Genomic DNA, 72,089 nt, shown 5'->3' on the forward strand with positions numbered 1-72,089 from the left:
ACATGAGCCTAGCAACAATGTTAGTGGAAACAGAGGCCACATTAATGGGGTGGGAATGGAATGAAGCAAACCAAGCTAGAATTATCAACAAGCAAACCTAGTTAGCAATTGGGGATTGCCCTTCAAAGGTCTTCTTCTAGTCAGTAAAGCGCAAGCATATGCACGAGAAAATTGACTGAGTGAATGATTCCAATGGGAATCGAATTCTGGCACATTGCAGAGATCTTCAACCATGAATGAAGTGCAATAATAGGAGAGCCAGTGGTGCAGGATGTAGAGTAGAAGGACAACATGCTGAAGGTCACTAAAGGCATTGAATACAAGATCTCTAAGTATCAAAGAAGTTGGCTAGCTAGGCCATCCACAGTGGATGCATTAGGGGATTCCTTAAAAGTTCTTAAGGACAATAAGGAGTAGAGTTGTGAAAGGTAGAGATATATTCAAAAACATAGTCAACATAATAGCAATGTTAGATCATGTGCAAGCTAGGAAGTGAAAAGTCTTGGCTTGTGGTTTGGATCTGGACAAGGCATATGACCATGCCCATTGGGATTACCTTTTGTGATTGCTTGAGAAGTTGGGATTTAGGGCATGATTCACCTCTATAGTCAATTGCCCTTTTAGCAATGTGGCTGTTCTCTATGTTTAAATGGGGGGGTTGTAGGGGGCTTCAACCTTAAGAGGTTAGTGCATCAATGTTGCACGTAGCTCCTCTTTTGTTCACGATAGGGACCATCTTGCTAATCCACATGCTCAAGTAGAGTATCGAGTCTAGCATTGTTCAAGGGATGTTTCTACCTTTGGACATCAGCTTAGTGCTCAGCTATTTACCGATGACACACTAGCTTTTTCCCAAGAAATCAAGGATAGTGTTAATCAATAGTTGGAAATTATTAGGCTCTTCCGTGGTGGCTCAGGACACACACACCCTTGGGGATCTTTGTAGTTTCCTTGCATGGGGGCTATGTATAGGATCTTATTGGTCTTGCTCTAGCCTCATCTTTGCTATATTGGCATCAAAAGAAAAAAAGGTTTGAGACTAGAAGTGTGATAGACTCTTTATATAGGAAACTCTATAAGGATTTAATAGCTGACCACCTTTGAATATTTGTTTTTCTTTATTTATGATGACTATGTAGTTTATTTTTATTTATTTTTTAGATAAGGCCCCTTCAACTGAAGGTGTTTAATAATGATGATACAAGTGAGCATAATAGTTCCTTCTGGTCATTAATCATTTGAAGTTAGTTTGCTTTAAACATGATGATAGAAAAGGGTATAATGGGACCTTTTCTTAGGATGGAACTTGAATTTTTATGGCATTTTTTATGAAGGGAGACCTTGCATATATTGTTAAGAGATGTGATACTTTAAGTTGGACCTAATATTGTTTGCTCATCCTTTTATATGAAAGGGAAAGAAAGAGGCTTTTCGTTACAACTTTATTTGAATTTGCAATTTAGATTGTATGAAAATAGTGAAGTGCTCTACAGACTACTAAAAAGGAGGTGTAATGTTAAGAGATTGAATATGTTGACAATTTCTTCCTTGTATAATTATGGTTTAATCATGTAGTCAGCTATTATCAGTCCTTGGTTGGACAAGGGGAAAGCTCTACTGAATCAAGAAGCATTCATAGTTTAATTATTTCTTGGATTTCCCTTTGGATATGAGACTACCTAAAATTATTTGCTTGAATAGAAGGGTATAAGGATGAAAGAGTTTCCTCCTATTGCATATGGGAATTATTTTATAGGTTTTGCATGGACCGGTCAGATAAGCTTAATGGTTATTTTTGTAGGCCTAACATGTTTATCCACATGATTGATGGAAAACTAATTAAAGGACAAGCCATATACTCCCTTAGGAGTTGCCCCAACATTTTATAATCATTTCATTAAATATCAAAATGCCAACCTTTGATTATTCTCGATTACTAGAATGCCAAGATTTGATTATGCTAATCTAGATAGAGTGACATGGATAACAACTTTGTGTCGGCATTGAAGCCTAGCTACCACAGCTTAAATGAATTGTTCTTTCATTTGGTTGTGATGGTGCCAAGTGAGTTAGCATACCTCTCCATCGGGCTTGCTCGATCAGATAATACAATTGAATACAAGTGTAAGAGATAATGAAAACCGAATTTATTAGTACAATTGAAAAGCCGACTGGCTTGGGTTGGAATATGGATCCATAACACTCTTACACTTCTACTAATGTACAGGACTTCAAACCCATGATATTTGTACGTTCGTATACTTATTGGATGGTATCATTGTGTCCATTACTCTTTAATTTTCCTTCAATGGTATCTCATTGGCTAATAACTATGGCAGAACTCTTTGGTGAGTCGTGAGGATTTGACCACTCACAAATTTTAGCTAGATACAAAGAAATCAACAATCAACTAGAAGTCTCGAGAGTCTGTAACGAAAAATTTCTTGATTGAGAAAATCTGTATCAAAGAGAGGATATTCTCATTCCTATGAGGTCCATAGTATTACTTAAAAATGAAGTTTTACAAGGTTTTTCTCGTAGTTTTTACACTTTGAGATGGTGAAATTTTGTTTGGGGGCTTATCCTACATAAAACATGAGTTGAACAAGAGATTATAAAACAATTAATTACATATGGACCTTAGATTTTTGTCATCTTGTGGAGCTTCAATTTTTTTGATTTTGTGAACTCAGGTGTTCGAATTCATGTGAAATTTCTGCACTTGTATTGCCATCTTTTGAACCCACATCCTAGGGTTAGGTTTTTTTTTAAGTATTACATATTTTGGTGCACCCATTAACAATTTTGGGTGCTCACAAGATCTACGATATTGATCACCTCTAGTGGCAAGGACACAAAAGTATGAGGACATTTTATTGGTGGACCTAGAGGGGCCCACTTCGCTTTGTAAAGCACATAGAGCAATATACAAAAGGGTAAGAGGATTGAATTGAGCATGCTACCAATACAGGTAGACTTTGCTAACTTGATTGAGGAGAGATTAGCTTTTATGTTTTGTGACCATGTTGTTGATGGATACAAAAAGGGGTTTCTAGTCACATTGTTGTTGGTAACTCTTTTAATGGAGTTTTATGTTTGTAATGGAGCCAATTTTGTCTAATGGTTGGGCATTTGATACTTCACACTTTAAAGAGCCATCAAATAATTGTGTGAGAGAACAACATGGTGCAACATGAGAGAAATACATGTCACGCTACCTTACACGCATGTCCTGTATCTCTCACGTCTCCTCTGGAAGTGGTCATGGAAGCACCAAAACAAGTAAGCTTCAATGATAGGTTACGTGCTAGCAAGTTGAATTCTGGAGCTGAGGATTCTCAATGACTACAAGGACTCCTTGTAGACAACGATTTCTCTTGGTACGATATTTGGAGGGTGTTGGCATGGAAGTTACCATGAGCATAAGTGTGAATGGGGAAAAGAGCATGTCGAAGGAGTGTGGGATGGGGAGAAGAGTGAGAGGTCCAAAAGAGATGGGAAAGTCCATGGGTGTTTTGGTGGGGCTGGAGATGGGAAAGTCCATGGGTGTTTTGGTGGGGAGCTTCACGGGGGGTGTGGGCAACTTGGAGCAAAGGGAGGGAGTAGGGTCAGAACACGTGGCAAAGCCAAGGGGGAGCAAAACTAGAACCGCTAACTTAAAAGGATCTATTGGACATATTCATTCACGTGCACCAAATTGCAATAGAAAGCAACAACACAAATACAATGCACTTTGGCTTTTCAACAGTCAACCTAAAAGGCTGGCTGGCATATGGCAAATGGGCAGGATCTTTCCTTTGGGCTTCTTCCCAACCATCCACATTGTCAAGTTGCTCCTCTCGCTCACATATAAATTTAAGCATACTTGTGTATTCCCTTCCAAAATAGTTCTCTTCTTTCTTGCCATCAGACTAGAAACATACTCACTTGTATCCTTCTTCCTCTCTCCGTATCTTTCCTCCTTTTCATCCCTGCCCACTAATTGGAACCTTTGTACTCCTTCACACCCTCTACAAGTGCCATGGCAGCAGTAGCTGCCTCCTCCCTCCTCACATCCCCCTCCTATCATTCCTCTACATCTCCAAACTACCCCTCCCTTGCAGCTAATTATCTAGCTTGCCAACCCCCTTCCCTCCCCTCTCCCACAGCCTTCTGCCTCAAGCCTTTGGCTCCTAGAATATATTCCCTCAAGTCTTCCCTTGGCCGCCCATGCTTATCACACGATTTTGGACCTCTCAGCTCAAAGCCTTCTTCACTGACAGTTCAAGCCAAGGCATTTGAGGCTAGACGCCTGCATGATTCGCCCCAGGATGGCTTAGTCCCTGCCTCTCTGCCAGACGATGAAGCTTCCTCCCAAGCGACTGCTCAGAGGCTCAAACTCGGCCTGTACTTTGCAACCTGGTGGAGTCTTAATGTAGTGTTCAACATATACAACAAGAAAGTTCTAAATGTCTTTCCCTACCCGTGGTTGACATCAGCTCTCTCCTTAGCCGCTGGCTCTTTGATTATGCTTGTGTCCTGGGTGACTCGCGTTGTAGAGTTCCCCGAGACCGATATGGACTTCTGGAAAGCGCTTGCACCAGTATATCACTCTTCCTTCCATTCTCCTTTCTGTACTTCGGTTTCTCACAGCAGGTCATTTCCTCTTGCACGGAGGGTTGTCTGACAAAAGTCGCTTATGCAGGTTGCAATAGCACACACAATTGGCCATGTTGCAGCTACAGTCAGTATGTCTAAGGTGGCAGTTTCCTTTACTCATATTATTAAGAGTGCTGAACCCGCTTTCAGTGTCTTGGTCTCTCGCGTCTTGCTGGGAGAGCACTTCACTTCCTCCGTTTACTTGTCTCTTATACCCATCATCGGCGGTTGCGGTCTGGCTGCCTTGACAGAACTCAATTTCAATCTCGTGGGTAAGCGACTTTGCAACAAAACTTCCCTGAATTTGAGTTTTTATTATTTCACGCCCTTGATCTCTTGTGCTCACCTGTACTTTTGCAGGTTTCATGGGCGCTATGATTTCCAACCTGGCATTTGTTTTCCGGAATATCTTCTCCAAAAAGGGGATGAAAGGAAGGTCGGTAGGAGGCATGAACTACTACGCCTGCCTGTCCATACTGTCTCTTGCCTTATTGACTCCATTCGCGTTCGCTGTGGAGGGACCGAAGGTGTGGGCTGCTGGATGGGAAAGGGCAGCGCAAGGAATAGGACCGCATTTCGCGTGGTAAGTTTCGAGCCGCTCCTCATTGGATCTAATCTTTGTCGTCCTTTATGTAAGATCGCTACTGACTACTGGTGGTTTTATGGTTTTTTCCCAGGTGGGTAGTCGCACAGAGTGTCTTTTATCACCTTTACAACCAAGTTTCCTACATGTCGCTGAATGAGATTTCACCCTTGTCCTTTAGCGTCGGCAACACCATGAAAAGGGTGACCGTCATTGTAGCGTCGATACTCATTTTCCATACGGCGGTGAGGCCTATCAATGCAGTAGGGGCAGCGATTGCGATTTTGGGGACGTTTATGTACTCACAGGTAAAGATATGAAAATTCTATTGCGACGTAGATCAAGTTTGCTACGGGAAGAGCTCGTTCAGATTCGAAATAGTGTAGGAAGCATAAGCCTGTGTGAAAGTAAAGAGAGTCGTAAATTTGATGATGCAGGCCAATCAGTGAATTTTTCGATTCTGAGAATGGAATTGCATTGATCGAAGGAGTGACCAAGAATTCTGATTAGACGGAGAGCACACGCGCTCTTGAGTGAGTGGGACTTGAAAGACGAGCATTTTACTCCCTATGTTTATATAGATACCTCCCCAAAATGGTTGGGAGAAATTCCCATTAGGCATTAACATTTTTTTTTCCTACATTACCTCTTAATGCATACCACCATTTTTTTTAGTAATGCCTTGTTTCCCCCCCCCCACCCACCTCCACATTCACAATTGGCTTCACGTATGCAATCACACAATGGGTAAACCTTTCGAACTTTGTGTTTTCACAATTGGCTTCACTTATGCAATCACAATCGGTAAAGCTTATTAGATGGACCGAAAGCTTGGTCTAGCATTTGGAACACTAATGTGTGCTCCACCAAGGCAAAATCCCCTTGGTAAAGTCTTCTTTCACTAAGAGTCCCAAAGATGGATCTAAAAAGAAAAGTGAAAGAACAACAAGATTGAATATATTGTCATAACAAAGTAGTGACAAAACAAATGACCGCACCCTTTTAAAGAGCAATAGCTTGAATATGTTGTCATAACAAGTAGCCACAAAACAAATGACTGCACCCTTCTAAACTTTCTACCATTTCACCAACAAAGAACAAGCTAACTCTTAAAACTCATCAGCCAATATTGCCTCCATCTTAGCCATACATTATATGAGAAATAACTTCATTTTGAAAGGGCCACACTAGTAGCATCACTTGGACTAAGGATTTGCCAAATCAAAAAGAACACATTATTCAAAAAATTGCACTTTCTCACTTCGTTTGGACTTTTTTCCTGAAATGGTTACCTCCACTCAAAATCACTTGGTCAACTCCAAAATTGGGTAAATTTATATGCTTGAATTCTTCCATAAGAACTGCCTTTCCCTAAGCCTTAATAAGGATAGATTATATGATATGGCCTTTTATTACCTTAGGTAAGTTAGATAAAGGTTTAATCATGTGGAAAGAGACTTGAAGCCCACCCATCTCCCTTGAGCTTGCATTGTACATCATTTTGCACATCTAGCCAAGGGCCTAAAAGATATCATCGCAATTAGTGAAGCCAACCTATAGAAAAGGCTTTAGATTCAGGCTATAAACTAGGAATTCCTAGACCCCTTTACAATGTATGAGTCATAATCATAGCCTAGAGTATTTTGCCTCCTCTCCTTTTAACCAAAATTCCCAAAACTATTTCTTAGTTTGGTTCCAATGTTTTCTTTTCCCCCCAAAAAAAGTAGTGTAATAAAGAAGAAAAATATAGTGTAAGCTATGAGAATGTGCTTGAAAATAATAATAATTCAAGTATTTAATAGTAGCAATTGGCACCGTGAAGGAGAAATATCAGCCCTTATGGATGCCATAAGCTCAGCCATTATGGAATCCATAAGCCAATTTGATTGTTGCTTAAGAGTGATACCCATGCATATAGCAAATCCCAAATGTATCCTATCAGGAGGATGCAAATTGAAATTTGTACTTAGCAAGTTCAAACCCAAAAAACTAAAATCTTCTTAATGTTGTCAACCAAAATCTTTGACTTAACAAAACTTGTCTACCAACATGAACAATTTATTAATTATACTCTCCTTGGGCTCTTTGGCTTAAGGAAAATTTAAGCATTGTTAGCAAACACTAGCATCATACCCAATCCCCCCCCCCCTACCTCCAGGTGGGAGATGCAACCACATCAATGAACCTTCTATGTGTAGTACTAATCACTTTCAATAGTGGCACCCTGAATACATTTTTGTGTGATTATGATTGGAAATTTTACGAGGTTCATAATGTAATTTGACAAAACACATGTGATGACATTCTTTATACATTTTCTACTTGTGTCTATGATTGAACATTTGCAAAGTTCATAATCATACCAAATGTAAACATCTATTTTTCTAACCCAAGTTTACCCTTGGGTCTATCTACATGCGTTTCTACTCACCCTTGGTTCTATCTAGTATCTACTCACCCATGCATCTATCTGCCTTAGCCCCACTAGTTAACACCTTGTTTCTTGGGAGAAGGTGAGGTATAAGGAACTTGCCAATGGGAACAACCATCAATTTGCAATACTTAACGTGCATGAGATGTGCTCATATCATTACAATGGAGTAGAGAATTGCTATCTTTCTCTTTGTTGTTGCACACTATATCCTATTACGAATAACTTGTAGCACTAAAATAATGTGATCAAAAGAAGTACTAGTAATTAAGATACAAAACTAAAAAAATATAGCAAATCCATTGTCCATTGCATCAAGGGAACTCACCATTCACTCATCCTATCTTACATCTCTCTCGTCTTGACATGGTTTCTTCAAGGCATACATAGAGACTATAAATTCATGTAATCCTGTGCACTTTTTGCATTTTTTGTGTATGCAAACATCATTTTTATGTAATGATAAATGCAATCATGAAAACTAACAATCTACCACCAGTGGTTGAAACATTATCATCGATAAATAGAAGTTTACTGCTTGTAGAGCCCATAGTTAGTACTACCAACAATTTAGGTAAAAGTACCAGTTAGAAACTTGGTGAGAGATTGGACTACTAGTATTACAATTATTATGAGTGGTACAAGATCTAGCATTGTCGATGATGTTAACTTTTCACCTAATAATGGTGCCTTTACTAGGGGTGGTGGTCTCTAGTGGCACCTTTTACAAATGTTGTGGGCCATCTACATGCCTTGGATAAAAAAAGCCATGAACCACTCCTCCATTAGACTGTGGAGCCTACTCCCTGAGGTGTTTATACTCTATGGGCGAGCTGTAGGTAGGAGATGCACAATGTCCGAGTGCTTCTCGAACGTCAATCCAACTTGCACTCAATGGACCTATTGGTTCTGGCATGGGGACTTTGCCTTTCACAGTGAACAACAGCAACTCCATCTGCTTTGAGATATCGAGGAGAGGAGTCTAGGTGCTTGGGCCAGCAGTTTATCAAAGGAGAAGAAAATGTCATTGTGCAACTGGTCTTCGAGCAGCTACTACTGTCGTTGCTACTTTTGTTGTTGCTAGTCCAGACCTTTGGTGTTCATGATGGGGGAGAGGTGACCACTTGGTGACCAGTTGTCCCACCCTAAGTGGTAAAGAGAGAGATAGTCAAGCCCTTCTTAGCAGCTGTTGCTGCTACCTATTCTATTCTTTAGCTCTTTCCATCATCAGTTCAGCCCATTCGGTAGTAGCTCTAGATATCTCTTATTACCATTGGTAATTTTCCTATTCTTCAACTATGGCCATGGGAGGGACTATGGCTGCAAGTGGCATGGATTTTAATTTGTGGCTCCATATTGGTCGGTAGGACATTTGGTGTCCAAGATGTGCCTGATCAATTGGCATGAAGATCATCTGGTTGCCAATCTTTTGCATGGTCTTGTGGAACTACTAGTGGATCTCCTTGTAGAGCAGTAGTCAACCCAATTGGTGTGATATTGCACAAGATCCAATAGTCAGAGTAGGAGGTCGGGCACGACTATGTTGTGGTGTTCTGCCAGCTTGATGAATGCCAGGATGTTGATGTCATGGAAGGGAATTCCACCCTTGTGCCTTTGGCCATCCCAGTCTATGAGTGGTGTGATCTTGAACTCCAAGTTGCATGCCTTCACCAATAGCTCGATCATCACAAGAAATCGAACACTACCTTGATGGCATCGATGCTTAGTTGGAAGTGGTGTATCTTGCCCTCGTCGACTATAAAGAACGTGAATTTGGTAGCATTTTTGAAGTGGTCCACAAACTAAGCTACGAATTTGAGGTCGAGGTAACCAAGAGATGGTCCACCAGGGGCATGGACCCGACTGCTTTAAGATGAATTTGGACTTTCGGGTTGTAGTAGACCTGTAGCACTGATAGCTATGATAGGTTTGGCTTGTATAGGCATGAGGAGTGGATCGTCACTCCACCAAGGGCGACCAGCCTTTGTTGTGCAAGAGGGGACGTGTTCCCAATAGTTACAAAGTGTTCTGTACATAGGGGCATAGCTGGAATGGTCTTCAGTCTTTTAGTTGGCCTTGTTGTATACTGCTGCCTTGATTCTTGAGGCTGTGGTTGGGGATGTAGCTCAACACTGAGCTCTTCCCCTATGTGATTGGGCCTAGCAGGGGAAGAGAGATAGAGGGAGTAATGGAGGGAGTGGGAGTTGTAGAAGAAGGAGGGGCTGCTACAACAGTAGATGAGTGTTGGAAGGGGTGGTGAGGCTAGTAGATGAGGTAGTGAGGCTAGTTGTGCCTTCATGGGAGGTCCTGGACTCCATCTAGTCGAACGAGTCATAGATGCTGAACAGGTCACTAAGGGAGTCATTGGAGCTCTCAGAACTAGAATTGATAAAGTTTTAAGAAGCTAGAGACACTAGGAATTAGTTCCAGAAAGTTGTGTAAATTTATGGGGAAATTTTGACAGAGGCCTATCAAAACTACTAACGCAACGAATTTTGGCCAAGGGGGTCTCTCCTTATAGATTTTTAATTCAGTGCACGCTAAATTATCTTGGATGTTGGGTTATTAGCCCACTGGGGCATTGAATGAATAATGCGACAGGGCACTAAATTGGCCACCTTGCATGATGTTGGGTTATTAATGTAGTAGACGCTAAATTAGCTAACTCAGCATGTGCTGGGCTAGCCTTCTTTCAGCATGTTTTTCAACTTGGCATTTTTTGGACTTTTTTTGGACTTTGACAATTCTTGATGATTTTTCACATTGTGGGGGACTCTAACTTATCCTAATTTGACCGTTGGAAGTGCCATTAGTGGTGTGGGTAGGAAGAAGGGTTCATCCAAAAAATGAGAATGTGTGTGGGGGACTCGTAGCTAATCCCATCATGCCTAGAAATGTCAGTGGAATGTCATGCATGTCTTCACTTTTGAACCTTGGACTAAATAGGTTCCGAAAGTAACCTTCCCTCTAATGTGGTTTACCCTCTCCGGTCAAGTGACGAAAGGAAAATTGTGGGTGAGGAAAGTGTGAGCATTACAGGATAACCTTTGGAGATTCACCTAGTGCATGTGGACCTTGAGTTGACCATTGACTGGTGCTCATAATTTGTGAGTATGAATTACTTGCCAATAAGTACTCTTCAAGAAGGAAAGCTTGGTATCAATCCTTGAAGGAGTGGATAAGATATGAGCAAGAAAAATTCAAAGTAGACCAAACAGCAACATTCAAGAGTAGGGAACCAATGCCATAAAGTATCGACTCGGTGATTGAAGCCACCACCAACCCAAGAGCCTCAAGCATGCCCCCCTCTCCTTCTACATCTCTCTTGCTCCCTCTTCTCTCCCCTCTCCCTCCCCTTCGTCCCTCTTCTGTCCCTCTCCCTCTCCTCTCCCCTCTCCTTCGTCCCTCTTCTCTCCCTCCCCTTCGTCCCTCTTCTCTCCCATTCTCCTCTCCCTCCCCTTCGTCCCTCTTCTCTCCCACTCCCTCTCCCCTCTCCCTCTCCCTCTCCTTCTCCCTCCCCTTCCTTCCTCTCCTCTCTCTCCCCCTCCCCTTTTTCCCTCTACCTCCCCCTGTGATCAATCAATGCCCCTTTGTATTTATAACCTCACCTATTAGCTTTTGGAGACTTCTTGATTAATCCCTCACTTTTAGAGACTTCTAAATAATTGTTCCACCACCACCTTACCTTAATTTTTGTCCTGCTCCTCCCCCAACATTGACTAATTAATTAATAGGGGGCTCTTTTCTTGCTAGGGGCCCCTATTGGATCTACATACAACCCGCCCCCAAATAGATGGAGCTGCCCTAGCAAGCTTGATTAATTTCCCCATCACGATGCCAATTGGGACCTTATTGAGAAATTTTCCTACAATGTGGGTAAAGTTTAAGGTTTAAACAGAATTAGCACAGTGTTCCCCACCACCTGAAGAGAAAGAAAAGGCTCTATCGGTGAAATTTGGTGCTGGGGATGACATCAAAACTATAACCATCCTCCTAGAGCATAAAGACTTTGGCCAATACCCTACAATAGTGGATGGGGGGGTAGGTTTCAACATTCTTGCAAAGGATCTCTATGAAGAATGGGGCCTCCCACCAATGAGGAATGCCACATTCAACTTACACCTTGCCAACTACACCAAAATGAAGCCAAAGGGAATCATTGACAATTTGCCAACAAAAATTCTGGGAGTCAAGTTCACTATACAATCCAACATACTGGATCTTCCCCAAGGATCAACCACATACCAGATATTATTGGGAAGACCATGGCTTCGGGATGCTTCAAGTCTCCATGATTGGCATATAGATAGGATCACAATCCAAAATCGGGATACTGCTTTGAAAATCAACCTGGGAACTGGGGAAATCAAGCCCATTATACCCAACAACTTTGATGACACTTCTTACATCGTAGCCACTAACCACGCATCACTGGAAGAAAAAGTGGTGAATTCCACATTAGAAGGTCAAATCTTTGATAACGACTTGGCCAGCCTTTACACATTAATGGGGGTAGAGTATTTGAAGTTAGACCCTCCAGTAGAAACAAATAGCAGATGGTCAAGAAAGAAGAAAGTGGGTGTGCAATGCCAAAAGGCTAAGGTGGAGCACTTCAAGGAGTTTGAAAGGATGCAAGCCACATTCGTGGCCCACACAAGTGTAAGAAACTAAAACTACAATGGGACCCAAAGGCCTTGAGGTGTATGCATGGCAGAGGAACCACTCTTTGAAAACAAAATGCCCGTTGAGAATCTGGCACCAGTCTCCCAAAGTAAGAAGTTCTGTAAGTTCAAACCCAATGTGCAGATGAAGCTGTGCTAGATAGTACACACAAAAAATAAAAGCAAGTGGGTATCGATTCAATAGATCAAGACTCCTCCACAGCAATTAGTAACACAAATGCTGAGGCAAGCACCTCACAATGCTATGAAAGCCGTAGGGAAATACCTGACTATTTTAAAAAATTTACCAGGGGAAATGCTACAATAGCCATGCCTAGACCAATCAGGGAATCAAAGACAAGGAAACAATAGAACTAGAGGAAGGCCCAATTTATGAGGGGCCAGCCAAGACGAGAAAATTGGATCTTGCTTTGGAAGGAGAGGAGGAAAAGCCTATGTACATTTGCAAGCAAATCACTAAAGAGGAAGAAAATGAACTAAAACCACTACTGATGGAATATAGAGATTGCATGGCCTGATCCTATAAGGGCATGAAAGGGATTTCCCCTAAAAGTTGCAGTACACAACTTACCATAGGGAAGGATAAAATCCTAAAGTATGTGGACCCTATAGGATAAATCCAAAGTATGGCACCCGTGTCTATGAAGAACTAGAAAAATTATTAGATGTCAGCTTCATTTATGAGATCAAGCACACTGACTGGGTGTCACCAATTGTGATTGTCCCAAAACAAAACCAGAAGCTGAGAATATGTGTGAATATCAAGAACATCAATGTAGCAACAATTAGAGATCACTAACCCCTACCATTGATAGAAATAGTTTTGGAACAGTGGTGGGTAGAGGGGTCAAAAGTATTCAACTTCTTGGTTTTGGCTCTTTTTTGCGAGCCTTGATGAGTAGACCTTGGATGTTGCTTTGAAACATATAATTTTTTCACAAGGACATTAAAATAATGGTAGTTTCCTCAGCCATGCTCTGTGCACACAACTGTGATTCTTTGCTTTTCATTGATGAGCTCACAATAGAGTCTAGTAGGTTATTCAATTCTATGGCATCCCATTTGGCTTATGCAATGCCCCATCCACTTTTCAAAGGGTCATGTATGCCGCCTTCAAGAAATTTCTCAACAATGTTCCTACAAGTCTTCCTTAGTGGCCTATGCATACACTCAGACAAAAAGGATCACTTGAAATGCCTTGAAGATGTACTGAAGAAATGCAGGGAGAATCGAATCTCCTTGAACCCTCTCAAATGCCAATTCTTGGTCACACATGGAGTATTTTTGGGACACAGTCTCTTGACATGGGATTGCTACCGACATGGACAAAAATCAAGATCATCATGGAGGCCCCCCCCCCAAAATGCTAAGGGTGTCCAAGTATTTATGGGCCATGATAGATACTATAGAAGGTTCATACTTAAGTATGCCATGATTGCAAGACCCCTTCATAAGCTATTGGTGAATTTCCTCTGGATAGAAGAATGCAAACAAGCATTTCAAACCCTCAAGTGGAGATTAATCACAGCTCCTGTACTGATGGCTCCAAATTGGAACATTGAACTTCATGTGCATACGGATGGTTCCAAATATGTAGTAGGAAGTGTGTTATGTCAACCTGGAAAGTACAACAAAGACCACCCAATATACTTTGCAAGCAGGAAGTTGAATGACACAAAGGTCAATTATACTACACTAAAAAAGAAGCCTTAGCAATGGTCTGTAGTGTGAAGAAATTCCAACATTACTAATTGGCCGTTGACTTTGTATTTTATAGGGATTATCAATCCCTATTATATCTTGTGAATCAACCATGTTCCACTAGTCTGATCACCATATGGCTTCTACTACTCTAAGAATTCAACTTCAGGATAGTAGTAAGGAAAGGAACTCAACGGTACATTGCAGATCATATGTCATGAAGAGTGATGATAGGAGAAGGGCCAGAAGGAATAGAAAATGACTTGCCAGATGTTGCTTTGTTTCAAATTGATGTTGTACCTAAATGGTGTGTAGACAACATCATTGGGTATTTAATGACAAGAAGACCACCCCCAAAACTAAGACCAATGGAGGCAAGGAAATTAATTTTAAAAGCTACCCCCTATCAACTATTTGCAGGTCAGCTATACAAGTGGGCAATGATCAGAGTCTCAGAAGAGGTGTTATGCCGCATGAAATCATGCCAATCATAAGAGAAGTTCATGAAGGCATAGCAGGAGGACACTTTGTAGGGAAAGCAACAACAAGAAAAGTCCTTTTAGCAAGACATTGGTGGCCAACAAGATGTGATGCATGCCAAAAAACAATCAAACCCAAGCACAAGGATTTCAACCCCTTGACAATAGTTACTGCTCAACAACCGTTTGAAAAATGGGGGATTGATTTCATGGGACCCATACATCCAGCCGCAAAGGGAATACAAGCACTCTACATCATTGTGGCCATGGGCTACTTCACAAAGTAGGCCAAAGCCAAAGCAGTAAGAAATACAGATGCCAGATGCACAGCAAATTTCTTGTATGAAAATATGATTATATGACTTGGATGCCCCATTGAAATTGTGTCAGATAGAGGCACACATTTCATCAATGAGGCAATCCAATAACTTTTGTCTGGCTTCATGGTTATCCATAGAAAAAGCACACCCTACTATCCCCAAGGCAATGGACAAGCCGAGTCCACCAACAAAGTATTATGCATTATCCCAGCAAAATAGTGGAGCCCAAAAGATCCGATTGAGCTGAAAATCTTAATGCATTCTTATGGGCATATTAAACCACACTAAAGGTCATTACAAGATTTATACCTTTTCAATTGGTGTAGCCTTGAAACAGTGGTCCCATTGGAATTTGTAATACTAAGACTATGCATAGCAGTGCAAGAAGGCATGGGAGACTATGAGTCCCTCGAGGAAACACTCTATCAACTGGAAAAGCATACAAAGACAAGGTTAATTGCCTAACATGCCAGGATGGCATAAAACAAAAAGGAAGGCATACTTTGATAGAAATCTTAAGGATAAGGAGATAAAGAAAGTGATCTAGTTCTGCTATACAATGCCAAAGTCCACAAGGGCAACCTCAAATATCTAGGTCAAGGGTCATATAGATTCAAGAAGATGAATCCGATTGGATCTGTCTTGCAAGAAACATTGGATGGAGTCCAATTCACCACAACAGTCAATGGGAGCCAGCTGAAGCACTACTATATCAAAAAGCAAGCCATCCCTAATAATAATGAAGATTTAGGAGCCCGGAGTCTTCCATAGCTAGCATTAGATCATATCACAATCACTCTCTGGCATTAGTACGTCGTCGCACATATAGGTAGCTTCAATCAATTTCAACCTAGGGCTCAAAGGTGATGGCTGAGTCCTAGTTGCCCTATGAACTTTCTAGCAAATTAAGCATATAGGAGGAACTCCCACCTCACTAGTCATACATAGCACACCCACACGTTTCAAGCACCATGAGTTAATTGCACAAATAAAAGCCCCAAGATATACTTGCTTTGGTCCACACACACGGCACCCTCATCACAAAAATAGTAAAATGCATTAGCCACTCACAAAAGTTCTAAACATGCACTATTAGCACATGGCACTCTTACCACATAGCACTATTGGCACTATCAAACTGGGACCTAAGTCATGTGTGAAATGCCAAGCAGTTCACTAAGATAGGGAAAAGTTCTACAATGCCATCAACAAAGCGACACCAAGCCAAATACCCAAACCTCAACCTCAATAGCCCTCCCCAAGTCACAAACTTGAAGACAAACAAGATCTAGGATCACTAACCCAGAGGTTAACACCAAAACGACCATGGCTGGTGGTCTTGGATAGTGACAATGATGAGCAAATTAATGCAACATGCCAAGGATTTATACCACAGAACTTGGGGAGCCCAGAGTCAGGAGAACTAGAGGCAGCACCATTGACTATGCACGATGTAGATGGAGAACAAGTTGATGCCCAAGCCGACAGGGAGCTAACAACCGAGAGAACAATACAGCTTGTATGGCCACAAGTCTCAATGTTCAACATGTCAACCGATGCATGTGACTACTTGCAGTCCAAGGTTCTAGGGAATTTTTTTGAGAAGCTACAATCCTTCTTACCAACACTTGCTATGACTGAGTACATCATTCAATTTGTAACATCATATCAATGTAGAGAGTGTTCTGCCCACCTAGATTGGCGGCCTCTCAAGTCAGGTTGTTTACAAAAATGTTTCAGAGTATCATCATCAACATCAACATAAAACTCTGATCCACATAAATAATGTCTTCATGTTTTCAAAGCATGGACAACAGCATACAACTCTAATTCATGAGTTGGACAATTTCGTTGAGAGGGAAAAAGCTTCTTGCTTTCAAAGGCTAATGTCCTTCCTCTTGGAGGAGAACTGCTCCTACTGCAATGCCACTTGCATCGGTTTCAATGAAAAACAGTTTCTGGGAATCAACTATTTTTAACACTGGTCCTGACACCACAGCTTGTTATATGGTATTAAAACTTTCCTGTTGAATCTATCTCCATATAAACGGTACTTTATCCAAGGTCAGATCAGTCAATGGCGATACTATCTTGAAATATCCTTTGATATATCTTCGATAAAATTAGACAAATCCCAAAAATGATTGCAAAGCGGTCAAACACTGAGGGATAGGCCAAGTCAGTATCGTAGCCACATTCTTTGGATCCATTTCCACCCCCTCAGGAGTAATAATGAATCCTAAATATTCAAGTCTTACCATACACAGTACAGTTTTCTTTTTATTTACATAGAGACTGGCTTTCCTCAAAAAAATGAACCTACTCTCAAGTGTTCATGATGCTCAGCAATACTTTTGTTGAAAACAAGAATGTTGTCAATAAAATGTACTACAAACTTCTCGATATACGGGCGTAGTAAATCGTTCATAAGCATGACAAATGTAGCTAGAGCATTGGTAAGTCCAAACGGCATTACCAAAAACTCATAATGTCCAAACCTGCTTCTAAAAGCGGTTTTATGCACATCCTCGGCTCTAATATGGATCTGATGGTAGCCACATTTAAAATCAATCTTACTGAAATTATTGCCCCATGCAATGCATCTCGCAAATCATCGATCTGAGCCATCGGATACTTGTGTTTAACAATGATTATTCAATGCTCTGTAATCTATACAGAGGCGAAAAGTATCATCTTTCTTTTTCTTCAATATCAGTGGCGAAGCAAAAGGTGAGAAACTGGGTTGAATCTGCCCCTGCTTGAGGTATTCTTCCAGTTGTCTTCGCACCTCCGCTTCTTCGGTAAAACTTAATCTATAGGGAGGTCTATTTATAGGTTCTGCCCCCAAGATTAGTTCAATCTTATGCTGAACATTCTGCTCTAGAGATAACCCATAAGTCAACTCATCCCTAAAACAATCAGAGAATTCCTCTGCTATTTGATCAGTCAACTTGGCCATCTCCCCATCTTGGGTAACATAAGTGCTAGCCGAAGAACCATCAATCGGCTCTACCGATGATGTACAAAGAAATAAAAACTCTTCTTGAGCTTTTCTAACTTCCATTATAGAAACCAACGGTCCTTGAGGTATATCTTTTTCACCTTGTAAAACATATAGCACATCACTCATCTTCAACTGATAAATGTGCTTTTTTCAATCTATGGCTGGATTCTTCCTAGAATGCCAAGCCTTACCCAGGGCTATGTCTGCGTGAGCAAGCTTTGTCATTTCAAAATCAAGCTTCTCTGCATACTCTAAAATTCGAAGCTCCCACTGGGTAACCCTTTGGTCCCATACTTCAGTTGAACTTCTATCTACCATTCTGACTGTATATGCATAGTCAGATGGTCTAGTCTTTAATTTCAACCTCTTTAAAAGCTTGGAGTTAATTACATTGTGCGTTGACGTTGAGTCAAACAACACAATAACGTCATGATTGGATACTTGCCCTTTCGTCTGTAGGAGTTTAACTTGACGATTCGGTATCGAAGAGGGAAGGATAATAAAGTTGCTGATGCGTTGTCATGCATTATGCAATTAAGTATGGCATAGTACCGTATAATGAAATCCTTTACTCATCTACCCCAATAGCTTAGCAATGCAAGAAGGATAATAAAGTTGCTGATGCGTTGTCATGCATTATGTAATTAAGTATGGCATAGTACCATATAATGAAATCCTTTACTCATCTACCCCAGTAGCTTAGCAATGTAAGAAGCTTTCTCATTACCAAAGGCACAAGAATAATATCCAATGAAACATTTGGAGATTCTTAGAAATCCAAAATTGGTTTCCACCTAACACAAAGTCACAAAGTGGGGGTATACGCCATGATATGATTTCTGGACCCAATATGCAAAGAGGCAGCCAAGTTTGTGGCTGACATTTTCAATCATACAGTAGTTAAAAAAATTGCATATCGAGAAAAAATCTTACACTCTTTTGGTAGGGAAAAACTATAGGATTGTGGGCTCATCACATATCCTTGCTGCTAACAAATTATGTATCCACCACCCATAATGGCAAAAGCTACATTGCCCATCTACTAACCATTATAATTGGGTTTGCAATATAGCAATAGGAAGCCTCTACACCCCTCTCAACACAAGAATCAAAAGACTTTGAAACATTGATATTATCTTCGGAATGGGAACTAGAGTCCCCATCCACTCTCAATGCAAAAGACATGGCTAGACAACAATCCAAGCAGATTCCAAAGAATCAAAGACTTTGAAATGTAATGGGAACTAGAGTCCCCATCCACTCTCAATGTGGAAGACATGGATGGACAACAATTCGAGAAAATTCCAGAGGATGTTAATGTGGAACTCTACCAAAGAATTTTGCAACTCAGTTTAGAATTGCTACCGCAATGGATTGACTCAAGGGAAGAAATCCAAGTGGGATCCTTGCCTCACAACGACTTTACAAGTGGGCCAGACAGTGTTCCTCTTCAAGAATCCCAAGTCAACAATGTTGACGACTCTACAGCGACTCTAGGGCCACCACCACAAATCATCTCTAAGTGACATTCTACAATAGGATGCCATTCATGAAAAAGATCAGGATACCACATGGGTGCATGGGAGCCAGCTATATGATCAATACAAACAAGGAAATAGCACATTCCAAATCATACAGCATCACGGTTAGCAATTGCAACAATGGTCAGAATTATTTGCTAGCATGGCATTAGATGAGTAGCAATGAGAAATGGAAAGACAGATGATCCCATGGCTCCAAACCAAGTTATAGAGTGCAGAGACTAAAATTCATAAGCTCAAGGAAATCATGGCAAAGCAAATACAACAACAACTCCTTGTACAAAATACTCTAACTGAAAGTAGAAAGGATGCATTACAAGCTACAATCTTTCTCCAAGAGAAACACCTATAGCTTTCTGATGCATTGAGCAGAAATGAAGAGGTTGAGCTATCCCTCTCCCAAATGCAAGTCTCTTGTGATGATCTGAAAAAAGAAATGGTGCACTTAAACGAAATCCTACTGCTTAAAGATGATCAAATCCATGCCACAATAGACATAAGCAATGAGTTGCAAAAAAGCCTTAAATAAGGTAAACATGAAATTGAAACACTAGAGAAGGAATGCATAGCATCAAGGGAGACAATTGTGAAGGCCAAAGTAGAACTGGATGCTCAAGAACAAGCGATACTCAAGCTTCGCGTGCTTAATGATCAATTGCCAAGACAACCAAAAGGAGCTCAACAATTCAATAGTCTAAAGCTTGCCTACACAAAGAAAAGTGCATCGACTTGTAAAATCAAAAGGCAATAATTTCCAAATTGGAACTTCAACTCCTGCGTCAAGTCGATGATGATGCATAGGAGTCAGCACAAGATCTATTGCTACAGAGCATCATAGCATTATACCAAGGTCTTGTTGCAGTCCTCAAGTAAGCAGATCACCTCGAAGGAAGAGTATGCATTCAGTGGAAGCACTTGCAACTCAAGATGCTACATGCAGTATCTGATTGGACCTGGCTGCACAAAGACTCTCTAGGATCTATGCCAGAAGATGGACGAGAACGAGAGAAGTATGTTTTGTCTCTCAATGCATGCAAATGTCATACAATTAAATCCTGATGCGATACTTTTATATGAGTGCTTGATGGAAAGTCCTCTTCGAGTAGTAGCTGGACTCCTACACTTACTGCAACAATCACCATCATCTTCCCTAGGATATAATTCCAACACAAATCTTGCATTGAAGTTGACAATGCCTCCCAAAGCTACAAAGATCTCCTCGAGGAATATGTGGTCTACCTTCAATCTAATCTCCCCTATCTTGCCACTCTCTTTTATGATTTTCTCACATCCCTCCTTAACTCCAGTAACATCCTCTATACCTTTCCTTAAATCCATGCTAACCCATATTCCTTGCAATGCCTCTTCGTCCATGCCTCTCAACACCGCCTCCTAATCCAAGAATCTATAGCTCCTACCATCCAAGAGCCAGTAACACTGAATTTTTTTCCACCACTTGAAAACCCTTCCCTTGAGGACTATCAAATCACTAAATCCATTTCCTTGCTCTTCCGCCACTTTCCACCAACATCCTTGCTTCCCCCTTCTCTAATTCACTACTTGTTTCCACCTCACTTTTGTCCCCTGTAACCTCTTCCTCCCCCCCAAGGCCATATATTCCTCAGATCTCAATCGAATTTCCAATGGAAGGTGCCATCATGATTCCATCAATTAGCTTCACGAATTTGATAATGAAATCGAAGACCCACATGGGAGTTGCATAAGGATATATACAAGATTTCCATGCCTAGTAATCCCATAGGTGATATTTGGAAGCAATACCCAAATATACAGTCAAGAGGAGGATGGGATTTTCCCGAGATTTCCATGCACATTTGCCAAGCATAAATCGCTCTAGACATAAGTGACAAATTGGAACCACCACTTGCATGGTGTAGACCAAAACAACTCAAAGAAAAGTTATATTTTGCATTTAAAACAAATATCTAGACAATGAAATGGAATAGATAGTCTTTTGATGTTGGAATAAGCCTCAAGTCTTCTTTATTAGAGCCTACAAAAGAATGCATTTGGTATGAGGTTTACTCCAATTGGGGGCAAGTGCTGTTATAAGTATCTACTTGTATGAAGCATCAATCAACCTATGAATTAAAAAAAATGCAAAACACATAGTGGAAACAATTTTTTCCTAAGGTAAGTCTACTTGAATTTGCATACATGTGACTAAATTCACACTAGTTGGGTGGTTCAAGTAGGTGAAACTATAATGCCCATTAGGCCACTAACTGCTAAGAGAATAATACGTAAGTGGTTTAATCCACTTAGGTAGGTGAAACTATAACGCCCATTGGGCCACTAACTACCAAGAGAATAATACGTAAGATTTAACTACTAGGTGAAATTGTAATTACCATTGGGTCTCTCGCTGTTGGGTGAAATCATAATTGCCATTGCCATTGGGCCTCTAACTACTATGTGAAACTATAATTGCCATTGGGCTTCTAACTATTAAACAATAATCATACAATTGAAGTAGAAGGGTTGCTTATTACAAAATGTTAGGATTTTGGTTTTTGTTTTCTATGGCTTGTAAGGATAACCCATTTGTGGAAGTGCTAAGATTATGAAATATTGCAAGTTGCAACAACTTAGCTTTTGAATTTTCAAAATCTTGTGCACTTGAGATCGTATTTTAAATTCATTTAAAAAAAAGGCATTAATGCTACATGCAAATACATTGTCTTCTTAAACTCTCTTGAACAATCATAAGATGCCTTGCAAATAATAATAATTATTTTCTCTTTGTGTAAGAATATTAAATCCATAAAAATGAAGGTTGGTAAGCTCTCTATGTGATGATATGAGTGATCCCATGAATCTCTTTGTTATTATGAAAAATGTCATTTTTTATTAAGTTGGTAACAACCTATTAAAAGCAAGTTGGTAACAACTCATGATTAAAAATTGAGTTGGTAACAACTCATGATTAGAAAATGAGTTGGTAAGAAATCATGATTAGAAAAAGCAACCCACAACAAAAGCTGCAAAAAATGGGCAATTGGGGTAGCTTGAATGAGGGTGCCCTTGGACAAGGGTTCCCACTCCACACATGGTGGACCATTCACATTGATCTTACGGAGGTGTTGCAATAGCATGTAAGGCCTTTTTAAAAGGGAGCCAAAGGCAAAAGAAACAAAAAATTTTCATAGAAATACTTTCTTTTGTTCACTACATACGGTCCACCGATATGTATTGAGGGGTTACACTTCATGTACTCCTACTTCAAGAATGTTTGCTATTGGATCCTTGTGCCTTGATATTGCCAAGGTGGTTTCTATGATCCATGAGTAATAATGCACATTGAAAAGTGGTTAGCACAAATAACTTCAAATTAGATAAGCTTACATATAATAAGGACATGTGGGCCTACTTTTTTCATTTAATTATGAAAGCCTTTATAGTCATTTAATTATGGAAGCATTTTCAAGCAACGGCTTATTTGAGCATAACTGTAGTCTCCAATAATATATTATGATGTGCATCATAGAGAATTAAGGAATGACGACTTGCTCTACTAGTGAGTGTAGGAAATGAACTTGCTAGTGTGACACTATCCATCATGATACTTTCACATTCTTTGCACGTGACTTCTTTTGCACCTGTAGGAGTAGGTGCAAGCTTTGGAAATTATAACTTTGCATTAAAAGATGTACCACCATGTTCCTAATCTAATAAAGAAAGGGCAAGCCTATTCCAAGTACTATTAGTACTTGTAGGAAAGTGGTAAATAAACAAATATTACAATTCAAGTTTGTTATTATGTGCTACCTTGTTGGGCTAGACTATTTAATTGGCTCTATTACTTACTATATATACTCCATGGTAAAACTAAACTTCTCAAATTCATGACTGAATACATGTGGTCAATGCCAAAATGGGATCAAATGTAAGATATGGATTCACATCAACCCAAAAGTCCAACTTATATATCAATATAATGGACTACTAGGTCATTAAAAAAAAACATGTTCTTTTTAAATACTAAAATGAAAATGTCACAACTTGGAGACCTAGTATCCTACAAAGCTTCTATTTACCCCCTCTACAATTTGCTAAAATGTTTATTTCCAAAACATCTAAAGATACAAACACTATGTCAAGATCTATACAAGTCTTTTCTCTTTAGCCTATTAATACATTTGAATCATATGCTAAAGTCTACCAAATGGTTGATTTTAAATAATCTATCAAATAGGATAACATAAAAGAAGAGGCTTCAAAGCTTGATATGGAAACCTCTTCTTACTCAAAATATGAAAACGGAAGCATGACATCATTTGACACTAACCATCATGGCACCTTACCTCTTTTGCATGTGTTGGAGGAGTAGATGTGAGCTTTGGAAACAAGATCACATAAAAAAATGTGCCACTACTTGCTAGTGTATACTATTAAAGAATGGGCAATATAAGTGGGAAAACATTACATTTTAAGCATGTTATTATAAGAATTTTTAACCTTGTTAGGCAGCAATACCATTTAATTGGATCTTTACTAATGATCAAAGTGCTCTTTGTTAACAATTAAAGTGATTCAGGTCAAGTTTTTGATTGGCTTTGAATGGTATGAAAGTTGAGCGAATTGATTAGACCTTTCATGGGCTTGACCATAGAAAATGAAGGTGCGATGGACATGACTGAGGAAGCGTATGGCACATCCATTGTGGTGAAGCAGTGTAGTGTGAAATGAAACAGGGAATGATAGCATGAATGCCATCCACACTCCCCGAACTCAAAGGGGTTAGAAGCACCTGAACTGTGACTTGTCGTGTTTCATAGAAAAGCATCATGCTCTCCATGCTATACACCACCTGAAACTGTTACTTGTCCTGTTTTACATAAATGCATCATTTGCGCTCGATGCAAGAAGAAGGACCACAAGGAATATGCTGAGATAGGGGAACTTGAAAAGCCAGGGTGAGGACGGGAGCGGATGAGAAGTAAATATTATAAAAGTGAAAAATGGAGGAAAGAAGGGAATGGGGATACTATAATTAAAAGTAAAGAAAATTCTGACTTTATTTTTTTTATGAGATGAAAAGTTGTATTTTATATAAGGGGAGTAAAGACTTGAGATTGGAGCGACTTTTCGAATACTTAAGTGATCAGATCTGTGTCTGTTGCTCTCGCCGATCTTTCTCATTTGATTTGATTTCTAACTAACACCCAGCTGCATTTCCTTCACTACCCATCTCCTCGTTTTTTCACTCGCATTTGATTCTCTTTTTTCCCACCTTTAGAATGCCTCCTTGCTCGGCCTTCCTCACAGAACTTTGCGGATAAGTTATGTGCCATGGAGTTCTTCCAGAGCTTCGCAACCGGGTCTCCACAGCTCGGGGATTACTACTTGGCGATCTACCTCGCCGTTGCATTTCTAGTGGCGCGATTCTTCCTCGACATCTCTCTCTTCGAGGTGGGTGGCATTTTTATTTTAGGGATTTTGAATTTTGGTTGAATTTACCGAAGTTGAATGGCTTGGGTCCCGGAGTTGAAAGCCTAGACGACTTGATTAGATACTGATGGGAATATACGAGTTGCTTAGCTTACAGAGTAGTTTTCTTCTAAATATATCCCTCCCCCCCTTTCGCCCAGCCTACCCCTTCTCTCTTTGCCTTTCTATTTCCCTTTTCACCTTCTCCCGTGCCTTTTTTAAAATTTTGGTAAGAGTGAATGCAGATTATTCTCCTCAAGATTTACTTGTGCAGAATTTTACAGATTTAAAATCTGATTGGTCGTGGTCTTGGTCATTGGCTTCGTTGTGAGATCTAAGACTTCTTGCATAGATGTCCCTTAGAATGATTCATTTTCAGCATTTTTGACAGTCTCATGAGCTGCATTTGGTATGTGAACCAGGTAAACTGTCTACCTCATTACTAGGAAAAACTTGAAATGCTGATTGATGTTTATTTGCAGAAGTTGGCGACTTGGTTAATCAACTCAGGGGAGGGAAGCAGTTTTCAGAAGAATTTGAAGGATGGAAATCAGGCCAAGATTTTGAAATCTAAAGAGTCTTTGTGGAAGTTGATGTGTTACATAGCATCGGAAGTATTTGTATACAAGATTACTTACAATGAGCCCTGGTTCTATGATACGGATGCCTTTTTTAATGGGTGGCCAAATCAGACTTTGAAGTAAGGAAACTCTGTTTTTGACCTTTGTTGCAAATTTATCATTTAAAAACTGTTGGGTGGAGCTTGTGTGTGGCATCTGCGGCTATGCAAGTTATGTTACGTTTGGCACATGGATTTATGATGTTGCAATGATGTCGAAGTGTGAAAGACTCCACTTGTTTTTACTTGACGTACATGCAAGGAGAGATTGAGGTTACACATGAATGCAACGTAGTAAAGAATAATGCTTCCACAACTATAAAGAGGAATATCCCTTTATTAGAATCCCTTGTGTTAGAAAATGAAATTCCTCTAGTTCTGTGCTCCATTGAGCTTATGTAGACTCTCTGTCCAAAGGATTCCTTCCACCTTGCTGTCCGGAAAGCCAGCCTAGGTGGGCTGCCACTCTAGCTTAGTCTGCAGCTTCTTCTGGGTCACCTCCACATCTTGAGTATAGGCCCAAGGATGCCTCTTCTGCTGCTCCTATCTGCTGTGGATTGGCTGCTCCAAGTGATGTCAAAGGAAGCCCAAACGGCCCCCTTTTATAGGGGCTGGTTGCCCCTACCAGCCCACTCAGCCGGCTGCAAAACCTATTGGGGGGTTGGCTGCAAGACAGCCATCAGTTCAGCAGTCCCTGAGGGTGATCCAGAAAGGTATCCATGCAGCACCATAGCCCGGCTTGGAGCAGAGGTTTGGGGTTCCTGTTTCAGCAGCTTTCTTTTACAGTTTTCAGCTCTTTCGTAGTTCTATCTTCAGCTCTATTTAGCTCCATCTCTCTCAGCTTCCATATAGATCTCTCAAGCTTCATATCTCATATTTTTTCCTTCCCTTCACCTCTCCCACTCACGCAGCTCCACTGCATGCCCAGGGGCAGGACAAGCCTCTTCAATAGCCTTGCATAGTGGTCCACATCTACAGTTTGGGCAGCGTTGGTCTTGGTTGAGATTGGATTTCTTCTTAGGCATTCATGGGTCAGCTCTCAGTGTCGAAGGGTCATCCTTAGAGTTGCATCCCGTGCTCTGAAGGAGTGTTATTTGTAAATTTTGCAGTTCTCGAAAGCAAATTCTTCCCTATTTGGGGAAGGGGGCCCTCAGTGGGTACAGGACCCAATCTTGTGTCGTTGACTCTCTCTCTCTAACCCTAATCTCTCTCTTCCTCTTTATGGTGCATACACTTATGCCTCACACAAAGGTTTAAAGGTCTCATTGCAATTACACGATCATTAACCGTTGCATGTTACGCGGTACACCATTAGCTTGCCATAGCTCATTGAACTTGGTTTCCCTTGTGCATTTCTGTCCTCTCCATGTAATGGACAGCATTTGGATCCTTTGCCAGATACCCTCTATGGTGGATCTTCTCTGCTAGGTACTTCCACACGCTTTTTGTTGCCGGCAGCCCACATGACCTCCCATGTGCTGCCCATGTGGCAGCCCCATGCCTATTACTATTCTATGGTCCAACCCCCCAATGCACACCTCATATGGGAGCTCATAGTTGGGCAGGTGACCAATCCTATTCCAACATCCCCTCTCACCGCCCCACTTTGGCAATATCCAATTCCATCGATGAAGATGCTCTAGTAACTCTCGTGTCGTGGCCCTTTGGAACACTCTGGGGTCGTCATAGTGTTCTCGTGGCTTTTCAACCAGTGGTTCCTGCTTTGCCAGGTCCGATTTTGCTTTCGCACACTAGTCTAGTACACAGGTCCATCCTAGGTAGCACCTAATGGCACCACCACATTCACTCACAAACCCGCCTCTGAACTTGAGCTCTCCAGGTACCAGCATCCTTCAACTCCTCTGTTCAGAAAGTACAGGTAAAAGATAAAGAGGATACAATTCCAAAGGTTGAATATCTTGAAGTCCTACAAGCATGAAGCTCTTAGGGTCTGTCTCAACCTGTCCTCCGTTTGGCTAGGTTTGCAACCAAAATACATACCTGAGACATATATCCGAGGCATAAATCTAGATTACCTAGACCATGAAGCTCCAACTATGGTTTTGTACTGTTGTCCCCCTCTAAGTCACAGCCTTTGTCTGACCTTGGGTCCTCAAGTTCTGTCTGAGAATCCCCCTTTGCTTTAGTAACACTAGCCAAGCACCCATATGACTCCAAGCACTCCTCAGAGTCCATCACCTTCACAAAGGATCCTGACTCCTCTTTTGACCAATCCTCAATGTTCGACATTCTGACAGTAACGCTAGGATTCAGATACCTAATCTCTCCAGCACTCGGAGTTGCCACCAAGAAAAGTTCTGCTGTCACCAGCCGAGCTGACTCCTCTGACTCTGAGCTGGCACCCTTCTTCTTCTGATCAACCTTCTTCTTTTTGCAATCCTTCACAAAATGTCCAGGCTCATCACAATAGAAGCACTTCTTCTCTTTCTTTCTCTTCTTCTTGTTGTCTTCATCGGAAGAGTATGCTGTGTCATCTGATTTGAGCTTGCCTTTGCTAGGCTTACCCTTGCCCTTGCCTTTGCTCCTATCCTAAGCTATTAGGGCCTACCCGTACCATTGTACTTCTTTTCTCGAACTTCTTGCTAGATCCAGTTCCTCGAAAGTCATTGGCGTTGCTCTCTGCCTTTTAGTAATCGTAGTCACAAAGCTACCATAGCTTCGGGGCAGCATTCCCAACAACAACCTTGCCATCTTGGTCGAGCTCGTCCTTTGACCAATTGCCGCCAGTTGATCCCCCACCACTTTCATCTTGGTGATGTGTTCATGTACTTCATCCATCCTCATGCCGTACAGCTTCGTCTCGAGGTCCAAGATTCTTGCCTCGTTGTTTAGTCATACATATCCCATTAGGCAGCACCATTTCCGCTGTTGTACCCACAATGATAGCCAAGGCTTCTGCATCTCTGATTTGTCATGCCCTCACCGTCGGCGTCAGCACTGCCGTCGAGGTTGATGTGGTTGGAGTAGCTACAGTGGCTTGAGGCAACAGCTATGTCCTGTCGTGATCCCCCATAGCTCCCTCAACACTAAGTGGCTCCGGACCTTCATTTTCCACGATGGGTAATTGGTCCCGTTAAGCTTGCCTGTCTTAGCAAAATTTGGGATCTGATATCTATTGGCCATGATAACGAGCTGAAAGAGATAAAGGGTTTGGAGTGTTGTACACTTGTCTGAACGTGAGCCTCCCACTTGGGCACAATCCTTTAGACGCCTGCTTGAACGTGAGCCTCCCACCTGGGTACAATCCTTTAGACACCTACCTGAACCTGGGCCTCCTGCACTAATTTCTCTGAGCAATGAATCAAGGTCGTCCCTTAGCAAGGTCCTTGCCTTCAAGCTCCACGTCCCGAGAACTTCCGTGAGGGCACTGATACCATGTTAGAAAATGAAATCCCTCTGGATCTCTGAGCCCGCATGCTCCACTAAGCTTATGTAGACTCTCCATTCAAAGGATCCCTTCCAGCTTGCTGCTGTCACTCTAGCCTTGTCTGCAGCTTCTTTTGGGTCACCTTCACCTCCTGAGTATAGGCTCAAGGCTGCCCCTTCTGCTGCTCCTATCTGCTGTAGATTGGCTGCTCCAAGTGATGTCAAAGGAGGGGCTGGTTGCTCCTTCATACTGGGTGACTTGCTGCCCGTAGCCGACTCAGCCTGCTGGAAAACTGACTTGGGGGTTGGGGGCTTATAAAGGCCCTCCTTGAGCCTTTCCTAGCAGGCTTTTGTCACCATGCGTGGCCACGTTGACACGACCCCAGCCCTCCTAAGAACCTGGACCTGCAAACAAACACATCATAGAACAACGATGGAAATTGCAGGAAGTATTACTTAAAGATTTTGGAGAGATTCTAGTACTTTGATAGATCCAAGGAGTAAACTTTCCAAATACGTTTCTACCCCCTTGGTCGATGGTACGTTGTCATCATTCATTGGGATGTCTTGTTTATCTCACCAACATATGCCCTTTTGACATTTCCTTTTTAGTTGGGTGTTGAGCAGGTTCTACAAGTCACCTTATGAATCACATTGGATAGCAGGATAACGAACTCTTTGGTATCTAAAAGAAGTTCAGGAGTATGGTATCTTCTAGTCCCTGAGAGGTGAGCTTGAAGGATACATAGATTCAGGTTGGGGTGGTGATATTGATTCTACTATAGCTATTGTTTCTTGCTTTTATGGTCAAGCAAGAAGCAACATGCAGTGGCTGTTTCAGCTGCTCAGACAGGTGTTTGCAAATTTGGGGATAGAAATGGCAAGGGAAAATACCAACCAGCCAACTGACCAGTTGACCCGAGGCCAGCTAGGTAGTGGACTTGGCTGACCTGCAACGTGACAAGCCGACAATGCCATTCCAGTATTCGATTGCGACATCATCGCTTGCATTATTTGTCAGTCAGTAGCTATCGTAGATACCATGCCAACAACCACCGTACAATGTCATGTGGTTGCTGCAGCTTGCCAGATCAATAGCCTCGTACAGTGCCATGTCAGCTTTGTTGATCTGCCACATGTCCCATGTGCCATTTAGCACATCGTGTCCTGATTAGTACGTCACAGTGCTGTACATGTGGCTTGGATGCCACATCCTCATCTTGGTTGTTGTATGCCACCTTTACATGCTTTTGGATGCATAGAGGTGATTTGCACAGCCATATGTTGTTGTGAATGTGCAGCCCATCTCATCAAGATGATGGAGGGCTGCATATGAATGCCTATACATCTCATCTTTACCTACACTACATGCTTCACGGCCTTACAGGTGAGCAACCAAGCCCCTTTTAAAAGAGTTCACTGCTTAGATCCAACCTTATCCTATTGCCAGCTCCTGCTACTACTAGTGGTCATAACATTCTCCTACCACAAAATAACATCACACGAATTTTTGGGCAAGAAAGTGCTGCTGCAAAGATGCAGCACTTCTCCTAACCCGCCTGTCCTTCCATTTGATTGGAAGCTTAGAAATTACCTTGTTTTTGAGAATTGCTCGTAGCTCATGAGGGATGTCAACTGGCAGGTCCTCCAAGCAGACAAGCTCCTCGATGGAAACCAAACTATAACTAGTTGAACACCTCTTTCAGGTAGTTAACATGAAAAACTATGTGTATCCTCACTCCAGGAGGTAGCTCCAGCTAATAAGCTGTTGGGAGGTCAACATCTCCTGATGTCACCTGTGAGAGAGGGCCAGTGCTTGTGGGTGTGCCCACCCTGGTGAGGCTAGGGTAGGATGAGTGAGGGCCTGTGTTGTGGGTGTGGCCGCCCCTGTGAGGGTAGGCTCCTGTAAGGGTAGTCTCCTGTAGTAGCAGTGTGAAAATGTACAGCAAAGTTAGATCAATCACCAGAAGGTATCGAGCCTAAAGCTTTGTGGTGGAAAGCATCAACAATCTCTTGAGCCATACACATTCGATTGTTGTTGTGAAGGCTAGCTTCGCATGAAGAGGTCGCCACAATGGTTGCTCCTTGCTCAACCAAGATATGCATGAGCTGCCAAGAAAGAAACAATTTCCACTTGTGGACAGCCTACCATCATAATCACCGCCCAATCTGAATCATTGAATGCGTGAAACTGGCATAGAACAGTCCAAGATGGTGGGTGCCCTGTTAGTATAGAAAAATGCGCATTATCTGCATACCAGTGCATGGTCTTATGGCTGTACATATCTGTGCTTACCTGTGACACCCAAACTGAATGTAAAGATGTGTCTTGCATAGGTAGATGAGGCAGCCCACAGCTTGGCTGTATACAGTGGCATCAACAGATTCACTACCATAATACATTTGACGGCTTGAACCCAGGTTCAACCGGAGTTGAAATTGGCTTACAATTCTGCACTCTGAAGTTGTGGAGCAGCCTTTGTATATACTTGGCCTCTTGTGACTGCATAAAACTCAATTTCCAAGCAATAATGCAATTGTTCCAAATCTGACATCTCAAATGAGGCTTCAAGATCAGTCTTGAATTCTGCAATTCCGTCCTCCTGTGGTGCCTATGAGCAGCATATCATTCACACAAAGGATGATTATGAACAAATCTTGTTTTTTTAAAAAGGTTGCTCCAACCCATGTTCTTTGTTAGTGTGTGTGCTTTTTTTGTGGGGGAGGAGGGATATGGAGTTCCCTATTTTAAGAAATGATTTTTAGGTTGAAGGACTATCAAACACTCGGGAGACCCTTCTTATATTTGTTGTAGGTATGAGGAAAGGATTTCTCTGGCTTGTATCAGAGTTCGATGCAGAGGGGTTAGAGTGTGAGTATTTTAGACATCGATGCATGCGTGCTAGAGGATAATATCTTTGATGAATATGCAATCTGATGGCACATACTAAACAATTTAACGTTGGTCAAAGTTATTAATAGATGTTAATTGTTGAAATGTTTTATCTACTTATCCAGGCTCCCATTGAAGCTGTATTACAATTGCCAGTGTGGTTTCTACATATATAGTATTGTGGCTTTGCTTGTGTGGGAAACACGCCGGAAGGATTTCGGTGTAATGCTGTCGCATCATATCATCACGTTGGTACTTATCAGCTACTCTTATATTGCAAGGTACAGGCCTAACAAATGCTTGTTGTGGTTTTGCTATGCTCCCCCCTTCTCCCCCCCTTCCCCATTGTCACTAAGGTGACCTTTTTTTATGTATTGTGCCTGTGGTTGTCTATTATCTTTGTTTGGGAAGCTTATAGCAACTTGAAAAGTAGTTTTTGACATGTGATGACCACTGCTTAAAAGTGGGGTTCGGTCATACAGTTCAGTCTCAATTGTGTCTACAAATTTAACAAAGATGGCAGACAATGGATTTCCTTCTTAATATTCAGTCGCCTATTGTTGTCTTAAATAAATCTTGCCTGAATAATTTGCATTTTGTTGCATGATGACAAGAAGTTGAATTTCCCTTAGTTCTTGCCATTGTGATCCCCCCTGGCCCCTGCATGCGCTACCAGAAAAGACAAGGGTATCCGATGTCCTAATTGTCCCATGACATGACCCTAGGTTAACCTGACCTGCTTAATACAAGCTACATTATGTCCATTTATTAACCTATCACCCGTACTATCTCTCATTTTCCCACCTTTTTCTCCTAGGACTACCCCTAACTAGGCCTTTTCTCCTTCTTTGTCACTATCCTTGCAGCTTTTTGCTAGAATAAATCATGGTCATTTTTTACGAAAATTGTCGCGTGTGGTACAAGCTTGATTGCAGATGGCACACAATGGATTCAGCAAGAATTAACTAAATTTTGAACTCCTTGGTATTGGTGGAATGCATGCGGACCTTTGCCATAGCATTAACACCTCCGCCCCCTGGTGGGGCCCGGGGGGCCAGGGGGGTGTGTGTTACAACTCTCTCAACACGATATATTGCCCTTCAAAAAAGTCCAGAATTATTATCATTTGTTGGTTTTCATAACACATGTTTGTACTTATGACGAGTACATATATATGTATTTGTGTGCGCTCGCGTGCTTGCATGTGAGATGCTTTTGTGTATGTCTTCAAGTGCATGCAAAGCCTCCTCCCATCCCAACACACATGCGAACGCACACATGCACAGATTCCCTGTGTGTGTGTGCGCGCTCGTGCGTGCAGCAGAGACGATATGAAAAATTTGTTAGAACAGCCAGCCAAAAAGCTAGGAAGCTACTTGAAAGATGTTTTGAAACACCACAACAAGGTGCTCGGGCTAGCACATGCACAGCTTCCCTCTGTGGGTGTGTGTGTGTGTGTGTGTGTGTGTGTGTGCATGCGTGTGCGTGTGCGTGCAGCAGAGACGATCTGAAAAATCTGCTAGAACAGCCAGCCAAAAAGCTAGGAAGCTACTTGAAAGATGTTTTGAAACACCACAACAAGGTGCTCGGGCTAGCACACAAGGTAGCACAACAAGTACTAAAGACGTAGCAATTTTGTAAGACCTTTATTTCACTGGATGTAAAAAACCACTATTAATTTAATGTGGTCACTAGGCCGTGTACTCTGATACACACACACACACACACACACACACGCACGCACGCACGCAATATATCCCCATCACAGATCTAGGGGTTTGGCTCACTCTATGATGTCCCGATGTAGACACCGCCTGATATGTCGTCCATGCCCATCCATGCCCAAGCCTACCACATGTCGCGTGTTCACTACATAGAATGTTCAGGACGTGCTCCGCCGACTCCATAATCAAGATCATGAGGGACTATGGACAGAGCATTTCGCACATGGGTAGGAGATCCTAGCTACGATCGTAGCGAAGTTGTTCAACCAGGTTGTATGCTACTTGTTCCCTTCTACTTGGAGCACTACCACCATTATGCCCATACACAAAGCAAGAGACCCCATGGACACTAGGAACTATTGCACCCTTATGATTGGCTAGACTCTGGCCGAGATCTATGGGTTGATATTAGAGAGAGATCAAGAGTCACACAAGAGGCACATGGGTAGCGGGCTCTGGGGTAGGCAGGTTTCCGACGACAACACTCCACCCTTGACCACATCTTTACCTTGAGAGCCATCATCGAGGAGGTGAAATCGAGGCGGTGGGAAGGCCTTTGACATTTTTCTCCACTCTCATATGATCAGGAGGCTTCAAGAGATGGAGATCCCAGAGGTCTTGATTTGGGGGGTCATGAGTCTATACGAGTCCGTCAGAGTGAGAGTTCCGACCCGATAGGTATCTCAAATTGGGTTGAGAGCACCATCGGAGTGATGTAGGGATGCCTTCTTTCACAAACCCTCTTCGGGATCTACATTGACGAGATCACATCCTTCATTGAGTGCCTAGGAGGCGAGGGATCACTGATCGCTGACTTGGTGATACCGATATTGCTATATGCAGATGACAGTCCTCCTATCATCTTCAGTAGAGGGGCTGCAAAAGCATTTGGAGGCACTAGAGGTGTTCTGCAAGGAGAGAGACTTGACAATCAACCTTGGGAAGACCAACGTCATGATCTTCAACACCTCACGAGCTGTGCTACACCGACATAGCCTCACTTACCGAGGTGAGCCAGTAGAGATAATACAGTCCTCCACATATTTGGGGGCAATCTTCATAGGGCCAATTTACAGTATGAAGCATGCAGCTGGTGCTCAACTCACGAGGACAAGGAGCCTTGGCCTAACTAGAGAGGCAGTGCTTTCAGGCTCACTTTTAGGACCCGCTGACAAAGAGTTGGCTTTTCGACACCTTAGGGAGACCGACAGCCATGTACACAATACTTTTCTTGGAGAGTAACCTCTCAGTAGCAGAGTGGAAGACATTTGAGCGGCTACAGGTAGTTATGGGTTCCATGATGATTCAGAGTAAGCCCTCAGTCCCACATCAGATATTACAGGTGGAGTTCGTCATGACCCCTCTCTAGGTTTTTGCCATCTTTCAGACAGTGACTTACCTCCACAGAGTCTGGACCCTACGTCGTAGGAGACTTCAGAGGCTGGCACTCAAGTCTTCCATACAACTAGTAGAGAGCGGGACTGATACATGGTATGCATGCGTCTCTGCATGGTTTGCCAGCCACGGTATCCAGATGGACCAGCTGCCCCCTTTCCAGTACAGCATGGACATACCACCCGAGTCGCTTCCTCATGATGAGATTGACTGCATCATACGGTTATATCTGAGAGTTCCCCACCAAGGTCCAGTTCTACCGTGACCATTTCTTGAGAGTGTCTGAGGAGGGACTCATCATCAGACCCCAGTACCTTGAGGATAGAGGAGTATCGCATGCATTGAGGATTGCTATTAATGAGATGCAGGTCTCATAGCATCAGTTGGGGGTCGAGGCAGGGAGAGCCATAGACATACCTAGAGAGCTGCGGATCTGCAGATTATGCAACACTGGAGATAGTTGAGACAGAGGAGCATTTCCTATGTGTCTGCCCAGCCTACTATGCAGATCCGAGGACACTATCACCGGAGGGGCATGACTTTGGCCCACTCTCCCGACTGATCCACTTCCATGATTAGGTCTATATTTGACTGTATATGATCGAGATGACACGACACAGAGACACGCTACTACGATAGATCAAACAGCAGCATGCAATGAACAGCACCAAAGGGCACTAGAGAAAGAGTGCCCTCGTCAGAGTACTTGTTTCTTGTTTTGACCTATATGCGAGGTGGAAGAGAGATGGCGGATGAATGCAATGTGGTAGAGAGAATGCTATGAATGATCACAATGAATGGGAGTACCTTTCTGAACAACCTTGTAAAATCCTGACACAAAATCCATTGTAATGTGCAGCGTGGATCAGCAGCGAGGGTCGACATAGTACAATTGGCTGAGGGATGCAAAGCCCACACACGGATGGAGAGTGACCGGGGCACGCACGATTGTGTTTCAACCCATTTCCGCCCTCCTTGGAGATCGCCCGAGACGAGGTGTCACTCTTGATATTGCTTTCCGGATACAGAGGTCGAGGAGACCACACCCCCCCCTTCTCTCTTGCGACTGCGAGCGCGTGCGTGTGTGTGAAAGAAAGAAAGATGTATCAATGTCCTCGGAAGGCCTCACGGGCCTATGTGACAAAGTACAGTAAATGAAAAATGAAAACTCATACAAGCCACAAGGGCTGAAGCAAAGGGCTCGCTAAGGCATTGCTGAGTGCTAAACAAAATATCAAAGAAAAAACTCAGTAGCTGAAACCTGGCACTGTGGTAGCTCGTCGGTGGGCTGTGAAGATATCCCAGATTAGCGTCTGTCGGGTTGTCTCCTGCTGTGGCGGAGAGAGAGAGAGAGAGAGAGAGAGAGAGAGGTATGCATATGTTAACACCTGTTGCATGCACAACTCAGTCCTTGCCATGCATGTACGTGTGTTGCTGGCTTCTTGGGTGGAGTTTGAGCTTTTTAAGGCTTCTTCTGTTGTTGAGATAGGCAGTCAATGGCCAACTTACCAGTGTAGATTTAGATTTAGATTTAGATGCTCGTTGGGGAGAGACTAAAATGAAAATGTTTAGACTTCACAAGCAGTTGTAGCTTGAATGAAGAGATTTTGGACTACCTTTTGATTAGCCTTCTCCTTTAGTGCTAGCCTTCATCATGGCTGAGTCTGCATGCCCTTCACTTCCGGAGTGCCGACAGAAACTCAGTACGAAGACTTTGTATAAATGGATGCTCAAGTATGTGTGGGTGTGTGGATTTGTATGTGTGAGAGCATATTTTTATAGCGCCCAACAGTGGGTGTAGACCATAGTGATGACGTCAGTGGGGATGTCATAGTAGCTAGTCCCTGCTATGCATGATGGAGTTTATGGTTTTCAACCTTGTGAGTGACTATCATGAGATTGAAACTGCACTATGTTGTGTTTTTAGAGGATGAGTTTGGGAATATTCCTGGATTCATCTAGGTATAGGCAGTCAATGGCCAACTTACCAGTGACACTGCTGTTTTAACAATACATTTCTGACTGTGTGTGACCCAGGTTCTTCAGGATCGGTTCTATGGTGTTAGCTCTTCATGATGTTAGCGATCTGTTTATGGAGTTTGCAAAATTGTGCAAGTATTGCAGCAAGGAATTGAGCGCTAGCATTTGCTTTGGAATCTTTGCACTATCGTGGTTTTCGTTGCGCCTGGTTTATTTCCCTTTCTGGATAATTAGAAGCAGCAGGTAATGTTTCCTTCCTTGTTATTTTGAAGATAACACTTCTACTAAGGATAAATATTGGATGGTTACAGTTACTTTGTCAACCTGGAATTGATTTCAAGATCCTGATTATTTTTTTGCAGTTATGAATCACCCAAATACTTTGATCACTTGAACATTTATCACACATGGATGTATTATATCTTCAACACAATGCTCATAACACTCCTGGTATTTCATATATATTGGTGGATGCTAATCTGTAAAATGGTTCAGAAACAGCTACAGAACAAAGGGAAGGTTGGTGACGATGTCAGATCAGGTGGCCTTTCTCTCTAATAATTGTACTTCCGTTAAAGCGTTACTTATTACTAGTGAAAGTAAAGACGCTGCTGTCTCTATTAATCCTTTTCAGCCAATGCTGTATGTAATTACATTCTCACTCCTTAAACTTGACCTCCAGGTTTCTTTATCGAGTGTCGTTCCTGATTGGCTTTTATCTATACAGGTACTGATCCACATGTTTATATTTTTCTGCAGATTCTGAAGATGAAAGTTAACTGGTTACACATATCGCTTTGCACTAGTGGTTAATGCTGTCGAGCCAATACAAATGGATTGGCAGTGCCTGATAGTTGAGTTTTTCCATGTAACTTTTACTAGTGGAAATGTTTACAACTAGTATATCTTTCAACGAGTGCAGGTCAAAGCTGAGGTCACTTTCAGAAGAAGTTTTGTCGGGGGTTGGGTCGTTTTTTTCAGCAGCATGCTGAATTTTCCACAATATTACTAAAAAATGCTGTCCTTACCCATTTTTCATTTTAGTCTAAGGATTGGTTACCAAAGCCCTTGTTTTATATTGCACATCTCTATGCCCTTCCTAGGAACGGGCAGTCTTTTTGTTTCATGCACTGCTTCTGCTGTGGGCTTCTTCCAAGAGCGTATGGCCAACGGAGAAATACTCGGCTGTGGAAGCATTGTCTATTGAAAACCTCTTGGTAGGCTATTTTGTCACCTTTTAGATCTACCCTTCGATTTCCTGTACAAATATGCTCAGTGTTTCGAGAAACATGGTCTAATGAAAATCCCTTGGTAGGTGCTTTTGTCCCCTTTTGAAGAAATATTGACCCTTGGAGGTCTTGCAAAAGGGTGCTCGGTTTTGCAGGTATTTATCATAGCACAATCGATTGGACAGACCAGAATTGCATCTGTTGTCACCACCTTCCTTTTTTTGCACAGTGCATTTTTTCATTTTTGAACAGCTGTGAGTTGGTATAACCTCAGTATATATATGTACTCATCGTTAATAAATCTGTATAGTATCACCATAATTTTGAAGATGATTATAACATAAGTTTTCAAGTCTACATTATTGATAGTGTTATTTATTCTCATGAGATGAACTTGCATAGAAATGCTTTGGCTACCAACAAGTAGTATATAGAAGAAGTGCATCATTCAATAAAAACTTCAACATTGAACATTTAAAGAAAGAGATGTACTTACTCTTTAGTTTTTGTTGGATTGGTGGGATCTAAGAGTGAGTCATTAGGGGATAATGTTTTTGCAAACACAAGAACATGGGTTTTGTTCGAAGAGTGAATAGAGTTTTCAAAACCACGCATTTGCACATGCATGTAATGTGGGCTATTCCAGTCCTAGGAAACTTTTGACTTGCGTGGAAGATTTCATTGGTGATCTTACTTACGTTGGTGGAGAGAGAGAACTTGATTATGGAGGATTACCAAAAAGTGAACGAGGAAAAGTGAGCGAGGATAGGGTGTGTCTTTACTAATGATGCCTTGGCAACGACATAGGTCCAACTCTCTCATGGACTTTCGAAGGATTTAGATAATTTTGCTACTAAAATAGGGGATTTGTCAATCTATTATTACTTTGTTTTGATTTTTTTTTTTTGGCTTGCTCACTTTTTCTTGCTTACTTTTTTTGGTTTGCTTTTCCTCGCTTGCTTTTTGGTAATCCTTCATACATGCGTATGTATATACGTACATACATACATACATACACACATATATATATGTATGCATGTATGTATGTATGTATCTCACATCATCTCTTTTCTTCCCTCTCCTTTCATCAACCCCCCTTGTCATGAACTTACATGCAGGATGCTCATGTGTGAGAGAATGATGCAGAATTATGCTGAATTTAAGAAGGATTGGCTCAGACTCTTTCTACATGCTCATCTCAAGCCACAATCAATATGCATGCAAATGTCCATACTCACACCATGAATGATGCGAGAGGGTATAACCCCTTATGTCTTTTGGGATCACATCCCTTAGGCATATCCCATTATTCTACCCTTAGCCTATGACTCTTTTATGCCCACCATTGATTCATGCCATATCCATGCACAATACTACCCTTTCCTAACCATTTGGGACCTAATGCTTATGTTCATATTTTATTATATCCAATTGACCAATTTACAATGTTACAACCATAGGGTAATTGCTAGATTCCCTAGAATGATCCACTAGGATCTAATACAAATAATCATGTCATGACATGTCCTCTTGTCTCATGTGTGCCTTCAAATAATCTTTAACAAGTGCGGGGTAATCCTTCAAGTGATCTTTATCGAACCATTGACCATCTTGCATAGGATATTCTTTAAACTTTACCAAATATAAGATCACCTGATTCAACCTGACCTGATGGAATAGTATACGTTCCGAAACAAGTAATTCTACCCTGTCTTCGAGTTTTAGTTCCTCTTCTTCTATAGGCCTCACCAGTGGTTCACCTTTAAATGGCTTCAAGATGCTAATATGAAAACCATTCTTTATCCTCCAGCTAGTAGGCAATGCGAACTTGTATGATGTTGGATTTCCCTCTGCATTTATAACCTCTGAAACTTGGAAAGGTCCATAATATTTTACTACTAGCTTTACAAACGTGACATTTTTACGAATTGTCTTTATATGCCTTTTGTCAATCTTTAAAAGAATCCAATCTCCCTTCTCATAATGTACATCCTTTTTCTTCTTATTTGTAGCCTTCTTGTACACTTCTTGAGCCCATGTAATCTAACTTGTGTAAGTACTTCCTGCACATCTTCAGCAAACTGATCAGTTGCCAAAATCCTATCTCCTAAATGTGCAATGGCTGTGGGAAGGACTTGCCATAGATGATCTCAAATGGTGCCTTGTGGGTAGCAGAATGGGTTGAGTTTTTATACATAAACTTTAATAGAGGTAAACATAGTTCCCATGGGATAGGATTGTCATGGACATAACTACGTAACAACTAGCTAATAGCTTGGCTAGCTATTTCACTCTGTCTATCAGTCGATGAGTGATATGTAGTGGAGAATTGCGATTTAGTTCCTAAGTTCTCAAAAAGAGCTTGCCAAAATTGGCTTTGGAACTTGGGATCATTATTTGACATGATAGATTTAGGTAATCCATGTAATCTAAAGATTTCTCTAATAAATAACTTAGCGGTTTCTATGGCAGTGATGTTCTTCTTACATGGAATGAAATGGTCATGTTTAATAAGTCTATCTGTAACAGTAAGGATTTGCTCATTGTGTCCTTGTCTTTGGAAATGCTAACACAAAGTCCATGGTAATATGCTCCCATCTTTCACTAGGTATGGGGGCTGAAGTAATCCTGGTGTCTTACCATGATCACTCTTAACTTTTTGACAAGTTAAGCACTGTTGGACTAAAGTAGTTACGTCCTTTCTCAATCCTGACCAATAGAAATATCTCTCAATTCTATTAATGGTTCCTCTAATACCTCTATGTCCAAAATTGGGACTACTATGCATCTCTTCAAAAACTAGGGATCTAAACATGGAGGGTACACATATGAAACGTCCTCTAAGAAGACACCCATCATGAATTGCATATCTCTTTAAAGAATCACCTTGTCCTTGAAGTAATGCATTATAGATAGTCCCAAATTCTTTATCGCCTTTGTTGGCATCCTTCATTGCACTAAGAGATTCTTCTCTCACTATGGGGACATAGTTTACACTCGGTCTACGACTTAGTGCATCTGTAAATATGTTCTCCTTACCAGGTTGATATTCTAACTCAGGTTGTCCAAATCCTTGAAGATATTCTACCCACTTGATTTATCGGGGTGAAACTATTGGTTGAGAAAACAAATGCTTAATACTTTGATGATCTATCTTAACCTTGAAGTCGGATCCATAAAGATAATATCTCCATGACTTCAAAGCATGAACTATGGCTAATAGTTTCTTCTCATACGTGCTCAACACTTTGAAGTTTATGACTTTCAAACGCTATGGGATGTCCCTCTTGCATTAGTACAACTCCAATGGATGTACCACTAGCATCTGTACATAGACAAAGAAAGGCTTATCAAAGTCCGACAAGACTACTAACACAGGGCTAGACATTAAAGAAACCTTCAAATTCTCAAAGGCACTCGAATGTCTATCACGCCAATGATACATTGATTGCTTCTTGAGAGGATCTGTAAGTGGTGATGCAATCTTAGAGAAATTCAAGATGAACCTCCTATAGTAGCTACATAAACCAAGGATATATCTTAGCTCATGTACATTCATAGGAACACGCCATTTCTTTATAGCTTTCACCTTGGCTAGATTAACCTGAATTCCATGTTCATTGATGACATGGCCTAAATATTCTATTTCCTTCTTAAGGAACTCTCTTTTCTATATTCAAGAAGAGCTGGTTATCACGAAGAAATTCCATCACTTGTGCAAGATGTTGCTTGTGTTCTTCATTTTGGCTATAAACTAAAATCAAAGAACACAACTACAAACTTGCCTATGTATGGTCAAAGAACTCTTCTCATTAGCCTACAAATGGTAGCACGTGCATTAGTCAACCCAAAGGACATAACTACAAATTCATAATGTCCTTTTTGTGTTCTAAGGGCAGCCTTATGCATGTCTTCTTCCCTCATCCTAAGTTGATGATATCCTAACTTTAAATCCAATTTGTTGATTACCTTGGCACCTTTCAAGGAGTCTAACAAGTCGTCAACTCTAGGGATAGGAAACCTATTCTTAATTGTCAACTTGTTAAGGGCTCTATAATCAATACACATCCTAAAGGTTCCATCCTTCTTCTTCACTAAAAGGACTGGAGCCCCAAAAGGTGAACTACTTGACCTGATTAGACCTTTCTCTAGCAAGTCCGCAACTTGCTTTTCTACCTCCTCTAGCTCCACCTTATTCATTCGATAGGGAGCTCTACATGGAGGAGAGGACCCTGGAATCAACTCAATAGAATGATCTTCAAGTATAGAGATAGGCAACTCATGCCAATCATCACTAGCAAATCGATCATCGAATTGCATAAGGAACTCTAAATGTCAACGCTCTTGATTACTATGTTTGGGCTTCACTTCCCTAACATATATCACACTACAACTCACTCCCTTACGTATCTCTCTTTTAGCTCTAGTATGAGATATGAGTAGAATATGGGAAATATCTTGCTCATCTTTTAAGGTGATTGTCATAGCTTGGTGCTCAAACGTACAAGTATGTTGCATCCATAAGTGGTTAGAAATCATACCTCTAAGACTTGCCTAGGATCATGTCGACTTCCTAGCAAAGGAGCAACAAGAAAGTCTCTACAATCCTCATACTTCTGGATCTTGAAGAGCAAGTTCTTGACTTTAGAAGTAAACTGCTCTTCATTCCCTCTAAACGCACCACTAATACTCATATCCATCAAAGGCCATTTCATAGCTTTGACTATATTAGCCAACCTATCTGAGATAATATCGTAGTTACTACCATCATCCATGAGGATGATGATACGTTTACCCCCAACATACCCATGTAACTAAAATAAGTCGTGCCGACCAAAGGTGTAATGCAAACTAGCATTATTGCTCTTTTTATTATTTTTAATATTTTTACAAGAAGGTTCACCCTCTTGCTTAGGGTGAGAGGCCCTAGATACATTGGTCTTACCCATCTTCTTCTTTAACTCTAGATAATCATAGAATCTATGATTTGTTGCCTTTTTGCATCCAAAACATTTTCTTTCCTTAAAAAATCTATCCCTTTCTTGAGGAGACATCAATGGAGGTTTCACACGCCCACCTAGAGTAGATTTCCCTATTGGTTTGCTACGATAGGTGGCTGAGGGTTATCAGATAATTGATCAACTATGTTTTGGTAGATAGGGGTGTAGGGTATTGTTTCCATGAGGTTTAATGTGAGTTGTGGAACATTTCCAGGTGTGAATTCTTGATTATCTTCCATGTTTTGGAAATGCAAATGGAACTAATCAAGTTTTCAATTAAGGTTCGTGATGAGTTGCAAGTGTGTGAAATGAATTTAAATGTGATAGAAAAAGGGAGTTGAAAAATAGTGGTACTTCCCCATGCCCATTCAATGAAGCCCACACTTCACGCTACTTGCCGTGATAACTCTATTGTTGCTTCAACTATGGCGATGTATAAAATGTCCCCTTTTTTGTTTCTTTTCCTTTCTTTGCAGTGTAACGAGGGGGGGGCGTGGTTGGAAATACCAATATAGAGCGGGGGGTTGACTCGACTCACAATAAAAGAGGGAGGGAGAAAATGACGGTGGCGACTGGTGGGAAGGGCTAACAAAGGTGGTGGGTGGTTGGCAGATGGCGGCACAAAGGAGGCAACAGGTGACTCTAGACTCTATAGGTGCCATCACAGCGGCATCGACACGTGACAGGGTTGCATGGAGCCTGGGTGTAATTCACGATGCACCACGTGGCACGACGATTCATGGGCTGCGCGTTGTGCATGATAGCATGCACCACACAGCCTGACTGCAGCACTACTGCTGCTGCAGCCTTAGTTAAAGGCCGTGACTGTTATGGCCGAGTTTTGGAAGGCTCACGCTAGTGACACCGCCTTGCACACATTAGCTAGCTCCACGCAGGCATTTGGTAGCAGTGGCTCCTTTAATGGAAGGGGGGCAGGACAATGCATTGGGCTACATCACTGGGGGGGGAGGAAAATTAATGCAATGAGAGGGGGTACTAGCCCTGCGGCTGCCACATAGAGGGACATGCAGACTGTGCCACACAGTAGAGAGAGACAAATTTCCATGAAGAAGGACCCCCTAGTTTTCTCTTTAATGGTCACGGTGGTGTCAACCCCTGCAACAACTTTCACATGGCGGTTTCACGCAAGCAAAGGATCAAGGCTCTGAGACCACTTGTCATGAACTTAGATGCATGATGCTCATGTGTGAAAGAATGATGTAGAATTTAAGAAGGATTGGCCCTCCCAAATGGGGTGGAAGGAGTGCCCATGTGAGTGTATTTTTGCTAGACTCTTCCTACATGCTCATCTCAAGCCACAATCCATATACTTGCAAATGCCCATACTCACACACCATGAATGATGCGAGAGGGTACAACATCTCATGCCTTTTGGGATCACATCCCTTGGGCATACCCCATTATTCTACCCGTATCCTATGACTCTTTTATGCCTAGCATTGATTAATGCAATACCCATGCACAATACTACTCTTTCCTAACCATCCTAGGACCTAATGCATATGTGCATATTTTATTATATCCAATTGACCAATTTACAATGTTACAACCATAGGGTAATTGCTACATTCCCTAAAATGATCCACTAGTATCTCATACAAATAATCATGTCATGACACCCCCTCCTTTTCTTTTTCCTCACCACCTCCCCTTTCTTTCCCTCCCTTTTGCTAGCCCACTCTCATATCTTTTCCCACCGCTCCCCTCCCTTTTGGTACCCCCCCAAATTTTTGTTTCCCTCCCCTAACGTCTACCACCCTCTCTCCTATTTTTTCCTTTCCTTTCTTTCACTAACCCCTTTCATTTCTCTCCCTTCCCAACCTATATGGGTATGAAGGGATACCTTTGACAGAACACCCTGACGACTAGCATATATTGACCTTAGTAGGAGGTACTACAGAAGGGAATGTCCTCTTGAAGTATGTAAAAACCAACGGCAAGGTTATACCCAAATAAACACCCCGTAAGGCTTGTTTGATTACACCCGATATTTGGTGACCCTCAAAAAAATATGCATGTTGTCAAAAGCCCTTGATAATTACCATAGAATCAATTAATTGAGAAAAGATATAGCCTTATGTAACATATTACTTACACCTAGCATGATAATAATAACTAAAATTGGAACCTGGGAGTGATCTTGAAATGATATCCCCAAGCACATGCACGTTAGTGCATCCTTGACCCCTACCATAGGAATTAAGAGATAGTAAGAGGTGATATAGCCTGGGGTGTTGTACTAATTACATCCCAAGCCACTGGTAAAAAGGTTTATAACTGACGACGACAATTGACAAGCCACTTCTTAAAAAAAGGAAATAGTCTAGTAACTAGGACCTTATTGGAAAAATCAACACAAGTTATTTACCAGTGGTATGGGACCCCTTAGGAAATGTTTGAACTTTGCAAAAAATGGGGGGATCCCTTTGTAAACAAATATGATAAGTGGGAGAGTAACATATTTGAAATTGCAAGGGATCCACATAAGATTGGGTACGAGTTGGCACTCTGAGGAGAATGAAAGGAGGAGGATGGGCAAATCTCAAAGCCCATGTCCTTGAGCCCCTCAAAATTCTGTGAACCACCAATGGGCAATTTAATGCTCACCCTTCCCACCCATCTTGTGCTGTAAGATGACCCCCCACTAAAGTAAAGGGACGCGAAAAGCCTAGTTTCTTCTTGTTCTTTCTCTTTCCCCTCCCTTTTTAATGTTCACCCTTCCCACCCATCCAGACCACTTGGCCTAAAAAGAATCCAACACCTAAAATTCACTCTGCTACTTACCAATAGCCAAATTTGGATAGAACTTCCTGACGCATTGGGAAGACAAACCCTCACACGACTCGACGAGAGCTAGAGAGCACTAACATCTCAAGAAGATCAACCAGTGCACAGATTGAGGAGAGCGATCGATCTTGGAAGAAGATGGAGGCATGACATGTCATTAAGCACCCCGCCTTTTGCTCACATACTTGCCACCCCGGAGTATCATTCGGCCTCCTCCTTCCTCGAGCTACAAATGCAGGTTCATGGTCTGAGCGCTTGCATATAGCGCAGGGAAGACCTGGACAGGAAGCAGATGACAAGCGTAGCCGCACGGGCTCGTGACTCCTTGTTAGCTCATTTCTATGGTCGATTGTAATGTATGCGAACGCTTGGAAAGCTCACAAGGCATGCGGGCTGGGCTGCCTTGATCTCCTGGAAGACCTTGGGACATTGTAAACCGCAAGCCCTTCTTTCATTTTGGTTTCAGGACTAGCAAAGGACAAGAGGTTCTTGGCTTAACGCTCCCCAGGAGCTCATAGCGTAGCTTGTAGTACTACTCTAAGCTTAAGTCTCCTTGGAGAGCCGCTACTCAAAGGCGACTGGAAGCACTACTCAAGAATATCACTTCTAGTTTGCCCACAGTGATGGTTCAAATCCACGTTGTGATATACGCTATGCGCACGTTAGCCCATTTTGGTTCTATCGCATCCCCGGCTCTACCCTTCAAAATCGAGTCTGTCACTTGGTCCCTGCTCTACCCTCCAACTCTTGCTACCAACTCTGCTCCCTGTACTGGCCTCCCTGGTACCTACTAGGTTCTTCCTTATAGTCCTAAGCTTCGAGAAACAACAGCGTTGCTCAGACTCCGAGCACTACACGGGGAAAATGAACACTACGTATCTCCATGAGCATTGCCTGGCAATCGGCCCGACGTTCATAGACACGCTGCTTATTGGTTCCACCTAGGTAACTCCTACAATGAGCCCCGTATTCCCTCTACGTACTTGGTATACTTTAGTGACCACTTCAAAGTCCCCACTATTCTTTGGTCTATATGCGAGTGTCTCTCTCTTTAGAACGGCGACTCCTTGCTTCCCTCGTGACCTTATAATACGACAACGTTAATCACGATGTATTGTTGGCCTACGCAGTCACGTCTGAAGATGGACATAGCTCGAAGTGGAACATGACACTCACGACTGAATGTGGACATAACATCATTCATACTCACGACGCATACCACAAACACAAAAGCACGTATACCGCATGACACAAACACCAATCGCTGGGCACAATGCTAACACAACACACCAAACCCACAACACAATAAACCACACATAGTTGTGGGCAACAATCACGACTCACAAAATTAAAACAACAGACCAAAAAAACCACACCCAACTCACCACAAAACACAGCAAACAAACAACATGATAAACCTAGACCATTGCGGTACCAACTGCGACTCACAAGACTAAACAATACACCAAATAAATAAGAGATAACACAGTCGCACATAGTTGCGACAATAAGTGCCCCCCCCCCACACACACACACGCACACATAAACATACACACAGTAGCATTTTTTGCACACACATTGCTCACAAATCCTATTAACAGTCATTTATCAACCTGTTACGGTTATGATTGCAGGAAACTATCTCTTTGATGGAAGATTGACATCGGATGGCTATCAAGATCATGGATCCTCATTTTTTGGTGGTTTCTGGGAACTTTCTCTTTGATGCTCGGGGGGGGGGGGTCACTTTGTATAAATCCTCTATAAACTTGCATTCAAGGCATATTTGTAAAATCCTCTATTTATAAAATTTTCATTAAAAAAATGTACCCTTTATCTATATAAATCTGTAATTTTTTTCAAACAATCTTTAAATACTCCCTTATGTAAATTAATTTTTGTGAAACTTAAAGATTAAAAACATCCTTCTGTTGAACTCACGTGATAGGGTTACAGATGATGACTGACCCCCCCGAGCTTTGATGGAAGAATGACATTTGATAGCTAGCATGTGCTTGGTTCCAAAAATTTTGGGTGTGATCAGATTAGTATTCAGTTCTTGTAGCTTCTTCAAAATCATTTTTTAGCTTACTGTTTTACACGGCTCTTTTTGCATTACCTTGAGCTGTGCATTAATATAATGATGCTTACCCCCATGCTTTTCTTTTGTATTATAATAATTAACTTATCCATTCCCTTTATTCTGGTAATTAATTATCTTGGATCGAGAAAATATTAATAATTGATCATTCTTGGAATTGATTCCCTCTATTGGATTCTTTCCTAACTAATTTTCCCCTTGTTATACATTTACTAATTGGCTTGGTGCCATTTAAATCACTAATTACTTGTCCTCTCTAGGCTTACGTTTATAAATTTTTACATTAAAATAATTGACAATTGTTACCTAAGAATAATAGTACCTACATGTAAGTTTACTTTAATTATTATTATGCTATAACTTCATCTAAGTTCATTTGTCAATTTTATGATTGGTTACTTAGCATCATATTGGCCTTTAACCCTTTAAAGTCTTTTAAGTGCTTAATCCCTCCATTTTTCTTATTCTTGATGTTTTAATCTTTAATTTTATTTGTTTGGAGTTAATTTCATTTCCGCGAATCTTACTCTTACCCTCTTATACCCAAACCAATCCTGACTATTTTTTCTACAATTTCTAGCCCCCTTTTTAAACTAATTCTCCTACCTAACCTTCCCCCTAGCTAACTAGTTCCCCTTGTCTTTACACCTGACTAATGACAAATTGTAGACTTTTAGATTCATTTATACACACACACACACATACCCCCTAATCCCTGTCCTTATACTCATACAATTTCATTTTTCCTGTGTTTTTTCTTTATTAATTTCTATTAAGCATTATTTAGAGCTTCGACCCCCATTAGCTAATTTCCCCCCCTCTTTTTAAATTTTCCACTCTTTTAAATATTTAATGTTTCACTTTTAAAGATAGGTGCACCTTTGAACCTTTTTTTAATATATACCCCGTTTAAATTATTTGTGTTAAATAGATAATTTGCACATTTGCCCCCGCAATTACTGCTACAACTTGCCCTCGACATGCTACCTATTTCTAATCAGTTGTTAACACCCTTAGCTGGACCTAAGACTTTCTAAACACCCTAAACCAACTTATACCTCCTAACCCACCATTGTGTTTCATCATTGCCCATGACCTTGCACGTTGTGAGGGTGGCAGGCCTCCTTGTAACACTTCTAGGTTGCTTTCTATAAACATACACAACCCCTTTTGCCTCCTCATACTCGCGCCCCTTACACTCAGTAGTATCCTACCCCTTTCTTACTTCTAAAGTTTCCAACAAGCTTACTACTATGGGGCCTTCAGATACATCGGTAAACCTTGCTCCTTATTGATTCGACTTATCACTTGGACTTCTTCTTTGTATCCGTTCATTTCGACACCTATAGTTTGACAAAATATGAAGAGGGGAGAGGAGAAGAGTGGAGATGAGGAGAGAGGGCACAGCTAGGCACAGCTAGAGAGCACACCACAAATGACTAACGGTACACTAGATTTAGTTGAAAAAGCAGAATATATACAAACCCATTTCGGGTTAGGGTTAGGGGATCTAACCCTTTCCTTTATAGCACTCTATAAGGTTGGTGCTATGCACATATGATCACATGATAGTGCTATGATCATATGATGTTGAATGTGAACTCTCAACACCTTCCCTCAAGATCAACATGATGGAGTAGGCCTTCCCTCAAGATGATGATTCTAGGGAATCGAAGAAGGACTGAGCATTACATTCCATCACACCCCTTTAATGGGAATGTCCTTCCTCTACATCAAACCAATAGCTAGTCAATGTTTCTCGAATAGCTCTTTACCAAGTGGTTTGGTAAAGATGTCTGCAACATTCTTTTGCTATCACAATGCTGCAATGTGATGTCACCAAGTAACACTCTTTCTCTGATGAAGTGCTCTTTGACATTGATGGGTTTTGTCCTGGAATGATATACTAGATTCTTGGCCAATGCTTGAGCCGATTGATTATCACAGTATATTGTTGTTGGCTTTGACTCATCACAGTAATCTATTTCTGACAATAGTCTTCTGAGCCATATAGCCTCACATGCACCTGTAGTGAGTGCTCTATATTCTGCTTCAATCGAAGAATCGAAGACAAAGAAATAGTTGGCTGTTTGTTTAACAACCATGATATAGCACCTTGACCAAGGAAAAATGCATATACCTGTGTCGATCTCCTAGTCTCATGATCTCCGGCATAGTCATTGTCACAGTATCCATGCAACCATGGATGACTTCCTCTGTATTCTATCCCAAACTGTCTTGTACCTCTAATGTATTTCAAGACTCTTTTGGCTGCATTCCAGTGAGACTGTTTTGGATTAGCCATAAGCTGTGCTAGTGAGCTTGCTGCATAACAAATATTTGGCCGTGTGATTGTTAGATATATAAGAGATCCGATGAGCTACGTATAGTATCTATCATTGACTGTAGGCTTTTCTGAATCTTTAGTAAGTTTCAAACTATGTTCCATGGGAGTGGCTGCGATCTTGCAATCTGCCATATGAAACTTCTTCAGGAGATTGTCAACATACTTGAGCTGACTCATGAATGTGCTATCTAAATCTCTCTAGAACTGAATTCCAAAGACAATAGTGCATAAGTCCAAGATCTTTCATGTCGAACTCTGCAGATAAGTCTTGTTTCAATTTTCTAATGAAGCTATCCTTGCTTCCTGTCACAATTAGATCATCTACGTATGAAAGTGCAATAGTAATGTCTTCCTCTTGAACTTTGTAGTAGAGAGTATGATCTGCATTGAATTTCATGTATCCCAGATTAGCAAAATACTTATTAATTCTACTGTACCAACTTTTGGGTGCTTGCTTTAAGTCATAGAGACTTTTCTTGAGATGGCAAACCTTATTCTCCTTTCTTGGCTCAACATAACCTGCTGGTTGTTGCATGTAGACTTCCTTGTCTAGATAACCATTGACAAATGCATTCTTGACATCGAGCTGGTACACATTCCATCTGCTGATTCCATCTGCTGAGTGTCGCTAGGGATATCAAGAACCATATGGAATCCATCTTTGCTACTGGAGCATAAGTCTCATCATAGTCCCGACCATATTGCTGTGCAAATCCTTTTGTAACTAGTATGGCTTTGTATCTCTGAATACTGCCATCTAGATTGTACTTCACTTTGTATACCCATTTGTTTGCTATGGCCTTCTTTCCTAGTGGAAGGTCGCATAATTCCCAAGTATTATTCTTATACAAAGCATCCATTTCTTCATTCATAGCAGTATGCCATTTTGGCTTGTCTACTACATCTTCGAAGTACATTGGCTCTTCTGTAGCCATGATGGTAGTCATAAGAGCATAGTTGGTGGTTCCACTTGAATTGCTTTGCTTTCTAAGCATATGTCAATCTGGCTGGAGGTCTGCTTTCCCTACTAGACCGTTTGAGCTGATGTGGCTCTACTTGGGGTTTTGTTGGCAATTCTTGCTCTTCTTCATCAACCTATTCTGTAGATGATTGTGAAGTCGATGCTTCTATCTCCTGTGTTGGCAATTCTTGCTCTTCTTCATCAACCTATTCTGTAGATGATTGTGAAGTCGATGCTTCTATCTCCTGTGTAGGTGAGGTTTTCCATTCTGATTCCTCATCAAAGATTACATCTTTGGAGATAATTACCTTGTGGTTGATGGGATCATACAATTTGCATGCTTTGCTTTCTTCACTGTAGCCAACCATGATGCATTTGCGTGACTTCGCATCCAATTTTCTGCAATGATCATGTATGTGGGCATATGCTATGCAACCAAATATGCAGAGATGCCCAATGTGTGGCTTGTGTCCAGTGACTGTTTCATAAGGAGTCATACCCTGTATCGGTTCGGTAGGAAGCCGATTAAGCAAATAGTTTGCAGTGGATTTTGCTTCTGCTGAATACTAATTTGGAAGATGCTTTTCACTAAGCATCGCTCTAGCACTGTCTGCTAAAGTCCCATTCTTCCTTTCAACTCTTGCATTCTGCTGAGGAGTATCTGCACATGTGAATTGTCTTCGTATGCCATGACTTTTGCAAAAGTTCATGAATGCTGAAGACATGTATTCACCTCCTCTGTCTGATCTCATGACTTTGATCTTTCTGCCTATCTGGTTTTCTACCATGGCTTTGAATTCTTGAAATCTGGAAAACACTTTAGATTTCTCTTTCAAAAAGTAGACCCAACAATATCTGCTATAGTTGTCGATGAAAGTCAAGTAGTAAAGTGAACCATTGATGCTACGGGTCTGGGCATAACCCCATACATCTGTATGAATTAAATCAAGAATACCTCGTGCATGAGAGGTACTTCTACCAAAGTTGGTTCGCTTTTGTTTGCCGAAGCAGCATGCTTCACAAACTTTTCCAAGAAATTGTAGCTTTGGAATCCCAATTGCCATATTTTGATTCCTGAGATCTAACAAGTACTTGAAGTTGACATGACCATATCTCTTGTGCCATTTTGCAAATAGTGGCATCTATTGTGGTTGAGCTGACATGGCATGCTTATCTGGTACTGTAGCTAGCATTCTATATAAGTGTCCTTCCTTGACACCTTTTGCTACTAGCTAACATCTTTTGGATTTATCTCTAATAGTGCATTCCTCACCATCGAAGATGACTTTGTAATTGTGTTCCGTCATTTGACCTACTGAAAAGAGGTTCTTGCTGAGCTTCGGAACATAGAGCACATCTTTCACCAATCCTTTCATACTAGTGAAATTGTTCATAGGGATAACGCATGTCCCTAGAACCGGATTTGGTGTATTGTCTGCTGTGTAGATGACATTTTTTTGTCCTTCTAATGCTTCATTTCTATGAACCACTCTTGATGATTTGTCATGTGAGATGATGCACCGCTGTCGATGTACCAAGGATCCTATTCCACTTGGTTGACTTGATAGCTATAATCCTCTTTGGGATTGAAATCAGTGTCTGGGTACATTGTATCAGTCTAATGCATTTCCTCACTTGCAAGAAACATATTTCCATGTTCATTTGCAAAATGACTGTGACTAGAATGTCCACCACGATGATTTCCTCTGCCTCGAAAATTCCCTCCATTACTGCTACCTTGGTCGTACAGCTTCTTGCGGCAATCTCTTTCATAGTGTCCAAACTTGTGACAATAGTTGCACTAAATGTTTGACACGCTGGTGGATGCATTCCCTCGTCCTTGAAATCTTCCTCGGTTGGAATGATTTCCTCTTGCTGATTCTGATGCTGTTAAGGATGATGCTATTGCTGATGTTGATGTTGATTTTGACTTTGTTGCAGATGATGACCACTTTTCTGATATGATCTACCTCTGCCTCTGCTTCTATCTAAAGCTATGAATGCCTAATCATTAGAATGGCCTTTTAATGCTTGAATAGCCTGAGTCCTAAGTTCTTTACCAAGTAGGACTGACTGAGGTTCTTCCAGTGTCAGAATTTTTTGTTGGATGGTAATACTTTGGACTAGATTCTTGTATCCCTCCCCTAGTCCATTCAGGATTACTTGAACCATTTCTGCGGGGTTCATAGTCTCTCCTGCTGCTACAAGTTAATTGTTGTAGTCTTTTAAGTGGAGTACATAAGCATGCCCGGTTTCATTGCTATTGTGGAAAATTTGGTTGATCTGATTTCTTAGGGTGAGAATCCTGGATGTGTTCTGGGACTCGTAGAGAGCTGCAAACATAACCCATGCTTCTTTCGATGTCTTAACTATGTTGAGCTGTCCTAGCATGACATCTTGCACATTCTACTTGATCAAATGATAGGCGTACTTGTCTTTCTTATCCCATTCTACTTGAGCTTGTGTTGACTCTGTGCCAACATCAACTTATGTAGAAAGAGAATGTGATACAACCTTTTGTTACTACTTTGTGTTACAACTTTGTGATACAACTTTGTGTTACAACTTTGTGTTACAACTTTGTGTTACAACTTTGTGTTACAGCTTTGTGATACAATGAATGTGCTATCTAAATCTCTCCAAAACTCAATTCGAAGACAATAGTGCATAAGTCCAAGATCTTTCATGTCGAACTCTATAGATAAGTCTTGTTTTAGTTTTTTGATGAAGCTATGATGGGATCATACAACTTGTATTCTTTGCTTTCTTCATTGTAGCCAACCATGATGCATTTGCGTGACTTCGCATCCAATTTCCTGCGATGATCATCATGTATGTGGGCATATGCTATGCAACCAAATATGCAGAGATGCCCAATGTGTGGCTTATGTCCAGTGAATGCTTCATAAGGAGTCATACCTTGTATCGGTTCGGTAGGAAGCCGATTAAGCAAGTAGTTCACAGTGGCTATTGCTCTCAATATTTTAAGAGTCTTGAGAATCTTGTGATGGGACACATGGCAAGAGTAGCCAAAAAGGACATGGATGGTGACATACGTGCTTATGTAATTGATGGGGAAAGGAATCTACAGGCAGCAATTGTAAATGGGTGAAGGAGGGTAACAAAATCTCTCTAAAAGAAGCCCTCCTCTCCCTTGTTCATCAATCTCTTCCACCATTAGGCCTCATGTTGCTGTAGCTCTAGTCTCCCCAAGCCTCTTCCATGAGCCTTCTCTCCCTCTTGTAGATATTCTCTTATGTAGACTCTTGAGTCCATCTCTCTTTATGAGTAGTCTTGGAGCTTCCGCTCCCTCTTGTATATATGAAACCTCTTCTTCTCCCTTGTGTTTGTAGTGTTGGAGTGGATTCTCACTCTATTTGTAATGAAGGTCACTTCAGGTTCTCTCTCTCTTGAGTGTCTCTTCCCTTTTCTTTCTTTCAAAGCCTTAAAAGTTCTTTCTATTCGGCTGCTCACTATGCACACATGGTCCATCTGTTTCCCGAGCCACCATGCAAGCTTCTTACCCTCTTCTAGGAGAAATCCATGAGGGGTGGATCGTTGATGAAGGTGGAGTCTTGAGGGAGCATCCTGCTCAGGCGAAATTAGCCTGGGTGGAGGGCAGTTTTCATGATAGTTTGACCCCTTGTTAGTGTTTTGCTCATAACTTTCTGCTCAATAGTCTGATTGTAATGAAATTTATATCAGCGCGAAGCTCTCTTTGAGGTTCATGTTTGTATGTAATTAGATCTTGAATCAAATACTGCTGCAAAAAGTTATGATTCTCTGTGTTTGACAGTCAGTTTTCATGATAGTTTTTACCCCCATCTAGTAAACTGTCCATAACTTTTTGGTCGCTTCTTTGTTTCTTATGAAACATATATCAGCGTGAAGCTCTCTTCAAGTGCATGTCTGTAGGTGCTTAGATCTTGAATCAAATACTACTGCAAAAAGTTATGATTCTCTGTGTCTGACAGTTTGTTTTCATGATAGTTTTTACCCCCTTCCAGTAAACTATCCATATCTCTTCAACCGTCTGTCTGTTTTCAATGAAACTTATATCAGCGCGAAGCCCATCTCAAGCCGCATCTCTTTTGTGATTGAATCTTTGATATCATGTCTCTACTAACATTTATAGGCCTCTGTGTCTAATGATAGTTTGTAGAGTGTTTTGAGCTAAGTATAAAGGTGTCTATGAAGGAGGTGCAATGTTTCCTCGGAATCTACCCATCCGACCTAATCAGCCCCTTCAAACTCCTCGATATATATAAGTTCATGTCATGTTGAGCCGTAAGATCTTCTTTCAACAACGTATCGCTCTTCTCTTTGGCGCAGACCGGCTCGCTGAGATTATGGCCTCTGCTGATCCTTTCCTTCTCCCTATGCTTGATTACAACATCACTTGGGATGTTACCATCTTCATTCTCATCTGAGGGAGGAAAGTATGGTGTGGTATCTTGGCATAAAAGCTTCTTTCTAATGTCCCATTGTTAATGATATATATCTTTGTCAGTCAGTTCGAAAGCAGCAGGAAGTGAAGAGGTACATGAAGTTTATTACCCCCAACTTCATGTCACATCTTTTGGTGGAGACGATGGGTACATTTGGTATTGGATTCATCCCACCTTACTAAACGGTCTCGGGTGTACTTGATTGCATGTTATGCCTAGAAGAGGCAAGTGTTTTGATGAGATAAAGAAGATGCCTGGAAGAACTCCGTTAGAAGAGATTGCAACCCGTTTAAGAGAACTTGAAGATTGTGAAGGTGATGCTCAAGCTATTCGCACAGTCACCATGATCATATCCTTTATGTTTGCACTGTTGAATATGTTGGTGAATCGACAATGCCGGCAGCAGGCACAATGATAGATTGGGGATTGTTCCATGCACTGGCAGCTTGGTGTGAAGAGGAGTTGAGTCTTTGGGTAGTTTTTGACTATAACAATGGAGTGGTGATTCTCAATGCTTTCAACTTCTTTTGCTATGCAAATGATGAAGATTACAATATCTTGAAGCTTTTATGTGCACTTCCTATTGTGAGAAGGGTGATTCTAGAATGCATGTATACACAATGTTTTCATGGTGCTGGTTGGTCACTTATTTTTGAAGATTTTGTTGAGGATCACATTGTGGAGGGTTTTCAACAAGTGGTTATGCATAATAAGTTGGTCTTGGTATACTAAGGCTCTGTGGGATCTTCTTCGGATCTTGTTTGGGATATTATTTATATCTTGGTGTTTCCTTTTTGTGTTTCATCATGGTAAAGATTCCAGTGTTTCGAGGGACCCATGGGGAAGACCCGAAGTCTTATCTTCGGGATTTTGTTCAAGGATGCCGGCTTTCTGGATGGTCTATGAAGGATCGGGCAGAGATTTTGCCTGATTTTCTTGAAGGTGTAGCCTTGAATTGGCATGAGACCTTGCCGGACTCTACCAAGGAGGACTGGGACCAAGTGGTGGCAACAATGAAGTAGAGATTTGGGGCAATGGAGTCACCAAACAGAAGTGAAGAGGTGCGTGAAGTTTATTACCCCCAACTTCATGTCACAACACCTTTTGCTACTAGTTGACATCTTTTGGATTTATCTCTGGTAGTGCATTCATCTCCATCAAAGATGACTCGGTAGTTGTGTTATGTCATTTGACCTACTAACAAGAGGTTCTTGCTGAGCTTCGGAACATAGAGCACATCTTTCACCAATCCTTTCATACTAGTGAAATTGTTCATAGGGACAACACCTATCCCTTGAACTAGATTCGGTGTATTATCTGTTGTGTAGATGACATTTTTCTAACCTTCTAATGGTTTCATCTTTGTGAACCATTCCTGATGATTTGTCATGTGAGATGATGCACCGCTATCGATGTACTAAGGATCCTGTTCCGCTTGGTCGACTTGATAGCTGAAATCCTCTTTTGGTTTGAAATCAGTGTTTGTGTACACTGTATTCAATTTGCTGCATTTCCTCTCTTGCAAGAAACATATTCCCATGTTCATTTGCAAAATGATTATGAATAGAATGTCCACCACGATGATTTCCTCTGCCACGAAAATTCCCTCGATTACTAATGGATTGACCGCCTTGGTCGTACTGCTTCTTGCGGCAATCTCTTTCATAGTGTCCAAACTTGTGATAGTAGTTGCACTGAATGTTTGCCACATTGGTGGATGCATTCCCTCATCCTTGAAATCTTCCTCCATTGGAATGATTTTCTCTTTGCTGATGCTGATGTTACTGAGGATGATGTTGATGCTGATGCTGATTTTGTTGCTGATGATGACCACTTTTCTAGAATAATCTAGCTCTGCCTCTACCTCTGCCTCTACCTCTGCTTCTATCTAAAGCTGTGAATGCCTGATCATTAGAATGACCTTTGCGTGCATGAATGGCTTGCGTCTTGAGTTCTTCACCAAGTAGGACTGACTGGAGTTCTTCCAGTGTCAAAATTTATCATTGGATGGCAATACTCTGGACTAGATTCTCGTATCCCTCTCCTAGTCCATTCAGAATGACTTGAACCATTTCTACAGGATTCATACTCTTTCCTATTGCTGCGAGTTGATTGTTGTAGTATTTTATCCAGAGTACATAAGCATGACCAGTTTCGCTGCTATTGCAAAAACTCTGGTTGATTTGGTTTCTCAGTGTGAGAATCTTGGATGTGTTCTTGGACTCATAGAGAGCTGCAAACATATCCCATGCTTCCTTTGATGTCTTGACTATGCTGAGTTGTCCTAGCATGACATCTTGCACATTCTTCTTGATCAGATGATATGCATACTTGTCTTTGTTATCCCATTCTGCCTGATCTCAGGCAATGGCAGGATCTACTATACGTGTGAAAACTGTTTGTGTAGCTGTAGATCCCATTGTAGATTCCACTACTGGTACTGTGACAACAGGTGGAGTAGAGCTACTGGTGGCTGGATCATCCAATGGTCTAGGTGTAGATCCATCGACATACTCCCATTTGTCCTGAAGTACAAGAATGGTCTCCATTCGGTATTTCCATGTGCCGTAATTGGAGTTGTCTAGCTTAGCAAATACCTCCAAATTGAGGTTTCTAGTCATAGACATGGTGCTAGAAATGTACTCAAAGTGTCATGAAAGAATCTTTGTATGAATCAACTGCAAAACACTGACTGTGCCAAGTGAAATCTAAACTGTCAGTGAAGATAGAACTGCAATATATAAAATCCAATCTGTGTTACAAGGCTTGTGGCAAATGATGTTGGGAATAGCCAAGAGGCTTTACAAGGCTGAAATGATGTGCACAATGCCTTGAAATAGTCGAATAGGCTTTACAATAATGGCATGTGTGTGCGAAATCAAATCATGTGCTATCTGCCCACTAAGCAATCGACAATGCCTCTGAACACTATAAAGTCAGCTAACTGAACTAATGAACGTAAGGTTTCAAGTAATATGATGATGTGAAATTGTATGTGAGCGTAGGGAATGACTTCGAGTAGGTACTAGTTGGGAATTTTGGGCATGGCTTAGATTGGCAACTTGGGGAGATCCAAAGCATCCCCTCTATGGTGATCTAGTCTACTATGATCTAGATCTATACCAACCTTCGATCGATGAAAGAACAAAAAATGTTCTTTTAAAGTGCTAGGTCAGATGCATCAATGTAGAGGCGGATGTGCCTGTAGGAAGTGGATTTGTCGACGAGGCTCAAAAGTGAGTGTAACTTGTGCCAAAATGTGTGTGTGATGTGATAAGCATGTAGAGCACAAAAAATTGAGCGACTTTCCTATTTGGAGTGCCCTCAAATTCTTCCTGGATCAATAGATACGACTTGATCTAGGTGGAGGGGCAAAAGGAGTGCAAATGTGCTCAATGATGATGTATCACTATGGGTCACGTGCAGTGATGGTGGCACTATGCCTAGCAAGAGGTGTGCCTGTCAGTGTGTTGAGGTGTCACCTATGTGTACATGCAAGGTGTGCACAATGTGCCTGGTAGGAGACTGTGCTTGGGATCAGTGTGGTACGTGGCACTAATGATGTGGTAGCTAATTGGGATGTTGATGTGGCAATGTTGACTAGTCAATGATGAAGTGGCATATGCTAACATGGTACCTGAGCTGGCAAGGGTGATGTGGTAGGTGATGTGGCATGTATGATTGGACTGTTGATGTGGCAGTCCACATAGAGCTGGTGATGTGGCAGGTGGATAAGATCTACTGATGTGGCAGTCGACTCTACATAGATGATGTGGTAGCCTCACGGGGCTGTTGACATGGTAGGTAGGAGTCTGCCTACATGGCAGATAAGATAAGGATGACCACAGTTGCCATGTGTCAGGTTCTAGGGCACCAAAATCTAGGAAAGATTATGATGAAGATGGCAATTCCAATGCTCTCTTTTGTTCGATTTGGGCAGCTTTGTTGTGGCACAGCTTTGGAGCATAGGATGCTTGTATGGTGATGAAGGCGGCTGACTGGAGTCACCTATGGCAAAGGAGTCTGGAGCATCGTTTGGAGCCTTGTAGAAGGCATGCCAAGCTATTGTCTCATGGTGATTGGAGTCATTGTGAGGCATTGGGCAACAAAGCGTTTGCTTGAGAGAGCTTGGAGTAGGTAGGCACTAGAGCCAGGAGCTTGAGGCTTGACGGGCGATGAGTAGTAGCTTTGCTGAAGGTTGAGGGTCATTGGATGCACAATTTGTGAGTAAAGGGAGAAGCTATATGGAGCCGTGTGCAAGGCGGTCACTGCAAGGCTTGGTTGATGGCTGATTGAGGTTGTTGGAGATGCGCTGGAGGGGAGTACATGGATGCAGAAGCCCTGGGATGTTGGCTGGTTGAGGGCCCATGTTGGAGCAGCTTGGAGCACTGGCGCTGGCTGTGTGTGAAGAGAATGGGAGAGAAGGAAGGAGTCTCACTTGTAGCTTTCTCACATACACAATGGGGGAATATACACAAAGGTGGAGGCTAAAAATAGTTTTCCTCTTCTTAGTTGTGAAAGCCAAAGGAGCTCTGAGTACAAAAGAATAGGTGAACCCTATATGTGGGTCTCAAACCAAACTCAGCTAACTAAGGTGGCATACTAATTGAGCCACTAACTAGAGTACATAAAGATAGCTATCATTCGGCTATTATTCATGGACGGTGTACCAATCGCATCTGCAGCTCTAACAAGTCGATTATATAAATGCACAATGGTCAACCTGGCATATCACGAGTGGAGCTCGATATCTCAACACTCCCCCTCAAGCTCAATCCCAATTTCTGCACACCAAGTAGGTCTCTGAACTTGCACAGCTTCTCTGTGCCCAATGCCTTCGTGAATATGTCAGCTACCTCATCCTCTGTGCTGACATAAACTAGATCAATATAACCTACTAGAACCTTCTCCTGCACATAGTGATAATGCATCTCAATGTGCTTTGTTCTAGCATGATAGACTGGGTTCTTTGCCAAGTGTATACTGCTCATGTTGTCACAATAAATGACAACTCGTCCATCTGTAGACTAATGCATATCATAAAGTAGCTTATGCAACCAAGCTGCCTCACATGCAGGCATTGTTGCACCCCTGTACTCAGCCTCTGTGCTTGACAAGGCAACTTTAGGCTATTTCTTATTGCTCCAAGTGACTGTAGTACTCCCAAAAGAGAACATATATCCACTTGTAGATTGTCTATCAAAAATACTACTAGCCCAATCAGCATCAGTGTATCCATGCAACTGTATCTGAACCCCAGTCTCATTAAATAGTCCATACTGCAATGTGGACTTCACATACCTCAGTATGCATCTAGCCGCATCCAAATGTGGTTTCCTTGGAGCTTGCATAAACTGACTTACCAACCCAATAGCATAGCTCAAATCTAGCCTGGTAATAGTCATATAAATCTAACTTCCTACTATGCGTCTGTACATAGTAGGGTCTTCCAGAAGCTCACCTGCATCTGCGCTCAAATTCACATTCTACTCCAAAAGAACTGAAATAGGCTTACAGCTTGTCATCCCATATTTGGACAGCTTGTCGAATCCATACTGCCTCTGCAAGAGCCATATCCCACTTGTGGATCTAATCACCTCAATGCCCAAGAAGTAACGCAGCTCTCCCAAATCCTTCATCTCAAACTTTTGCTTCAATAGCATTTCACATGAAGGATATCTTCATCACTATCACCTGTGATGATCAAATCATCAACATATATGACAAGCAGCGTAATGCCTTTCTCTGTTTTTCTCACATAAAGTGAGAAATATGCCTTGGAAATCTAAAAGCCAATAGTGACAAGATATTGTCCTATCTTGTCAGACCATGCTTTGGGTGCTTGCTTAAGCCATACAAGGCTTTCTTCAACCTGCAAACAAACTCAGGATGAACAGCATGAACATAACCTCGTCGCTGCTCCATATAGACCTCTTCTTGCAAATCACCATGCAAGAAGGCATTCTTTACATCCATCTAATGTAAAGACCATCCCTTTGATGCAGCCATAGCAATGACTACTCTTATAGTTGCCATCCTTGCAACCGGACTGAATGTTTCTTCATAATCAATGCCATATGTCTGTACAAACCCCTTGACAACTAATCTTGCCTTGTATCTGTTCATAGAACCATCTACATTGTGCTTCACCTTATAAACCCACTTGCAGCCAATTGCATTCTTGTCTTTAGGAAAAGGCACCAATTCCCATGTAGCATTTGCTTCCAAGGCATCCATTTCTTCATTCATGGCTTTCTCCCATTTTTCTTTTCCCATGGCTTGCTCAAAAGAAGTGGGTTCTGGTTCATGTATCACTTTCACCATATAGGCATAGTGAATGGTTGTAAATCCATCATATTTCAGCCTATCCACAGGATACCTAGCTCTGCTAGACCTGCGCAAAATAGGCTCACTACTAGGTGCTCTCAAAACATCCCTTATCTTCCTTACTCCAGGTGTAACAACAGAAGGAATACCCAACTCATCATCAAGGCTCTGTTCTGAGCCACTGGATTCACCATCCACATAAGAGTGACCTGCATTCACATCAACCATGGGCTGAACTACTTCTCCTTTTCCTTTTCGTGATACTTGCATACCACTATCTACATTGCTTTGAGGAGATCCTCCTGATCTCAATCTGCCTGTCCATGGCAAAGTATGTGAACCACTGCTAGAGGACACTACAGGTCCACTAATATTTTGTGATTGCTGCTGTGAGTTCTATGCAGCATTACCATTTTGTGCATCTACATCATCAATCACATTTACTAGTTTATACCAACTACTCATCTCATCAAAAACAACATCTATACCCTTTTTGCTTCAGAGAATAACCAATAAAGATGCGCTTCTCAGCTTTTGGATCCAACTTGGATCTCAACTCATCTGGCACACGAACATAGGCAATGCAACCAAAACTTTCAAATGAGAAATATCTAGTTTCCTACCAGTATACCTCTCCTCTGGTTTCATGCCATGTATTGCTGCAGTGGGAGTCCTATTCATTATGTAGACTGCTGTAGCAACTGCTTCAGCCCAATAATAATCTAGCATGTCTTTTTCATTTAGCATGGCACAAGATATCTCTCCAATATGCCTATTTTTCCTTTCTGCAAGTCCATTTTGCTGTGGGGTATGACTGCATGAATATTGCTACTTAATGCCATGCTCCTGCAGGAACCTTGCATACTCATTTGAGAGGTACTCTCCCCCTCCATCTGACCTTAGGCATTTTATTTGCAGGCATGTTTCTTTCTCAACCATAGCTTTAAAAGCTTTGAAATGCCCAAACACTTCACTTTTCTTTTTCATAAAATAGACCCAAACTTTTCTGCTGTAGTCATCAATAAAAGTGACAAAATAATGATAGCCTCCAATAGATGCAGCTTTAGTTGTCCACACATCAGAGTGGATTAATTCCAATGGCCTCTTACTCTCTTGAACACGTCTAGGAAATGGTTTCCTTGCCTATTTTCCAAATTGACAGGCTTCACATACCTTATGCATTTCTATAACCTTGAACTTAGGCAATCCTGCAACAATATTTTGGGCCTGCATTAATTTAAGTCGCTATACATTAACATGACCAATGCGTTTATGCCAGATATCAATATTTGCAACTACACCGGTCCCATGTGCAAACATTCTTGCACTCAATTTAGGCATGTCCGCATCCAACATGAACATCCTGTCCTTCTTCTTCCCTTTTGCTATCAAGCGACCTTTATTTTTCATATCCTCAACAAAGCATCCATGAGGATTAAATCTGACCTGCAAGCCCTGCTCAACCATTTGACCAACAGAAACCAGGTTCTTGGTGATATTTGAGACATGAAATACATCAGACAGGTATTTCTTTTTTCCATCCTGCATAGACAAAGGAATTTTACCAATCTGCATAATAGGATGTGCAGTATCATCACCAATCTCCACAAATCCTAGTCTTTTCATTTTCCTTGCATCCTGCATCCATTCTGCATGACCTATCATGTGGTTTGACCCACCTGAGTCAACATACCACACATTATTGCTTTCTTCTGCACTTGTCACAGAGTTGGTCATGTGCTACACCATAAACAGATGCTCATTTCTGTCATCACCCTGTCTACTAGAGGATGCATAATTGCCTTGCTGCAATTTTCCAATCATGATGTCATTCTACTTTTTATAGCAGTCTTTAACCATATGACCCATTTTACCACAGTAGTAGCATTCAACATTGTTGTTTGCATTTTGGCCTCTCTGCCATCCACCACAACCTCTTTGGCTCCCCCTGCCTCTAAAGTTACCACGTCCTCCTCCATAGGATTGGTTTTCTTGAATTTGTTGCATATTCTGATTTCTGCCATGGCCTCCAAATCGGCTTTTTCTACCTCTGCCTCTACTCTTCCAGCATTTGAGTAGAAGACAGCTTCTTTTGAAGTTCCTCCTGAAGAAGATGCACCACCATTTCTCTGCTCTTTAGAAATTAGAAGAGCAATCAACTCCTCAAAATCAAGAAAATTCTCACGGACGGCAATGGATGTTCGGAATTGTGCATAATCCTTTCCTAGACCATTCAAGGTCACGGAAACTAGATCATCCCAATAGCCTTTTCCCTTAAGGAAATTCTTCATTCTAAACTTCCATGCTTGGAAGTTGTTCTTATCAAGCTTTTCAGTGACAATCGAAGAAAGAGCATCATGCACCATTATAGAACACTGTGAAATATTCTCACTGCAAAAAAACACAACTTCTGCCTCACAAGGGCATATCTGCAAAACTAACGAGAGTGGTATTTGACCTCACAGTCACTTCCTAGTGACGATTATGCATCAACAGGCAATAAGAATGATTCTATCACTCCTAATATCTCTGTGCACAGGCATACAATGTAATTTCTGCAATAATTTTTCTTCGACCTACAGAACAATGGTCGCATAGCAAAACAAGGCAGTTTCCTGAGTGCCTGCGGAAAACTTCTGCCACCAAAACGGGCCCCAAAATGGCCTCGAATCAAAAAAATAATGTCACCAAGGGCTTTGCCCTGTCCCATAGCATATACGGCCCTCTCGCCACACCATGAAGGGCGTCCCAATATGAGACAATGCACACTTGTACTTTTCGGTTGTGCTACCTACAGAGATTTGCTCCCAAACTCGAAAAAAAAGGAAAGCAACACTGATCCTCTTACTAGAACACCGCGAACTTGGTTTGCTTTCTTGAGCTCCTTACCATGAACCGAGCTCTGATACCATGTGAAGAGAGTGGGAGAGAAGGAAGGAGTCTCACTTGTAGCTTTCTCACATACACAATGGGGGAATACACACAAAGGTGGAGGCTTGAATCTGAGTAGGAACTAGTCAAGAATTTTGGGCATGGCTTAGATTGGCAACTTGGAGAAATTCAAAGTGTCTCCTCTATGGTGATCTAGTCTACTCTGATCTAGATCTATACCAACCATCGATCAATGAAAGAACAGCAAATAATTTCTTTTCTTTGGTTCTTTTTATGTGTTGGGTCAGATGCATTGATGTAGAGGCTAATGTGCTTGTAGAAAGTGGATTTGTCGGTGAGTCTCAAAAGTGAGTGATACTTGTGCCAAAATGTGCGCACGATGTGACGAGTGCATAGAGCACAAAAAATCGATCGTTTCACCTTTTTGTAGCACCCTCAAATTCCTCCTGGATCAAGAGATATGACTTGATCTAGGTGGAGTGGCAAAAAAGAGTGAAATGGTGATGTGGTACTATGAGTCACATGCAAAAAAAAGGACTATGCTTGTGGAGAGACAGTGCCTAGGAAGCACTGTGTGATGATGTGTCAGCTAGGTGCACATGCAATGACTGTGTGTGGCTGGCAGGAGGTCACTATGCTTGACAAGGGACAGTGCCATGTGGTAGTGCTGAGGTGGCAAGTTGATTGGTCAAAGGATGATGTGGAACTTTGACTTTGACTAGCTGAACTGGTAGTTGACTATTCAAAGCCGACTTGTCATTGAGTTGGATGAGGTGGTAGCGATGTGGCAAGGTGACGTGGATCTGACATCTAGCAGATAAGTTGATGTCAACAATGATGACATGGCAGATGTGTGACCACTACTAACGTTGCACGAGGTGCAATTAGGTCTACCAAGGTTAGGTAACCCTAGGTGACATGGCAGATAAGGTCTGCCATGTGGTAGATAGGGGTTGACATGTGAAAACCCTCACACCACACCTTGGTGTGTGGTAACCCTTATGATAGGGTGGAGGTCTGCCACCGGAATCTAAGAAGATTCTGTCAAGAATCCAAAGATTTTGTATATTTCAAAATTCCATGGATGTGCCATTTCTATTGCTGGTGGAGTCGACGTGAGCAAGGAGTAGCTGGGAGAGCAGTTTCTAAGTCCACTACGAACAGCTGACAACCGTTGGAGCCGCTTCATCAATGGTGTTGTGGGAAGCGCTGTTGCTCGTTGCTGTCAGAAGCACTTTCTCTCACTGCTGTGCAAGTTGCACCTTAGAACCATGGAGCTTGTTCATTGCTGACCCATGAGCCCATTGTGTTAGAGCCAAGAGCTAGGTCGGGTGAAAGGAGCGCATGCAGGAGAGTTACATGGAGGGCTCTGTGGCACTATTTACCTTGGTTGTGGGATGCATGGAGCCATTGAAGTGCAATTGGAGAGTCGGAGGTGGCGGGAGCCTTAAGCTCTGGAGCTATGAGGCATTGCAGAGTTTTGAGCATGGCGTTGGTGCCACAGATAGTCGTCTATGAAGGCTGGCGGATTTGTAGGTCATTGGCCTCCGAGAAGGTGGCACTAGAGGCTACGTTGAGGTTACGATGTAGCCTTTGAAGCTATATCTCGATGCACTGAAGATGGAAAAGGAGCCATGAAGCGGGCAGTCATAGGGCATCAGGTGTGGAGACCTTGAGGCTTGGGCTACAGTTGTGGTGGTTGTGAGCTTTGTCGATGAGCATTAGTCATGCTAGAGCAACCGCCGCTATGCGCTGCTATAGGAGCTTTGGATGCAAAGGAGCTAAGATGGAACGGGCTGTTGTTGAGGAGTCACCCGATCGTAGGGAGCCTTAGATCCCTTAGTTGCTAGAGCGTTGGAGCCGCAAGTTGGAAGCTTGTCGTGAAGCTTGGTGAAGCCTTGCATGAAAGTAGTCATTGAAGTTGCCTATGTAGAGTCTTTGAAGAGTTGCCTTTGCCTTGCTGCTGCTGCTAGTCAAGGCTGCTTGTTGTAGAATAGAGTTGTCTCAAAGCTGAAGAGAACTAATCTGATTTGAAGATCCCGTAACCTTTCTCTCAGAAAGTGAACCTCTCAAGAAATGAATATTCTCACAGAAACCTTTCGATGAGCTCTCTCAAAGAATACACTCAAGGAATGAATAAGGACTCTCTCTTTCAATGGAAATCTCTCAATCTCTCATGGATAGAATTCTCTTAATGGGGAAATTCTCTCAACAGAAGAGACACTTAGGAACTCTCAATCTCTCGATCTCTCTATCTCTCTCACAATGATCTCAATGCCTCAGCAGAAGGCAAAGGAGCTTTGATACCATGACGAAATATGAAGAGGGGAGAGGAGAAGAGTGGAGATAAGGAGAGAGGGCATAGCTAGAGAGCACACCACAAATGACTAAATGTACACTAGATTTAGTTGAAAATGTAGAATATATACAAACCCATTTAGGGTTAGGGTTAGGGTTAGGGCATCTAACCCTTTCCTTTATAGCACTCTATTGGGTTAGTGCTATGCATATATGATAACATGATGTTGAGCGTGATCTCTTGACATCCACTCTAGTTTCAAAATCTCTCAGAACGATAGACTGCTTTTCATAACTGTTGAAAGCCATGGCAAGATCGTGCACACATCTATCGTGATCTTCTTGCAAGGTCTTGTAGCTTACTCTTTGGACTTCCAACAATGTTTTGAAAAAACAACCCTCACCATGCATGCTACAAATTGCTCCACTGTGGTGGCTAGAACTTGCTCCACTATGGTGGCTGAAACTTGCTCCACCGTGGCTGCTCTCTGCATCCTTCCTGGCCTGGGGAGATACCTCGATGTCTTCTCCACCTCGGCCTCTCTCTACCCCATCCTTCCTAGTCTTGAAGCTCTCTCGCAGTTCCTACATCACCTTTTTGATTTTTGCATTCTCCCTTTTCAGCTCCATCATTTGGTCTTTTTCAATGTTCAATGTGTTTTGCATGTTGCAAAGACCCTCCTTTTCGGCTCTCTGATCCTCAAGATCCTTTCGCATCTTTTCTAGCTCCTTGTCTGCCATGTCCCCATCATTTCTCACTTCTTCGAGCCTATCTCAGAGCTCCTTCATGCACTTCTTTGTTTCTTCTCTTCTATGCCTTTCCATGTCAACCAATTTTGTAGCGACCTCAACTTGCTCTTGTGCCTGCAAGGCCCTTGCTTGTGCCTCGTCTACCTTGGCTTCTACACCTTCCCTAAGATTTTTCTCAAGTTGTGATGCCTTTGCTGCATTGATGGCTTTCTCTTGTAGAAAAGTCACCTTTTGAGACATCTGCTTATCATATTGCTCAAAAATCCCTTTGAGGGTAGATGCCATCAGGTGCATTGCAACTCCAGTGGACTGAGATGAAAATTGGGATTTGCCATCCACATAATTCTTCAAGTTGGTTAACACGCTCTTGGAGATCACCCTTGAGAAAGATACATCACGTCCTTTCAGTTGCTCTACTGCTGCTTGAACCTGCCAGAACTTGCAGGTTCCTCTCGTATTAGGAAAGAAGTGAATGGTCTTCTTCAGTACATCTTGGAGTTCTGCTAGCAAGCTCAAAATATTTTCTCCACCATCTTTACTCATCTGAGCGTTGGGGTATACATCTAGAATATCCTGTCTCTTCCACTGCTTCTTGAAAAAGTGTGCTTGCAAACTGCCTCTAGAAATTTTTAGAGCATTTTCAATCACGCTTTCATTGATGGTAATCTTCTGACCTTGACAGACTTGTTGCCCATCCTTCACATTCACCTCCTATACCAACCTGATGAAGTTTTGGAGAGCATCAAAATTGGGCTTTTGAAGAGCAAGAGAGGAGCTCCCATATATCACAATTTCAAGATCAGGGGAGGAGGGGCTCTCGCATTGTGCTGCACAGGGGGAGGAAAGATTGTGTGAGAGCTCCCGGACTATGCAAGGTCCATTACGAAAGGAGATAGAAGTTGCAAGAAGAGTGCAACGGAGATAGAAATGGTTGAGAGGGATAGAAGATGAAACAGTGAAGGAAATGGAATAGTGTGTTGGTAAGCTGAAAGGAAAGCAAAGAGTGGACACAAACTCAGAATACTTGCATTATGGAATGAAGAAGAGTGAGGTCCTTAAGTAGGCACCTCATACATGCTCACTGACATCACTGATGACTTCAGAGCTCCACAATCATCTCCTCAATCTACTCCTAGATTCTCTCAATCATCCTATGTGGCTCTCCACCACCTAACTGTGCTTGTGGGCACCTAACTGTACCTCTAGCACTCACACATAGAAACCAAGGTGTGCCTAAGGCATACACCTTGAGATATCCCATCAAACCCCCCCTCAAGGGAATGCCTCAGGCTATGTCAAGGATACATCTAGTCTCATAGTTTCTCATGCCATCTCATGGTGGTCAAGGATAAATCTATGGCTAGGTTCTCATGCTAGCAAGGGTTCCCATGGGTGTAAGGTAAACAAAAAGGGATACAAAAAGACCTTCCAATGGTTATCTCCCCTGCATGTACATGCACACAATGTCTGTAGGAGGTACCATGGAGCAAAAAATACACATGGCCTACATCATAAGGTGACCAGAGGTGTTTACAAAACACAAAAAAAGACGAGTTTATTTCATTCATTTTGGAGGACTATCCAGGCTGAGTACCTTGACATAAAAAGAGAGATCTGGACCATACATAGAGATGATTTAAAATGCATAATCTTCATTGGATGCCTCATCTTGTGGAGGCAAAATATCCATGTCAAGGCAAGGTCTTACCACATGGGCAATGTCTAGTGCCTTATAAGATGCCTTATAAGATGGTACTATGATAGAACAAGTGGATCTAAAAATCATATCCTTCAAGAGAACAATTATCTTGTCATCTCCATAGTTGTGTAGAGAAGCATATCTTAGGTGTCTGACCTTCATCTTTTTCTTGTACTTGGAGTCAAATAAAAGTGCCATGAGAGGGTAGATCTCTGGCTTTGTAGTTGCTTCCTTTTTGGCAACCATTGTTTTGCCAATCTTCAACAAGGAAGTCAGGTTTAGCAATTCAAAGCAAAACTGAAGCCACACTTGTACTGATGTTATTGAAAGTTTCAAAAAACCAGAAATGCTAGAATAGCATCTTATGTAGCAGCTTCTTCAAAAACTTGTCAAAACTGTCAAAACCAAAAGGCTGAACTTGGAGGGCTTGTAGCTTACTCTTCAGAGCAAAGGAAAAGGGGGTTTTTAAGGCAAAAGAGAGCTGTTATACCACAGAAGATCCTCTAGGAAGAAAAGGCGCAAAAAGGCGTCATAACTCCATAGCTTGCCTTTCCAATTTCGACTGGTTTTTCTCTGTTTTCAGCTTGAATAAGCAACCATTGCTGCTTAGATTTCAGCACAGGATAGCTCTAGGTATGGACTAGCTCCCCCTGAAAGGAATAAGAGAAGTATGGAGTATGCTGAGAGAAAATGCAGGAACAGAGGTCGACGAACTGCGTGTAATGGCGACGAAACGAGCACATATTTCTTTGATTCCTTTCAGCCAGAGGTTTGCCCTTTCGAGGTGGGTCTTCAGCAGGAAGGGCGTGGGAAATGGTTGAGAATTGAAGGAGAACAAGCTTAAGCAAACTTTGGGAAGAAGAGGGAGAGATGGTGAAGAAGAAGATGAAGAAGAAGAGGATGATGTGGTAGAAATGGGCTCAAGGGGGATCAAAGGGCTCTGATACCATGTTGGTAAGCTGAAAGGAAAGCAAAGAGTGGACACAAACTCAGAATACTTGCATTATGGAATGAAGAAGAGTGAGGTTCTTAAGTAGGCACCTCATACATGCTCACTGACATCACTGATGACTTCAGAGCTCCACAATCATCTCCTCAATCTGCTCCTAGATTCTCTCAATCATCCTATGTGGCTCTCCACCACCTAATGTGCTTGTGGGCACCTAACTGTGCCTCTAGCACTCACACATAGAAACCAAGGTGTGCCTGAGGCATACACCTTGAGATATCCCATCATAGTGGAGGCTTGAGTTTGCAGTCCGATTGCAAGGGAGAAAGAAATGGTCGAGAGGGATACAAGATGAAGCAGTGAAGGAAATGGAATAGTGGAGGCTTGAGATTACAAGGGAGAACGAAACAGTCGAGAGGGATAGAAGACGAAATGGTTAAGGGAATGGAATAGCGGTTTGTAGCCTGACTACACTGTCAAGGTGAGAGCCACCACAGTGGTTGTAGCCCGACTACTGTCAAGGTGAGATCCACCACGGTGGTTGGCCTGAATTTTGATTAATTCAAGACGACAGTATTGACTTGCATGGTAATGAATGATTAGAGGTGGTGGCATCTAAGATTCCCAGCCACGTATGTGGTGGTGGCTAAGAGCCACCGGGTTGGCAGTTAATTACCAACCACCGCAATAGTGGCCCACAATTACTCAACTTCTAGTTACCACCACCGAACTTGCATGCATGATTACTACGAGTGCAGTAAATTACCAATCACCGAGCTTGCATGCTCATGAGAGTACTAGAGTGCATGGTAATGAGGGATTAGAGGAGATTAGGCTTCATGATTTACTTTTATGGGAATTATTGCTCGATGGTGGTGGCTATCATCAGCCACGTCTGTCATGGCTATGATTCCACCGTGCCACTGCTCACCCACCACTGGGCTTAAGCATGCATGATCACTACGAGTGCAGTAAAAATTACCAGTCATCAGGCTCACATGCTCAATAGAGTACTAGAGTGCATGGTAACGAGTGATTACAACCATGTCTATCGTGGCTACGATTCCACCGGGCTGACAGTTAAAATTACTAGCCAGCGCTCACCCACCAGCGAGCTTAAGCATGCATGATCACTACTACGAGTGCAGTAAAATTTACCAGTCACCAGGCTCGCATGCTCAGTAGAGAACTAGAGTGCATGGAAATGAGTGATTAGAGCTTCATTATTTACCTTTGTGGGAATTACTGCCCGATGGTGGTGGCTCTCATCAACCACATCGGTCGTGGCTAAGATTCCACCCGGTTGGAAGTTAATTACCAGCCACCAAAGCAACACCACATGGCGTCTTCTTCATGATTACTAGCCTGTCGTCTGGGATGGTGCCTAAGATTCCACCGAGGTGGCCTCCTGCAATTAATATGGATGGAACCCCGGGCTCCAGCCACCACGGT

The 72,089-nt window shown here is 41.9% G+C and overlaps 2 protein-coding genes across 3 annotated transcripts; both read left to right on the top strand.

Moving 5' to 3' along the window:
* Positions 1-3,893: 3,893 nt before the first annotated feature.
* Positions 3,894-5,878, top strand: LOC147881344 (glucose-6-phosphate/phosphate translocator 2, chloroplastic-like). The gene is made up of 5 exons (XM_087402303.1): positions 3,894-4,582; positions 4,685-4,910; positions 4,999-5,221; positions 5,316-5,529; positions 5,659-5,878. The coding sequence occupies exons 1-5, from the start codon at positions 4,022-4,024 to the stop codon at positions 5,668-5,670; spliced, it is 1,236 nt and encodes a 411-aa protein (XP_087258429.1). The 5' UTR covers positions 3,894-4,021; the 3' UTR covers positions 5,671-5,878.
* Positions 5,879-24,449: 18,571 nt separating this feature from the next.
* LOH2 (LAG1 homolog 2) lies at positions 24,450-38,309 on the top strand. Of its 2 annotated transcripts, XR_015540451.1 has the most exons (7): positions 24,450-24,812; positions 25,313-25,530; positions 31,855-32,010; positions 36,886-37,071; positions 37,191-37,369; positions 37,588-38,045; positions 38,144-38,308. XR_015540451.1 is itself a non-coding variant. In XM_087369762.1 (6 exons), the coding sequence occupies exons 1-6, from the start codon at positions 24,693-24,695 to the stop codon at positions 37,605-37,607; spliced, it is 879 nt and encodes a 292-aa protein (XP_087225888.1). In that variant the 5' UTR covers positions 24,450-24,692; the 3' UTR covers positions 37,608-38,309. The 2 variants fall into 2 exon arrangements, 1 of the variants encoding a protein (XP_087225888.1); XM_087369762.1 differs by having other exon boundaries at positions 37,588-38,309.
* Positions 38,310-72,089: the final 33,780 nt, after the last annotated feature.

The sequence above is a fragment of the Dipteris shenzhenensis genome, chromosome 31, assembly GCF_047967505.1.
Source record: "Dipteris shenzhenensis isolate YYH24624 ecotype China chromosome 31, Dip_SZ_1.0, whole genome shotgun sequence".
NCBI lineage: Eukaryota > Viridiplantae > Streptophyta > Polypodiopsida > Gleicheniales > Dipteridaceae > Dipteris > Dipteris shenzhenensis.

Bases quoted from the DNA above. Each gene is read 5' to 3' on its own strand.
- LOC147881344 (XM_087402303.1), top strand. From the start codon at position 4,022: ATGGCAGCAGTAGCTGCCTCCTCCCTCCTCACATCCCCCTCCTATCAT. The intron at 4,911-4,998 runs GTAAGCGACTTT...GTACTTTTGCAG, and splicing joins ACTCAATTTCAATCTCGTGG to GTTTCATGGGCGCTATGATT. The intron at 5,222-5,315 runs GTAAGTTTCGAG...GTTTTTTCCCAG, and splicing joins ATAGGACCGCATTTCGCGTG to GTGGGTAGTCGCACAGAGTG.
- LOH2 (XM_087369762.1), top strand. From the start codon at position 24,693: ATGGAGTTCTTCCAGAGCTTCGCAACCGGGTCTCCACAGCTCGGGGAT. The intron at 24,813-25,312 runs GTGGGTGGCATT...GTTTATTTGCAG, and splicing joins TCGACATCTCTCTCTTCGAG to AAGTTGGCGACTTGGTTAAT. The intron at 32,011-36,885 runs GTACAGGCCTAA...TGTGTGACCCAG, and splicing joins AGCTACTCTTATATTGCAAG to GTTCTTCAGGATCGGTTCTA.